This window comes from Rutidosis leptorrhynchoides, chromosome 2 (genome assembly GCF_046630445.1).
Source record: "Rutidosis leptorrhynchoides isolate AG116_Rl617_1_P2 chromosome 2, CSIRO_AGI_Rlap_v1, whole genome shotgun sequence".
Lineage (NCBI taxonomy): Eukaryota > Viridiplantae > Streptophyta > Magnoliopsida > Asterales > Asteraceae > Rutidosis > Rutidosis leptorrhynchoides.
Window position 1 is genome coordinate 29,521,222 of NC_092334.1, and position 72,089 is coordinate 29,593,310.

Sequence of the window (72,089 nt, forward strand, 5' to 3'; positions counted from 1 at the left end):
GTTGGAATGAATTTGACTAAGCAAACTGTCGAAAGTTGACTTTTGGTGAGTTTGTAGCCAGTCTTCAGACATAAATGAATCTGCACCATTTAAACAAGCTTTTCGAAACCTAGGATCAACATCACCAATCATCTTGATTGCAATATGCATCAAGTGCACAGCCACATTATGAAGATTCTGAGTGCTAAATGAAGAAAGCCTTCCCACCTGCAAGTATATGAGATAGATATGTTACTATGTTAGTGTGACTAGATGGTGGGTCAAATAATTGGTCGACACAAGCTTGGGTTGAGACAATGCATTACTAAAATGGGTTGGGTTTAATTGACCTGTGCATATAGAGTTTTCCGAACTAGATGGCTTACGTGCCACACGCGCTCCACTTGTGTGCATAGTGCCAGATATTTTGGAGTTCATTCCTGTTAGTGGTAAAATTTTAACCATTCTAAAGTTGTTTGTACACATCCTAATCAATTTGATAAAAAATTTGAATTTTATAAAAATAGCACTTACTCAAATGGAGGCTCAATCTCAAAAGCAACAATAAGATGCACAGAAAATTCTTCATTTCTAATTTTTTCACCATCATCAATAACGGTGCATGCTTCATGAGGGAAACCTCGAGGAATATACAAGGCGTCACCTTCTCTCAATAACACCTCTTCACATCCATCCAGTTTATTTTCACCTTCTATATAAATCAGGTCATCAACATTTTCATATAATCAAGTAACTGTGGGCCCAGATTAGGAAATATCTTCCATCTTTTAACTTCTCTGATTTGACATACAAGAACACAATGGTCATCACGATGGCGAGCTACATGCAATCTCCGAACATCTGTGGAGAAAAACTAAGTAACTAATTAAACAAGGTAAGCATTACATCAAACAGCTAACGTGCAATTACAAACAAATCGTTCTAACCTATGTAGATACATGCTAATAATATTTTATACAATCAATTACAGCACATACATATATAATAAGCTTACTTGGAAATGAGTATAGTGGGAAGTAATGAGGTTATAGGATTAAACAACGTTTGTTGAGACTGCAAATTTAAAATGGAGGATTTAGACAGTAAAGAAACAAGGAGGTGGTTAAGAGTTTTTTGAATTGTTAGTGAAACGACTTCGGCTCAATTCTAGAAAACGACAACATTTTTTTCTTCTTTTTTTTTTTTTACATCTCGACACATTTCAAAACCAACACAAAAATTACCCAAACTCATTCATATCAACCAAAATTAAAATCTGTTTAAGCTTTAACATACGACAAAATCATACAACGAAATGCTTGACCAAGTTTAATCATTTATCGGGTTACCCACGACCCGTTACATAACACAAAAGTGTAATTTTGACCCAAATTACCTTACGAATGAATTATGACTCAACAACCCAAACCGATACCAAAAGCATGATCACGGGGACTATCTATCCCCAACTCAAGTCCAATAAGCCACGAACCATCCCACCATGAGCTCAAACAACGTCTAAATATCTACTCTAGCAACTAGATAGCTTGAAGTCAACCGTACCTATATAAAAAAGTAAACAACGCGAGGGGTAAGCATAAAGCTTAGTGAATGCAATAATTATACATATACATATATAATTCACTTACTTGCACCCACTTACACATACAACGCATAATAACGCATATCAACGCATACCCCAAGCTACCATCACCGTTAGCATATAATCAACAAGTAACATGCTAAAACATAAACACATACACACATACAAGCAATATGGATCCATATTCACACAACCCGGGAATGGTACTCGTATTTCCCACCGGTACTCGCATTTCCCGATAACGTTATACCGCGCAAATACAATGTTACTCCCAAGGTGAAGTTAGTGGACCGAGTCAACGGCCACAACCCACCCATCGCACATGTCATGACGAAGTAGTAAAACTACCAACACCATGACACACATGTGGCCCCCATCGTACAAAGGGTAGTGAAATCCTCACGCACGGATAACACTATAGTGCAACCTCACCCACGGATACACTAACCACACCCCACACACAAGCAAATAAATTATATACACATACATATAATTATTCCACTCACCTCGGAATCTCTAGTGTGATGACCCAGAAATTTCTGACCAAATTTAAACTTTATCTTTAAATGATTTAACGTTTCCTACACGATAAGCAAAGTCTGTAAAACCGAATTTCAAAATTTTTGAACTATTCAAGTACCCTTCGGTTGTTCTCAACGATTCGCGAACCATTACATGTAAATAGATACATATATATACTATAACTTGAAAACGTAATAAAGTTTTAATTGTTTAATACCGTACATTAAACTTATTGTTTTAAATATTTATTTGAATATATATGATAAGTTAGAATATTAATTGTATGAATAACTTGCGACGTATATTTAAAACGTATTTATGAATGTTGAAAATATATATTAACTTGGTCATAAAACGATTTGTTATTATATATATATATATATATATATATATATATATATATATATATATATATATATATATATATATATATATATATATATATATATATATATATATATATATCAACAAATAGCGAGACAATGATTTATAGAAGTAAATGACCAAAACACTCGAAAGTTTAAGATACACTTTGAATGATATAGTTTATTGATAATTTAAGACTATATTTTGACAAAGGTACGAGTCACAAAACGTAAATTGCGAGTTTTCTAAGCGTACAAAAATGCGTTCGAGAAACCGGAACCGGGACATAAGTCGAGTGACAACGTACGGGTCATCGGAACGAAAATTACAAGTCAACTATGCACATGAATTTAATATAATATATAATTAATTATTTAAATTATATATATTATATATATTATATAATAATATGTCGACAAACAAGAAAACAAAAACATTTTGAGCTGGATCAGGCGGCCATGCGATCGCATGGCAAATACACTAAAAACCCATGCGATCGCATGGGCATCAGATTTCAAAAGGTTGCCTATAAAAGTCTAGTTTCTGCTCGAGTTCTTACACATATATTACTCCATGTGTAATATTATTATTATTTATTATTTATATTAATTATTATTATTATTATTATTATTATATTATTAAGATTATTATTATTATTATTATTAATCTTAATATTTTTAGTAATATTATACATAAAATACTACGATGAGGTCATGAGCTTGTCACTTTCAAAATGGTTTTTCGAACGGGATAGAGCTAAGGAAATTATGAGTTATAGCTATGGAGGTTATGGGTATGATTTGGGGATTATGCTCGTAAAGTCAAACCTAGTGTTTATCATCTCCGTTACGTTTACGTACTTTCCTACAATATTGAATCTCAATATTGATACGTAAGCACTCATATTTTATCTTTTATATATTAATTGTGTATCCATGTCCAGTGCTCGAGTATATATATTTATACATGCTTGTATGCTAAATTTCGTCGTTAAACAGTTATAATGAATCACGAATTAAATACATATATTACTGGTAAAAGGTATATGATATACATGTTTTTGGAAAGCTGGCGAAAAATCAATAACTTTTCATTTAGATATCGAATAGCTTCGATGAATGGATTAAAAGATATGATCAACTGAATTATGATTGACGTTAATTGAAATTGCTTTTGAATCTGTAATTAAGATATAAACAACTTGTTTACGAGATTGATAAAATGGATTTTTAAATATTACCAACCGAGTAACTGAAATCTTATATAAGGCACGTCTCGTTTTATTGAACAATTGTCAAAACTGATTGTTTTATCATATTTCAAAGCCTTATAAAAACTATAGTTTAATTTTACAAGAATTGGAAAACTATGTGAAATATTAAAATGATTCGATTGCCATGATCATTCAACTATTGTATGGAGTCAGATTGACTTTTTGAAATAACTTTTGATAACTATTGTATGTCGATCTCGAGCATTAGGATTGTGATACACTATGACCTGACCTAGCTTGATAAACAATTATTGACCAACATATGTTCTCTAGGCTGAGATCTACGGTTATTTGGTAATCCGAGTTTCGGTCACATTTTGGTGAACGACTTTTTATGCGGCTAAGGTGAGTTTCATAAGATCCCTTTTACTCTCTACATTTTTGGGCTGAGAATACATGCAAATGCTTTATTAACCGATATACAATATTTATATGTGTGAGTTTCATTGCTCCCTTTTTAATTGCTTTTGCAATATATTTTTGGGCTGAGAATACATGCAATTTATTTTAAACGCAATGGACACAAGTACATACTAAATTCTACACTGAGTTTGAACCGAAAATCCCTTAGCTTTGGTAACTAGTAACTGTCGGTTATAAGAACTGATGGGCGCGAGTAGTTGTATATGGATCCATAGGGCTTGATATCCCCGTCCGAGCTAGAGCACTAGCCTTTTAACGGACGTATGCTATTTGAGAAGCGTACACGTTGGTTTGCGTGTATTATTAAGATGATTATACAAAGGGTACAAATTATATATACGTTAAGTTTAGTTACCAGGGTGCTCAATTTCGTAGAATATTTTGATAAACGTTTCTGGATTGAACAACTGAAATCTTGTGATCCACCTTTATATACAGATTATGCGAAACACTAAAACTATGAACTCACCAACCTTTGTGTTGACACTTGTTAGCATGTTTATTCTCAGGTTCCTATAAGTCTTCCGCTGTTTGCTTATATGTTAGACAAGCTATGTGCATGGAGTCTTACATGGCATATTTATCAAGGAAACGTTGCATTCACCAAATCATCACCATGTATCTTATTTTGACTGCATTGTCAATGGAAGTACTATTGTAAACTATTATTTACGGTGATTGTCTATATGTAGAAATCATCAGATGTCGAAAACCTTTGATTTAAATATTCATTTATGGTGTGCCTTTTCAAAAGAATGCAATGTTTACAAAACGTATCATATAGAGGTCAAATACCTCGCAATGAAATCGATGAATGAGGTGTTCGTCCATATGGATTTGGAGCGATCGTCACAGTTGGTATCAGAGCGTTGGTCCTAATGAACCAGGTCTTGCACGAGTGTGTCTAACTGATAGTTGTTAGGATGCATTAGTAAGTCTGGACTTCGACCGTGTCTGCATGTTAAAAGTTTTGCTTATCATTTCTTGTCGGATATTACATGCTTATCATTCTTAAGTCTAGACACGTTTTCCTGCATTTATTGCATAAATAGTGTATAGACAAAAATTCATATCTTAGCGTATCTGTTACTGTAAACTTTTCCTGACATCTTCCGAAATTTTTTCCGTGATTTATGGAATTTGGTATTATATATACATATGTAAATTATGTATTGAAGAATACCAAACTAAATTCTATAATATAATTCATATCAAAAATTATCTCCCTAATTATACAAGATGGATCCCGTATCTAGTCAAATTCCTTAAACTTTGACAGCTATTCCGATATGGATATTCACCTGAATTCCGAAGACAGTGTAACCGGAATGGATCAACCAATCAGCCATCTCCTATTCTGGATGAATTGTGGATGGGTTCGTAGCCTGCTTAGTCATTGGAGACAAGAAGAAGGTGATCCCTTCCATTCACCACATTTCCCTCTTGGCGAAGAACCTGAAGCACTTACCGGCGAACCTGTTCGAGGCACTATTTTCTCTCTCATTTCCAGAGTATCTCGTCACGATAATATACTATCTCAAATTCTGAATCTTATTCATCCGCTCGTCCGAACCGACAATCATCCCGGTGTAGTAGAAGAAGTCAACGAGCTTCGCACTCGGGTAGTGGCTTTGGAGAATATGGTGCAAAGGTTATAAGCACCAGCAGAATCACCGGCATCAACAATACCACCGACAACAACACCAACAGTACCATTACCACCACCAACAACATCCGCACCGCAAGCCTCAACATCACAATATGTACCTTGAACATCAACGTCATACGCACCATAGATACCAAGGAATACCAACAACAACAAACGATGAAGTATTGATTCATAACTTCATCGAAGAAATATTTTGCAGAGAATATGTAGTTTCTAAAAGTTTTAGAGATTATATATTCTAGTCCTAGTCAAAAATCAGATGAGATTAATATTATGTTAACTCATTAAATCCATGATTACATCTAAGGAAAATATATATGTAGGTATATTTTCATGAAGATTGTAATTAAGAAAATTCTTTTATACAAACTGTTAATGGTGAGAATATTTTAACGGGTAGGTAATACCCGAGAGATATATAAATTCACAATTAATATGTTACATTCTTCGATTCTGATTCAACAAATCATCAACTATACTCACTACTTTCACAACAATATATATTCTTTTATAAAAATCAAAGCAACCATCCTCATCCAAATTTGATTACATATTCTGACATAACAGAATCCAAGTCATAACTCTGAACTAGTAACATCATTCTTAGATCTCTACATCTTTCAAAGCTATACTTTGACTTCAAAACTTTGCAAGATCCTTTAGCGTTGTTTTTACCGAAAATAATCTTGCAATCCCTTTTCAAAGTATCCAGTTTTATCACACTTCCAACTAGTCAACTTCGACTTTTCAGATTAGCCTTATTATAACCTTGACATATACGTTCTTGTTACCGAAGAACCTTTCATGTTCTACCACATTAGCAGTAAATTTATCAACAACTTTATTAATCCTTGACCTTTTGAAAAATCCTTATACTCATTGAAACCCTATCATGTACTCATCCACATCTTGTAACAATAAATGCCATACCAACCACCGAGAATTAGCAATCAGTATTTTGAATCTCGCAGCATTTTCTACGACAACAGTTATATATAGATAACATCTGTCTTCTAGACTTACATACTTCGAATGTGAAGTTTCTGAAAAACACCCCAAACTACGAAACTAGTTCTCCTTATTTTGGAAAAATGCTGATGAAGCAGCAAAAACTGTAAATGACCTTAACAGTCAAAAGTTTGATGATAAAGAATAGTATGGTGGTAAAGCTGAGAAAAGAGAAGGTTTGGAACTGGAAAACGGATTGAGCAGACCATGAAGGAGGCTGTGGACAAATCACAAAAACGAAATCTACCTTCAAAGAATACAAATGATTCAGTGTCTGCTGAAATCCTTAGCAAATACCTTGCTCCTTACTCTAAAACCTTTGCGGACAATATTCTTCATCATCATCTTATCTTAAATATTCTAAGATATCATCGTATCTTCCATTATAAATATCCTCCATATTTCTGAAGATATTTTTTTTATAACCATTCTTATCTGAAATCATTCATCTCTTCGCGCTATCTTTGTTACATCATAAAAGAAACTATTTTAGTTTCTAAAATCTGAAAAATTCGAAAAATAGATGTTTTAAAGTAATGTTGGGAATTGAAGCATGAGTTAGTATAATATAATGACACTTGATCAACGTGATTATATTACAGTAAGTCATGCTGAGTTTCTAATGGAACTTGATAAAGGTTCACAGATCCCACTCTCATCATAAACCATGTTACATAACTCTTTCATTCCATATAATCTCTAAATATATCAAGAAAATATATTTCTTGATGATTCGGTCTTTTCCGGATATTCTGATAATTTGACAAGTCAGATTGTGCCATTACCGTTTCTTTCTTAGAACATTAACTATGTTTATCTAAAACTCCATAACTACGAATTCTGGACCATTACAAGAGATGCCTAATCGCAAGAAGAAGAAACGAAGGGACAAAGCTCCGAAATAGAAATTGGAGTATAAATCGCAGCAAATAAGAGGGAGTATTAACCGTGAATGACAATGATTATAGAAGACAGAAGTAGGAACATTGAAATATAAGGGGAGATATAAAGCCCGATAACAAACATGAAATTACAAACCGTGTATTTCAATGCGTATAGCAATATAAAGACACGGGAGAATGAAAAACACTATAACCCCAAGGTAATAGTAGAAGAAAATAACCTCTTCTGGTGGCAGATGAAAAAGAAGAATGAAGGATACGATAGCCAAGAAAATATCAAGAATCAGAACTGGATTAAGCATTTTCACAATCTATTGGGATGTATGAAATAAGAAAGAAGATGTAGGAGTGGTGAAAGAAATGAAACGGAAGAGGTCAATTTATAGTGAAATATCAGACATAGCAATCGAGGCAGATTACGCATTTAATCAAAGAAAATCCTAATTTCCACAAATTCCGAAGAATCAAATCTTATATAGATTATGAAGATTTTCTATTCCTTAAATTCCGAAAATCAATCGTTAATACGTCAAAAGTTAAGATGAATCTCTATTCTCCATTTCACTTTATTACGACGGCTTCTCTCATACGCTTCAAGTAATTGGATTGTTTTATCCATATTATTCAACGGTGATAAAACTCTATTTATCGACTCATATTCGTCATAAAAATATTTTTATTGTTAGCCATGACAACCTCACTCAAATTTCGGGACGAAATTTCTTTAACGGGTAGGTACTGTGATGACCCAGAAATTTCTGACCAAATTTAAACTTTATCTTTAAATGATTTAACGTTTCCTACACGATAAGTAAAGTCTGTAAAACCGAATTTCAAAATTTTTGAACTATTCAAGTACCCTTCGGTTGTTCTCAACGATTCGCGAACCATTACATGTAAATAGATACATATATATACTATAACTTGAAAACGTAATAAAGTTTTAATTGTTTAATACCGTACATTAAACTTATTGGTTTAAATATTTATTTGAATATATATGATAAGTTAGAATATTAATTGTATGAATAACTTGCGACGTATATTTAAAACGTGTTTATGAATGTTGAAAATATATATTAACTTGGTCATAAAACGATTTGTTATTATATATATATATATATATATCAACAAATAGCGAGACAATGATTTATAGAAGTAAATGACCAAAACACTCGAAAGTTTAAGATACACTTTGAATGATATAGTTTATTGATAATTTAAGACTATATTTTGACAAAGGTACGAGTCACAAAACGTAAATTGCGAGTTTTCTAAGCGTACAAAAATGCGTTCGAGAAACCGGAACCGGGACATAAGTCGAGTGACAACATACGGGTCATCGGAACGAAAATTACAAGTCAACTATGCACATGAATTTAATATAATATATAATTAATTATTTAAATTATATATATTATATATATTATATAATAATATGTCGACAAACAAGAAAACAAAAACATTTTGAGCTGGATCAGGCGGCCATGCGATCGCATGGCAAATACACTAAAAACCCATGCGATCGCATGGGCATCAGATTTCAAAAAGTTGCCTATAAAAGTCTAGTTTCTGCTCGAGTTCTTACACATATATTACTCCATGTGTAATATTATTATTATTTATTATTTATATTAATTATTATTATTATTATTATTATTATTATATTATTAAGATTATTATTATTATTATTATTAATCTTAATATTTTTAGTAATATTATACATAAAATACTACGACGAGGTCATGAGCTTGTCACTTTCAAAATGGTTTTTCGAGCGGGATAGAGCTAAGGAAATTATGAGTTATAGCTATGGAGGTTATGGGTATGATTTGGGGATTATGCTCGTAAAGTCAAACCTAGTGTTTATCATCTCCGTTACGTTTACGTACTTTCCTACAATATTGAATCTCAATATTGATACGTAAGCACTCATATTTTATCTTTTATATATTAATTGTGTATCCATGTCCAGTGCTCGAGTATATATATTTATACATGCTTGTATGCTAAATTTCGTCGTTAAACAGTTATAATGAATCACGAATTAAATACATATATTACTGGTAAAAGGTATATGATATACATGTTTTTGGAAAGCTGGCGAAAAATCAATAACTTTTCATTTAGATATCGAATAGCTTCGATGAACGGATTAAAAGATATGATCAACTGAATTATGATTGACGTTAATTGAAATTGCTTTTGAATCTGCAATTAAGATATAAACAACTTGTTTACGAGATTGATAAAATGGATTTTTAAATATTACCAACCGAGTAACTGAAATCTTATATAAGGCACGTCTCGTTTTATTGAACAATTGTCAAAACTGATTGTTTTATCATATTTCAAAGCCTTATAAAAACTATAGTTTAATTTTACAAGAATTGGAAAACTATGTGAAATATTAAAATGATTCGATTGCCATGATCATTCAACTATTGTATGGAGTCAGATTGACTTTTTGAAATAACTTTTGATAACTATTGTATGTCGATCTCGAGCATTAGGATTGTGATACACTATGACCTGACCTAGCTTGATAAACAATTATTGACCAACATATGTTCTCTAGGCTGAGATCTACGGTTATTTGGTAATCCGAGTTTCGGTCACATTTTGGTGAACGACTTTTTATGCGGCTAAGGTGAGTTTCATAAGATCCCTTTTACTCTCTACATTTTTGGGCTGAGAATACATGCAAATGCTTTATTAACCGATATACAATATTTATATGTGTGAGTTTCATTGCTCCCTTTTTAATTGCTTTTGCAATATATTTTTGGGCTGAGAATACATGCAATTTATTTTAAACGCAATGGACACAAGTACATACTAAATTCTACAGTGAGTTTGAACCGAAAATCCCTTAGCTTTGGTAACTAGTAACTGTCGGTTATAAGAACTGATGGGCGCGAGTAGTTGTATATGGATCCATAGGGCTTGATATCCCCGTCCGAGCTAGAGCACTAGCCTTTTAACGGACGTATGCTATTTGAGAAGCGTACACGTTGGTTTGCGTGTATTATTAAGATGATTATACAAAGGGTACAAATTATATATACGTTAAGTTTAGTTACCAGGGTGCTCAATTTCGTAGAATATTTTGATAAACGTTTCTGGATTGAACAACTGAAATCTTGTGATTCACCTTTATATACAGATTATGCGAAACACTAAAACTATGAACTCACCAACCTTTGTGTTGACACTTGTTAGCATGTTTATTCTCAGGTTCCTAGAAGTCTTCCGCTGTTTGCTTATATGTTAGACAAGCTATGTGCATGGAGTCTTACATGGCATATTTATCAAGGAAACGTTGCATTCACCAAATCATCACCATGTATCTTATTTTGACTGCATTGTCAATGGAAGTACTATTGTAAACTATTATTTACGGTGATTGTCTATATGTAGAAATCATCAGATGTCGAAAACCTTTGATTTAAATATTTATTTATGGTGTGCCTTTTCAAAAGAATGCAATGTTTACAAAACGTATCATATAGATGTCAAATACCTCGCAATGAAATCGATGAATGACGTGTTCGTCCATATGGATTTGGAGCGATCGTCACATCTAGCAACACAATATCCGAATTCCACGAGTCGCCAATGTAATCCACCTATTACATTATATCACAAATAATAAGCTAAATATTTCTATTTAGCTAATTATCACACACATAAACACAAAACCCGTCCGTAAAGCCACTAGAAAATATGTTTCTCTTAACATAAACAAGTTTTGAGTCATTTTTTCGTCATACACAACTTATGTTTAAATTGAATACTTAAATGTTAATAACCTTAACAAAATCAAATAGAAAATATGTTTCAAATCAATACTTAAGATTAAAATAATTTGAATATTCTTGTTATTTAATAGTAAAGTGTGGAAGTAGAAAAAAATTGTAAAGAAAAATAGAAAGTAAAAAAAGAATGAAAAAAATATGAGAAAATAAAAAGAAATGGTTAAGAGAAAATAATTAAAGTCACATAAATATTGTCAAAAAATGTTACATTAAAAGAAGAATTTAAAATTAAAAAAATGGGTATGAGAAGACTGAAATATAAAACAATAAAGGGTATATTATGAAAATATTAAAAGGGAGGATTTGGGAAAAAAGTTAAAAGAAGGAAAGAAAAAAAAAATGGAGATGATGAAGGGAGTTTAGCTGCGACTCGAACCCAAGACCCCTTGATGGACAACTTGGACGCTTAACCACTGTTCCAGTGTTACCTTTGTTTGTTTATTATGTTAACTAATATTTAAACGTTAACAACATCGATTTCAAAAATTGAAATCAATTGAGTTTTATTGTTCATAAGATTTCCAATTGAATATATACAAGTTTTATAGGTCAGCGCGCTTAGCTGCGCGCGATAAGTTTTTTTTATACATAACTGTATGTTTTTAATTAAAATGGCTACATTTTAATTCGTTAACATTACTTCGTTCTCATATCGGATTTCAAAGTAGCAGAATTTCATTTGAAAATTTCTCAAAAAAAAAAAAAAAAAAAAAGTAAAGAAAAAATATTGTTAAAAATGGTTAAGTAAATAATAATATAATAAAAAAGTGAGAGTGCTTAAAAAAAAATGTAATAAAATGGTAACAACCAACAGGGCTGACAATTCTATCTATTAACTTTTGATAACGTATGTATTTAATATGTAAAATAAGGTTTAAAAACTAAAAAGACTTATTAGACGAAATTGGGCCCAAATTGGGTCTAAATTGGGTATTGAACAGTAACTTTCCAAATTTTTCAATTGAATATATAGATAACTAGTTCGGTTCAGCCCGCGCGATGCGGCAGGGTCTTTCGGTCTGCGTATTCATATTTAATACAGTTTTATTGACAGAAGGAAAAACGGCCTGTGTGTTATGCGTTATTGTTGGTGTCGTCGTCTTTAGTGTTTTTTAAAATATGTTCGGTTCAGACATAGTTAATTTATTTTTGTTGATAAAATTATTTCGAGCCTGACGGTGCTGGCGAAAAATTTTAACTCGCGGCGAGCAAGAAAATACGGGCTGTCGTTGTGTTTAGCGTTTTTTAAAAAGTGTCCGTTTCTAACGTAGGTAGTATCGTTTTGTTCATAAAATTATTTCGAGTCTGACGCTGCTGTCGGAAAAATTTAACTCGCGGCGAGCGGGAAGATACGGGCTGTCGTTGTATTTAGCGTTTTTGAAAAAGTGTCCGTTTCGAACGTAGTTAGTCTCGTTTTGTTCGCAAGAATATTTCGAGTTTAACGGAGTGCTCGGTGAAATTTGGATCGGAGCGAGGAGGAAGATACGGGGTGTCGAAGGCGTTGGGGGAAGTTTTTATTTTAAGTTTCAGAATTGACAGTTTACTCCCCTGAAGTACAGGGTTTTTTTTATAAGCTTGTAAAAGTTGAGGGGGTTGTTCTGGCTTTTTTGGGATTGAGTTTGAAAAAATGTCGTTTCATGTGGTTGGGGTGGCCAAAACGACCACAAACCCCACCACTTTTAGTATATATGTATTAGTATTAATATTAATATTAATATTAATATTAATATTAATTAATGTATTAATATTAATATTATTAATGTATTAATATTAATATTAATAGATAATATAATTTATTTTAGCACAACTTTAATCACTTGGAAATTTATTGCATCCTTAATTTCCGAACCATGTTACCTTTATATGCTTGACCAAATCTCACCCAAGGGAAGGCGGCTAGTACGTAATATGCTGTGGATTATAATTAAAGTTTGACTTTGACCAAGACTTTTCTTGTTACTCTACTGTATTTCTTACTGTATATAAAAGGACTTATTATTAAAATACTGTTCTGTAGTATTGTGTTGTCTCCAATTGGCTTCATGTCATTATGTTGTTGTAGCTAAATAGATTGAATTCATACCTTCCTATTTTATTGTTGTTTTCATAGAATTTGATGTTTTCAAACTACAATATGTTTGACCAAATCTAACCCATAACATACATTGTTTGTTAGGACCGTCTTACCCATTTCATACTATATACGAGTCACAACAAATAACACGAAATAACTGAGTTCATAAACTCTAATCTTTTATGTGAATCAACTATATCAACATTATTTTTTATAAATAAATTTCTCAAGTTAATAAACCTTTCTATATTTATTTTACAAATCGGACTTTAAAAGTCAAACTCGAAATGTATGCAAAATTTGAAGACCAAAACCTCACTGAAACGACTTTACGTAATAGCCATCATAAACATCGACGAAGTCACGAGAAACACGATTCGCCAAAAAAGAAAAAGGTCGCATTAAGAAACAGAATAAATGTTAAATGTTAAATAAATACTCCACTTGCAAGGAAAATATAACAATTTCAATTATTGTTTTTGTTTTAGTAATATGAAAGAGACCCTAATGTGCATTGACTTTGCTTAGCCAGCAAACCTCTTGTATTCTATCCTACTACTAATATGTTTTTATAGCACAAATAATATAAAATATAAATGAATTATCGCTAATTTAAAATTCTGGAAATTATCAAAATTCCAAATTATTAATTAATTAATTATTAATTATTAATTATTATTAATTAACTCTTACATACGGAAACTCTTACATACGGAAAGTGGTGACCGATAGCGTAGTTTTAGTTATATCGTATTGTCGTTTTGAGCTTTCGTTCACATTACAAACGGCCCCTCAACTTCTACTATATTTACACAACGGCCCCTCAAGTTTACACTTTTTTAGGGGTACAAAGTGTAAATATATACTTTTATTAAAATAAAAGAAACTAATTCCACCCGAATTTATAACGGGCCATATCTTCTCACTCGGTGCGAGTTAGATTTTTCATAGACCACTGTTCAACTCGAAAAAATCTTATGAACCCAACGGGACTAACTATACGCGAAACGGACACTTCTAAAAAAATGCTAAACAAACCGACAACCCGTATCTTCCCGCTCGCCACGAGTTAAATTTTTTCGACGGCAGCGTAAGACTCGAAATAATTTTATGCACAAAACGAAACTAACCACGTTCGAAACGGACACTTTTTAAAAAACGCTAAACACAACGACAACCCGTATTTTCTGTTCGCCGGGAGTTAAATTTTTTCGACAGCACCGTTACACTCGAAAATTTTTATTGAACAAGACAAAAGTAACTACGTTCGAAACGAATATTTTTTAAAAAACGCTTAGCACAACAACATCTAAAACGACGCTTAACACATGGGTCATGTTCCCCTCTTTAAATACACAACGCTACGTTAAATATGAATACGCAGGCCGAAAGCCCCCGCCGCAATGCGCGGGCTGGTCCGGACTAGTTATTATCAATAATAAAAAATAGTTATCCATTTTCATCGTAATTTATCAATTTTATACGAGTACATGACATATTTTTTCGAGATAACATTTTGACATTTTTTGTTAGGAAATATGGATTGCTCAATAGGATAATGTCACCGGTTCGGCCTATTGGTCTTGAATTGCACGAAATCAATATTGGGATAAGACTAGTTCAATAATCTTTTCTAGACCAAGAAAAATTGTTCTTGCAAAAGTATAATGCAGAAAATGTTTGTTAATATGATGAGAGTGTTAGAGAAAGGAAAAATTCTGGAACCATTTCTCAAATAATGAGATCATTTATAGTTGACAAAAATGTGTGACTGAAGAGTCACAACCTTTCATATGTGACCATAATGAAATGGTACACATATTGGAAATCAACACCACTTATTTGGTGTCTAAACATGTAGTTTTAATGATTAAAACCGTCCCAAAGTGACCAGAAAATGCCAAGCAACATTTTGGACCAACATGTCTTTTGAGTCAAAAGACACCAGTTCAGATTCACGCTTTAAGCCGCGCCGCGGCTAGATGGGCCGCACTGCGGCTCAACACTATACCTGATGTCCAATGTTTGCTAAATCTCTTGTAACCAATTTAGCCTTGGGGCCGCGTCGCGCCTCATATGGCCGCGGCGCGGCTTAATGCTTCGTTCCAAATTCCTGAAACAATCAAAATGTCTGACCCCAAATTACACTAGGGGACGCAGCGCTGCTTGGAACCCCACGGCGCGGCTTAAGCCTGGTTCTTTGTGAGTCAGCCATTTTCAAGCATTACTTCATCCAACCTCAACTATATATTAAGTGATTGGTCTTACTCTTTACGAATGTGTACTCCACACTTCTCCGATTCGTGTAGAATTTCAAACAATCACTTCAACCAAGTAATCCAATAACCTAAAACATTGATTATGTCGGATCACACTAAAATCACCAACATTTTTCACTATAATTGTAGAGTATAAAATGGTAGCCGATCTCAAATATTTAAAATTTTGATTTTTGATTTTAGTTCATCATATTTATAACAATTACTCCGTATTATAAATGACATGTCATTGTTATCGAAGTAACATTTTATTATATATTTAGTGAAAAATAATTATTGGTTTCTATTATTTAAAATCTTGATTGGTGGATTTGTATCTCTATGTCGTTGAATAAAGAGAGAAATTACTTTTCCCCGTACGTGAAGAATTCTTTCCATGCATGTGAGTAGAAAAATGACTTCTCTTTTATTTTAGAAATAAATGAAATATTGTCCACATATGCCCAATTGAGTGGTGGTGTTGTTGATAGGTGGATTTCTAAAATCTAAATCAGCCAATAATATATTTTAGTTCTAAGTTGCTTGACTATTGTTTTGTACTCCGTAGTATTTTACATGTATTTAACCACTCATTTGAGAAACGATAAAACCATTTGTACATTCAGAGAAAACAAGTACCGAGTAGCTTACTATAGATCTTACGTACCAGTAGTAAAATAGGGTATTGGTAAATATGAAAATATTGTGAAATGTATTTCTGATTTTTCCTTTATTCCGGAAATTGCAATACATGACTTGAACATCTTAATTAATGAAGATTTACTTTTAATTTAATGTGTAAACAATTTTTATTTATTATTATTATTATTATTATTATTTTTTTTTTTTGCAAAAATATTTATATATAGAAGATCGAATGATCCAGTGGTGCATGTATAAACGCAATTGAAATCGGGCTCAACCATTAGAGCTCACTCTACACGTTTCAAAACGTGAGAATAAGAATGAGCATTTGATAATCACATTTGATACCTAAACACAAACATACATAAACACCACTGTACACTAATCTAACAATACATATACTCGAACCCGAACCCAAACATTGCATCCTTCACTCTTCGAGAATCACAATTTAGCCACGTTCACCAGGCAACCCAAGAACACTAGTCCTGATACCTAATTTTCCGAAGCTAAACGAGCCCACTAAAATAGACACAACAACAAGACAAATGAAATGAAACAAGATACAAAGTTAATATAAATATAAATATAAATATATACTAAACAATAAACATAAACAACTAAAGTATAAAAGAACTAAAATCCGAACAAAATCGCATAAATCAATAATGATCTAAGGCATCTTTCATCTTTCCAATATACACCCTTCAACTATTCTCTAACTAATTACAAACCCTCAACTAAACAAGAATATACAAAAAAGTCGTTTTCATTTTCAACTACACTATTTGTTGACCATAAAAATTGTGAGAAGTGGTCCCTCACTTTGACTATCTAACCACGGCAGTCAAAGTCGTCGGTAACGGCACCGGCGCCGGAAAATGACGATGTTCTCCGTCATATGTCACCAAAAGCATTTTTGACTGGTGACGATCTAGCTCCACGCGCTTCCTCGCCGGACATCCGTTTCCGGTACTACACTTATAATACACTCTGCACAATTATAAACATTTATCATCAACCTCTGTTACAGAAATAATTACCTAATTACATAATTACTCAATTTTATTCGATTAATTTATTACCGTGGATAAAGTGATCCATCGAGTTTTTTCTCGCCGTATTTTTTCCATGAGAAATCATCTGCCGGAATGCTTGTAATTTTAGATCCGTTGATCGGTACTCTTCTTACTTCACGTTTAGATCCGCTTTTCCTGAAATAATAAAAATAAAAATATTAATTATAAATAAAACTAGAACTAATACGAGGCGTACGATAGAGAATTGGAGCGGGTTAAGCTAAAGTAAACCGTCGAAGTATACACACCTTCTCTTACAGCAATGACAACCGCTTTGAGATACGTGTACCGAAGCAACAGGACGATCAGCAATACATCTTTTCCGGTGAGTAGACGGCAGCGGCGGTTTCCTCGACGAAAACGTCGGTGCCGGAGCTACAATACCTAACGAAGAAAACTGTTTTCCGTTCGAAACACTTCCTTCTAATTCTCTCCCAGAAGATAAAACAGAGGAGGTGCATGTTGACGATGTCGTTTCATTCACATATTTGTTTGAAAAACAATTTACCGGTGCAACCGACGGCGCGTGTTGTACACGCGTTTGTTGTTTATATTCCGATTGTGAGGAAATTGAAGGTAACGGTGCACGGCGGAATCGTGCGTGACCTGTGCGTTTTATTGAAGAAACTGAAACGTTGAAATCTTTAGATGTTAAATGAAACATACGATTTATATGATCGACAGATTGAACTCCTACGCAATCTAGCGCCATTGATGTAGAAGAAATAGCTTCAAGCCTTCACAGCACAAATTTTGATGAAAAAGGGAAGTGTAGAGAGAGATGGAGATAGGAATGAGTGTACAGAGGGGATTATATGTTGGGTCAAAGGAGATGAGATGTTGATCGGACGGTGGAGAATTGTTTGACTTCTGTAAGAGTTGAATGGAAGAAACTAGTGGAACGAATGAATGAAAAGTCAAACAAGGACTTGACAATTTAAAATTTGAAATGTATGTGCGAGCGTAGCTGTACACCATGCATTATGCTTATATTAGTATGTATATGTATAGTTATTTTAATTTAAATGTCAAATCTCAATGTATAATTACTGTCAAATATAAATATAAATACAAAATATTTGTCATCTCATAAAATATTTAATTATATATATTTAGATTACAAGATCTCTAGTGTAGACAATTTACATAATTATATTATATCAAGGTTATGATTAAACTCGTCATAATTAACTAAAGTCATAACTTAACTACTAGAGATAAAAATGAAAATACATCATCCGGAATTAATTCCTGATTATGTCAAATTATTCAGAGTATGATTAGAGGGTGTGCATAATACACAATTCACCCGGTATTAGGTCTCGATGTTTTAGGGGAGCCACTTTGCTTGTTCATAAGAGTTTACTTGGTTGTCTAAAAAAAATTAGATGAATGTTTCTAACTAATTATTTAATTAATTTAACATAGTATAAAATAAATATAGTAGGTTTAGATATCTACGTAGTACATCTCTAGTGAAGGATATGATTAGCACCTCATTGTAGTATTATTTTCTCGGAGTTGTAATATGTAAAGAATAAGATTCATACTAGAATTACCCTTGCAAGTGTTGTACATTTGAGGTCGTCACTGTTCATTGTGACTTTATTTGAAAATTTTCCCCCTACCGTTTATTTACAACTTTTTTTTTTACTTTTTAATATTTTATATTTTAAACGTTCAATTAATCCATCACTAAACGATCAAAACCATCGACCTTTAAATGATCGAAACCACTCTGCAGTGAAGCGGTGGGTTTTTCCCTCTTTATATAACATTTGTTTTAAACTAGTTGTGGAGCCCTCGCTTCGTGCCGGGGGCTCCGTTTTGAATAAGAGTTAAAAAAAAGTTTTGATCTATTTTGTAAATTTTTTTCTTTTCGATATCTAACATTGAAGAGTTGTTCCTTTTGTGAAAGTTGCTTCTTTTAACGTTATTTTTTTTTATTTTTTATTTTTTTAAAAGTTAGTTGATCTATTTTGTAAAAAAGAATGTTTTTCGACATCTTTTGGTAGCATTGAAGAGTTGTTCATTTTATAAAAGTTGCCTCTTTTATCGTTGAAGAAGAAAAGAGAGAAAAAAAAAGTTAGGTGATTTTTTTGTAAAAAAGAATTTTTTTCGACATCTTTTGGTAACATTGAAAGGTTGGTTCTTTTACGAAAGTTGATTATTTTATCGTTGAGAACAAAAAAAAAAGGTGGAATGACGAAAATACCCCTGATTACTATTAGTGAATAGTGAAACAGTGTTTTGTCTGTTAGTATATATAAATAAATATATCTAAATAGGTATTTATCTTATACGTGGAACATATAAATATAAACAAACAATTAACGGGCCAATGAAAAAATAATGATTTTTTAGTATATTAATCAAACAAAAGTAAAACCCTAATATAATGCGGAGTAAAGTGTTCTACAAAGTGTAGACTCTAGAGTGATTCCGAGCTAGCTTAGACAGCCAATCCAAGCCTTCAAAGCTCACTTCGAACCTATTCCCAACCTTTTTATAAATGATAATATGTATAACAAGTAGATAAATAAAATCTTAAATTAAAAAGCTGATATAACGAATGACCAACTATATTCAACAAAGAATACTTCGTATGAAAGTTCATTGTACAAAATGGAGCTATTCATTTGAAGGTTGACTATAAAATTCAACATGTTATTTGAAATACAAACATGTAAACACTGTTCATTCAATATAAATTGTACTAATGTATTATCGTTTTGTCATAAGAGAAATGTTTCATTGTAACACCCCGTTTTTCTTAAACGTGTTGATTTGGACGTCTTATGAAGTTTTGAGGTACGAGTTTGATCTTTATTACATATACCTTAACTCAGTATAATATCTAAATTTATCGAGCATGTTAAACGCTGGAAACACCACCTCGCGGTCGCAATTGGACCCATCGCGGTCGCGATTCATCAATAGAAGGTGTACAAATATATATAGTTAACTAGGAAGTGGCCGGTTGACCCACTTCATTGGGCCGAAAAATTAAAGCCGACAAATTAAAGTTTCGTAAAAAAAAAAAAAACACTAAAGGAAAAAAATATATTGATGACGTCAACATTATGTTACTCAAGTTACTATTCCTTCATGTTGGCTAATATACTTATTGATAATGTAATATCGTTTTGTCATAAGGAAAATGCTTCATTGTAACACCCCGTTTTTCTTAAACGTGTTGATTTGGACGTCTTATGAAGTTTTGAGGTACGAGTTTGATCTTTATTACATATACCTTAACCCAGTATAATATCTAAGTTGATCGAGCATGTTAAACGCTGGAAACACCACCTCGCGGTCGCAATTGGACCCATCGCGGTCGCGATTCATCAATAGAAAAACAGAAAGCGTGTTACGCTAGTTTCGCGGTCGCGATTAAAGTTGACGCGGTCGTAATACGCGTAATACCGGCCGCGACAGGATTTGTTACGGTCGCGAAATGTCAGACTTTGTACAACGTTTTTTTAGTTAAGGATCGCGGTCCTGATTTGAGTTGTTGCGGTCGCGATTTGGCTGCAGGAATGCCCTCCTAACTCGTTTTTAAAAGGGGTTTTAAGGGGTATTCTTGTCTTTTCACCCAAGGGTCGATTTTTAAAGCACAAAACTGACCTCAAGGCTCACTAGGAGCTCATTCTTATCCACTTCAACATTTCAATTTAGAGAGAGAGAGAGCTTGAAATCCTAGAGTGAGAAAGTTGAGATTTAGAGAAGAAGAAGCTAGTTTCCATCATTTTGAGTTGTGTTCTTGTTGAATCTACCTACTAATCATCTTTTGGTGTTGTGAGAATTTCAAGTCTTAGTGTTTAATTTGGTTTAGAGTTAGTGTTTTGTTTATGGGTTGGGTGTAAGCTTCAAAAAATGGGTGATTTTGGGTAAGATACAAGCAACTAAATCTAAAGAGTTATAATATAGGGTTTTAGGCTATAAATCGAAGTTGTAAGCTTTAAGTGTTGATTAGAACCCTAACTCACTTAGTTGTTAGTGAAATGGGTATATTAGGGTTATGGGCGACCCAAATACATGTATAGCCTTTGAATTGGGTCAAATAGGTCAAAGGGGTGTATTGTGACCCAAAGTAGCATAGTGAGATGTTTATTGCTCATAATTGTGTTAGTTGGCGTAGTTAGACTTTAATCACTAGCCATTAGTGATTTAAAGTAGTCTTGACCTAGGGTGGATGTCATTAATGCCAATGGGTCATAATTGCACCTTAAGTCATTAATGCACTAGGGTTGTGTTGGTAAGTAGTCCGACTTGTTATGTGTTAATTGTGTATTTAATGTAATAGGTACTTTACATTGAAGCTTGCGGAATTGTATAATCATCACCAAGGCGATAAGGTGAGTGGAATAATTATACGTGTATGTATATGCTGTATTTACTTGTGTAGCGCGAGATGTGGTTTAGTCGACGTGTTAAACCACCACATTTCACGTGACGAGTGAAGTGTCGACGTGTTAAGACACCACTCCGGGAAGTATGATGAGTGAAGTGTCGACGTGTTAAGACACCACCCGAGGGGTTAGTGATACGACGTGCTAAGTACACTAACGGATGTTGTGAACACCGATGGTCTTTCGCGAGCACCATTCCCTTTTACTATTGGTTAACCATGGTTATGTGTTGTAGTTTAGCATATTATATTGTATCGACTATATGCTATTGGTGTAATACCCCATCAGAATCGACTAACGGCGTATTAACTCTGGTCCCACAGTTAACGGTCACGCCCTCTATATGAGATGTTTCCGAAAAGCATTCGCATTGGAATTTAGAAAACAAGGTCATTAAATAAAATACACTTCAAAATAGTTTAACGGTAATGACCAATGTAAATGACCTTCAAACATTATTTAAATAAATGAAGTGTTTTCATAATGCGAATTTATAATATTCTTGAAAACAGTAGTAAACAATGCTGGACTTCACACCAATAATAGCAACAAGCAAGCATAATAACTCGGCTAGCGGAAGTAATACCTCTAAGGACCTGAGATAAAAACATGCAAAAGGTCAACAAAAATGTTGAGTGAATCTACAGGTTTAGTAAAGCATTTATCATAAGTTAGGCCACGAGATTTCTTTGAAAGCATCGTAAAAATTATACATTTATCATGAGCACTTGATTATAAGACTTTAACCCACGGATAGCTCATTCGCTACACGTCTTCCTTTTACCCTTTCTAAGCATATACCGATCAAGTGTACAAGTTATAACAGAATAAGCACCCCGTGCGTTGGGGCGAGGTTTGTCAAACCTAACGGTACCGTCCCTATAAGTCGAGCTTACGTAAAGTAATTAATATAATCAAGCTAAGGGATTTTTGATCTGAACTCATATGTATATTCGTTTAAGTTACTCGTGCCTAATATGTAAAACATTTGAAATAGCATGTTATCTCATCCCAATAAAAAAGTAGTAGGGACTGTAGACTCACCTTTGTAATTGCACAGAAAACTCTTAGTAAAACGGTATGATAGCCGGACGATCACGATCGTAAAACGCAACCTAGTCAAATAGGTTACCTTAAGTAAATACATAGGTCATACTATGTCAACCCATAGTGTACGCATAGTCCTAGTGCTCAGACTGACTCAATCATACAAGAAAAAGTCAACTAGTTCATGCAAGTCAACAAAATCAACAAAAGTCAAACCAAAAGTCAAACTTGGTCAAAGTAGTCAACTAAAGTCAACCATCTAAGTAGGTCAAATGCAATATTGGTCAACATGTCAATTCTAAGTCAACTAACATGTTTTAGCTCATAGCTTGTCAAGTACGCGTTCACCGTTTATCGTTTAGCATAAAATTCATGCACAAGTTGCAAACAACGCACATAATTCTTAGCACATAAATCATGGTAAAATGACAAACTCCAGATCACAACTAGACTCATAATGTTTCGAAAAATCTTGCCAGGTCCTTATACGATGTCTACAAGTTGGTTTTCAGATAGGGTCTATTTATAGTTTACCAAATCAGTTTTTGACTCGCGCAACAGTTTTAGAAAAATCCCCATTTAATTTAGAAAATAGCTATTAATGAACGGACAATTGGAGATGACTCTAGACATTCTAAATTTTTAATGGTAAAATAATCAAAGCATTTCATATAGCCATTTTGTACAGTTTATTCATCAAATTCAGACCTTCTGTTTTGGACAACATTCAGACATGTCATTTGGTGAAGCATATAACCCATAGCAAACAATGTTTTTAGAAGCTATCATACACATAAAATATGTTTAAGAACATCTAAATAACAATAATCCAGAAGATCAAAGTCTCAAATAATTTATAGTTCATGTGAGGTCATTTAGTGTGCATACGAAAACAGTTTCAGCTCAATACGAGTTACCAATATTCGTTTAATCATATCGAGAGCTATACATAACCTTTTAACATGAATCTTAAGTATATCTTGAGTTATTTTTAACAAGGAATTTAGTGGTTAGCATTTTAATGACTCATTCATAAAGCATAAACACCAGAATATTCATATTGCATGCAAAACCCTAACAAAAGTTCAATTGATCATAACTTACGCATATGTAACGAAAATACGCAAATCCCAAGTCCAAATTTATTAATTATTCGAGATCTATCCATTGATATTTATTATATTGTGATTACATCAAAACACATCAATCGCACAAATTAACGACTAACCACGGATATAATCACAATCAATTGAGCACTAGACTCTTGTACACTATGCAATTGAACAAAATCAGATTTAAAAAGATTAAGGTTAGTGGTTTTATACCTTTAGACACAAATTAAATGGTACTAGCATGTAGAGAACGATCAAAGGAACAACCTTATGCACAAAGTTTCTTCTAATTATATGCATTAGGGCCTAAATAGATCCATAAAACTAACACTTAAGCCCAAACCACGAATAAATGGGGGGAAAGGGGTGTTCGGCCGATGGGGCCCACTAAGGGGGTCTCAGGCTCATTTTACTTAATTACTCGTATGCGCGTGGTCCGTTTCGAGTGCCGTTAACCTTACCGGGTCCCCAGAACGTTAACCGGTCGTTGAAACGCAATCCACCGGGTTTAATTCATTAAATAATAATAAATTAAATAAGTTTTTCGTAAAGCTAATAATTATTAAAATTAATTATTTTATTAAAACGTACGTTCTGTAAACTGAAACGCTTTCTAGGCGATTATCGTAATCGTGTCGTTTTCTAAGTATTTCGTTATCCAAAACAAGTTCATCATTTAATACAAACCTATTAATTCATGTAATCCACTAGGGTCATGTATGCAGTTAAATTAGTTAAACACATAAAGTTCTACGTAATCACCGTTAAATAATTAACGGACAAGTAACGATAGTAACGGAAAAGGTAGGGTTGTTACATTACCCACCTGTTATTAAAAATTTCGTCCCGAAATTTTAGTGGACATCCGCTGAAGTCTTCTCCTCAGGAAACAGTTGCGGATTGTTTTGTCTCATCTGATCTTCACGCTCCCACGTGAATTCTGGTCATCTACGGGCGTTCCATCGAACTTTAACTATCGGAATTCTGCTTTGCTTTAACCGCTTGACCTCACGGTCCATGATCTCAACAGGTTCTTCAATAAATTGAAGCTTAGGATCAAATTGTATCTCTTCTAAAGGAATCACTAGGCTTTCGTCCGATAAGTATTTCTTCAAATTAGAAACATGGAAAGTGTCATGAATTTTGCTGAGTTTTTGCGGTAGTTTCAGTCTGTACGATATCGGTCTAATTCTTTCGGTAATCTTAAATGGTCCAATATATCTTGGACTTAGCTTGCCTCGTTTACTAAAACGCACTACACCCTTTCATGGTGATACCTTGAGCATGACTTTGTCTCCAACCTGAAATTCCAAATCTCGCATTCTAACGTCGGCATAACTCTTTTGACGACTTCGAGGCATTTTCAGTCTCTCTTGTATCTATACAATCTTCTCAGTTGTTTCGTGTATAATCTCGGGACTAGTCAGTTAACTATCCCCTATTTCAGTCCAACATACGGGTGATCTACACTTTCAGCCATAAAGTGCTTCAAAAGGCGCAACCTTTATGCTAGCGTGGTAACTATTGTTGTACGAGAATTCAGCCAGTGGTAAATGTTTATCCCATCCATTTCCAAAATCAATAGCACATGCCCGCCGCATGTCTTCTAATGTTTGGATGGTTCTTTCGCTTTGGCCATCAGTTTGTGGGTGATACGTTGTACTCATGTCTAAACGGGTTCCCATTGCATCTTGTAAGTGTGATGACCCGGGAATTTCCGACCAAATTTAAAATTGAATCTTATTTGATTTCGATACGATAAGCAAAGTCTGTAATATTGAGTCTCAAAATTTTTTGAACTGTTTCATATATGCAGTTACCCTTTGACCATGCCCGACGATTCACGAATAAATGTGTGTAAGAAAATATGTATATATATATATATATATATATATATATATATATATATATATATAAATATAAGTGTACATATAATAATTTGAATTAATAAAATACTATCCAATCAATTGAAATTAAAAATGTAAAATAAATACAAGTTACTTATTTAAATAGGAAATGTAAAGTAAAACACAAAATAATGAAATTGTTATGAATCTACATAAATATATATATATATATATATATATATATATATATATATATATATATATATATACATATTACATAAATAATAATAGGTGATATTAAAATATTAACTTTAAATACAAATTAAAACAAAAATTGTTGTTGTAATACTAATAATTGTATTATTGTTACTGTTAAATTGTAAAGTTATCAAAGTAAAAAAAAAAATTTATATATAAAGATTAATTAAAAGTATACTATAGTGGTAACTTAAATGTCACTAGTTATTATTATTGTTAAGAATTTCATTATTTACATTGTTATTAATCGTATTTAACTATCATCATTATTAATACATGTAGTATTATAAAAACTATCATTTATATTACTACTACTAATATTATCATTATTATAAACATAATTTTTGTATTAATATGATTGTTATTATTACGATTACTATCTTGTTATTATTAGTATATTTTTAGGATTAATATTAATAAATATTATTATTATTATTAATTATAATTTAATTTATATTTAAAAAAAAACCAATACATCACATAAATAATTACGCGAATTATGAGTATCACTTTCAACCTTTTAAAGTTTTGTTACTATCTGCAATCCGTTAGCCGCCCCTCTCAATCACAATCTTCTTTTTAATTTTTTATTTATTTATTTTTTTGGTACCTGATGTACAAAATCTGTCAACGACTTATCTATATCTAACCAACGAATTTTTCAGTGTTATGGAGTAACTCATTCAGTTCTTCCATTTTCATTATCAATCTAAAACAGATACAGTCAGCATCAGATTAAAAATTAAATAGAAAAAGGGATGGACCCGTCATCATCCTCTGTTCATGTCAATTTATATTCAAGGCTCGATTTCGAATGAATTGTAAAAATCTAAAAACACAGTTTTGTTAGGAATAATTTAAATGATCTTTCTGCAAAATTTCTCATTCCAATTCTTTTTATCAACTACGAATTTTGAGGTCAAACTTTTAAAACAAAAAAGTCAAACAATTGTTCTTCAGTAAAATTCGGATCCAGTTGAATGTTTCAGATTCAATTGATGTTTGAGAGAGTTTCTAGGATTGATTTGCAAACTACTTCGTGTTATACATTTTTTTCTATAATGCAACAAAAATCAAAAATTAATTTTTTTTTTGTGTTACATACCCACGACGAAGCAGGAAACAGCTGCTGTTGCGATTTAAATTTTTTTTTTTTTATTTTTTTATCCAAAAACAATAGGGGAAGTATCTGTTATCATTTTAATCCCTAAACCCAAATATTTATTCGTTGTATTGTTGGATTGGTTTGGGTCGATTGAATTGGAAGAAGAAGAAGAAGATAGATCACTGTTAGTATGGGTTAAATAAAAATAAAACGAGTATGTATCAGGAAACATGATAGAGCAGCTGGTCAAGGTGTTGGAGTGTGAGTGGGAGATCACGAGTTCGAGCCTGGGCATGGGCTGCTATATTTTTTTAGGCCAATTTTCATTTAAGGTAGTATTTTAATTATTATTATTATTATTATTATTATTATTATTATTATTATTATTATTATTATTATTATTATTATTATTATTATTATTATTATTATTATTATTATTATTATTATTATTATTATTATTATTATTATTATTGCTAGTGTTAACTATTGTTGTTAAAAATTGTTATTATTATTAACATTAGTATTACTTAGTGTTATTGTTATTATTATTATTATTAATATTACATAGGTATTATTATTATAAGTTATAATCATTATTACTATTATTATCATTATTATGGACATAATATAAGTTATCATTATAAACATTACCACTAGTATCATTTTATAAATTGTTAGTAGTACTGTTATTGTTATCAACAAAAGTATTAGTAATAAACTCATTTTTTGACAATATTATTATTATTATTATTATTATTATTATTATTATTATTATTATTATTATTATTATTATTATTATTATTATTATATATTCATCAATATTAATAAGTATTATTATTATTATCCTTAACATAGTTATAATTATTAGTATTATCATTATTATTATTAATATTACAAAGTATCATTAATCGATTTATCAATTAAACATTAATATTAGTAATACTGTGTGATTACTGAAATTTCTATTAAAACTATTAAAGATTTCCATTATTATTAAAAGTATTATTTTTACTAAAACTAACATTATTATTGTTATCAATATTATCTATAACATTATTATTAAAATAATTACGATTATGAAAAAAAAATAAAAGTATCAATGACATTATTAAAGTAATAAGCATAAAATAAAGATTATATATATAAATATATATTTAATACACTTAACTTAACTATATATATATATATATATATATATATATATATATATATATATATATATATATATATATATATATATATATATATATATATAAATGGAAATATATATAATGAAACTTAGTAATCTACTATATAAATGAATTACATCACTAATAATAATATATTTGCTCGATTACAAATTATGTATATTAATAAATATACAAATGATATAGGTTCGTGAATCCGAGGCCAACCCTGCATTGTTCAGTTGTTCAATATAGTCATATGTATTTTTACTACAAAATACATTAGGTGAGTTTCATTTGCTCCCTTTTTTAATGCTTTTGCAATATATATTTTTGGGACTGAGAATACATGCGCTGCTTTTATAACTGTTTTACGAAATGGACACAAGTAATTGAAACTACATTATATGGTTGAATTTATCGAAATCGAATATGCCCCTTTTTATTAAGTCTGGTAATCTAAGAATTAGGGAACAGACACCCTAATTGACGCGAACTCTAAAGATAGATCTATCGGGCCCAACAAGCCCTATCCAAAGTACCGGATGCTTTAGTACTTCGAAATTTATATCATGTCCGAAGGAGGATCCCGGAATGATGGGGATATTCTTATATGCATATTGTGAATGTCGATTACCAGGAGTTCAATCCATATGAATGATATTTTAGTTTATATGCATGGGACGTATGTTTATGAGAAATGGAGATATGAAATCTTGTGGTCTATTTAAATTATGAAATGATTATTTATGTTAAACTAATGAACTCACCAATCTTTTGGTTGACACTTTAAAGCATGTATGTTCTCAGGTACGAAAGAAATCTTTCGCTGTGCATTTGCTCATCTTAGAGATATTACTTGGAGTCATTCATGACATATTTCAAAAAACGTTGCATTCGAGTCATTGAATTCATCAAGATTATTATTAAGTCTATTATAGTAAGATATATTACGAAATGGTATGCATGTTGTCAACTTTCGATGTAATGAAGGATTGTCTTTTCAAAAATGAATGCAATGTTTGTAAAATGTATCATATAGAGATCGAGTACCTCGTGATGTAATCAACTGTTGTGAATCGTTTATAATCGATATGGACATCGTCTGAATGGATTAGGACGGGTCTTCACAGTTGGTATCAGAGCGGTGGTCTTAGCGAACCAGGCCTGCATTAGTGTGTATAACTGATAAGTCGTTATGATGCATTAGTGAGTCTGGACTTCGACCGTGTCTGCATGTCAAAAGTTTTGCCTATCATTAGTGTCGAAAAATTATTTGCTTATCATCCTTAATGTCTAGACACGTCTTACTGTCTCTATTATATAGACAGTGTATAGATAAATTCATATTTTAGCGTATCTGTTATTGTTACCTTTGCCTGACAGCTTCTGTAGATTCTTTAGTAACTTATGGAATTTTAGTATTATATATGCATATGTAAATTATATATTGCAGGGTACTAATCTATATCCTATAATCTATTTCTTATCAAAAATCCTTCATCTGATCGTACGAGATAAATCCCTCAACCAGTTCGAGTCCCTCAGATTCCGATAACGATTTCGATAGTTATTCCGACAACTATTCTGACATGGATGTTCACCTAAGCTCCGGAAGAAACGTCACCAGAATGAATCAGCCAATCATCCATCCCTAATTCATCTAATGAGTTCGTAGGCGACCTAACCAATGGAGACGAGAAGAAGGCGATCCTTTCCAACCACCTACCTGCATTCTTGGCGAAGAACCTGAAACACTTATGACGAACCTGCTCGAAACACCAATTTCTCTCTCAGAGTATCTCACCACGACTATATCATAACTCAAATTCTAAACCTTATTCATCCGCTCGTTCCGATTGACAATCATCCCGGAATAATAGAAGAAGTCAAAGAACTTCGCGCTCGAGAAATAAATTTGGAGAATATGGTGCAAAAATGTACCAGCTTCAGCAACATCACCGGCACCAACAGTACCACCAGTAACAGCACCAGTACCATCAACAATCCATGCCTCAACATCTCATCCTATATCTCGAGCATAATCATCATTCTACATGACGTTCTATATCATTTATCTTCGTTCTATATGATGATGATGTAATCTCTAATGTTTTAGAGATTATATATTCTTGTTCTAACGGTAAATCAAATGAGTTTAATATCATATTGACTCATTAAATCCATGATTACATCTGAAGAAAATATATATGTATATATTTTCATAAAGATTGTAATAAAAAAAAATTCTTTCGTACAAACTGTTAATGGTGAAAATATTTTAACGGGTAGGTAATACCCGAGGGATATTTAGATTTCACATTAATAAGTTACACTTTACAATCTTCGAATCTGATTCAACAGTCATTCACTATTCTACCTACATCTACAAATATACGAATCTGTTCACCGCAGAATAATCATTTTCATCCAATTTCATATTTGGATTTTGATTTATCAGAATTCAACAAGTGGCATAATGTAGAAAACATTTGATAAAATAAAATTTGTTAGAAACAAATAAATTAACTATGAGAAATTTTGCTAAGAATCCACGCTAACTGTTCCTAGCTAATTGTTCCTAGCTAACTGATTACATTTTTTTTATCGCAATTTACATTCTCACAATTTTATTTATCGTCATTTAATTTCTGTTATTTACTTTACGCATTTTATTTATCGTTATTTAATTTCTGTTATTTATTTTACGCACTTTAAATATCGGGACACGTATACAAGGTTTTGACATATCATATCGACCCATCTATATATATTATTTAGAATAACCATAGACACTCTATATGCAGTAATGCGGGAGTTAGCTATACAGGGTTGAGGTTGATTCTACAATAATATATATAGTTTGAGTTGTGATCGAGTCTGAGATGAATACGGGTCACGATACGTATTAATTAATTCGAATATTATTTATTAAATTATATATGAATTGTTGAATTGCTAACTGTGGACTATCAATCGAGGACTACCAACATTGGACAATTAAAATGAATTAAAATATTGATTATAACATATGAAACTAAACAAATCTTCAAGTTTGCCACTTGATTTCATCTTAAACCTCATTTGTATCTTCACGATTACAATCTGCGTTCAAACCTTTCATGATTCTTGAAAACACCTCAATCGATAGTATGAATCAACCGCACTTCATCTACGGAAGGAAAGATTTATGCATATAGTTATGCACCTGAGAAACTCTCGGCAACTAAGTAAAAGTTTAACACGTAGCCGCGTTAGATCCTTTGGCATTTATTAGCAAAAATAATTTTGCGATCCCTTTTCAAAGTAGCCAATTTTGTCACAGCTCCAACAAGTCAGCTTCGACTTTTCATTCGAAGTAGCCTTACTATAATCCTGATATATACAATTACCCTTTTGATACCAGAGAATTCTTTTATATTCCACCATATTACCAGCAGACGTACCAGCAACCTCGTGCTTTTTGGCTTAAATCTCTCTGACAAATCATTATATTTATTCATTAAAACCCTATCATATACTCATCCGCATCTTGTAACGAGAACTGCCATAACAATTACCGGGAATCAACAATCAGTACTTTGAAAACTCACAGCATATCTACATCAACAGTTATATGTATGACATTTATCTCTTAGAATTATGATCTCTCATTCTGAAATTCTGAAAAGCACTCGGTCACAAATCAATACTCTGAATGTTGAAAAAGCTGAATGAAACAGCAGAAACCATAGACAACCATAAACGACCTTAATCATTGAAAGTTTGATAATAAACAATAGTATGTTGGGAAAGCTCAGAAAAGTTGGAACTGGAAAACGGATTGAACTAACCACGAAGGAAACCAAGGACAAATACAAGGACTATACCATATATTCAAAGAATCTAAATAATTCAATGCCTGCTGAAGTCTTTAGCGAATATCTTGCTCCTTATTCTGAACCCTTACGGACAGTAGTCTCCATCATCCTCTGATCTTAGATATTCAAAGATATTATCGTATCTTTCATTATCAATATCCTCCATATTTCCGAAGATATTTTCATAACTATTCTTATCTGAAATCATTAATCTCTTCATGCTATCAGTGTTACATCATATAGAAACTGTTAGTTTCTATATTCTGTAAACTTTCGAGTTTAAAATATGAATGTTATTGAAGTAATGTTGGGAACTGATGCATGAGTTAGTATAATATAATGACACTTGATCAACGTGATTATATTACAGTAAGTCATGCTGAGTTTCTAATGAAACGTGATGATGGTTCACAGTAGATCATACCATCATCATGTGTCATGTTACATAACCTTATCAATCTACTTAACTCCTGAACATATCAAGAAAATGTATTCTTGATGGTTCTATCTTCCGTGATGTTGATAAATTTGAAAATCAAATCGTACTATCACGTTCTTTCCTACCTAGAACATTATAATCATTCGAAACTCTAAATCTACAAATTCTGGACTATTATTCGCTTGGTGTAGAATCGGGATGAGAAAACAAAAGCATGAAACTCCGAAAGAGAAAAGGGGTATAAATCATAGCAAATAAAAGAGAGCATTAACTGTGAATGACGATAATTATAGAAGACAGAAGCAGGGACTCTAAAATATAAGAGAAAATATAAAACCCAATAACAACACGAAGGTTACAAACCATGGATATTAATACGAATAACAATATAAAGACACGGTATAATTAAGAATAGTATCACCCCAAGGTAATAGTAGAAGTAAACAGATTCTTCTGATGAAAGATTGAAAAGAAGGATGACATAAATGATAATTAAGAAAATATCAATGAGTAGAACTGGATGAAGCATTTTCCCAACCTTTTAGAAGTAAGAATTAAGAATGAAAGTATAGGAATGATGAAAATAAGGGAACAGGAGAAGTTCATTTATAGTGAAGATACCAGACAAAGCAATCGATACAGATCATCGCATTTAATTATAGAGACCTTAATTTCCTTACTAATCGAAGAATCAAATCTTTTAGATTTCGAAGATTTTCTTTAAATCCCTTGAATTCTGGAATTCAACCAAGACAACGTCAAAAGTTAAAACGAAACTTCATTCTTCATTTCACTCTTTTGTGATAACTTCATTCATGCTCTTCGAATAATCGAATTATTTTATCTGTATTATTCAATAATGATAAAACTCTATTTATCAGCTCATATTCGTCAGGAAAACATATTTATTGTTAGCCATGACGACCTCACTCAAATTTCGGGACGAAATTTCTTTAACGGGTAGGTACTGTGATGACCCGGGAATTTCCGACCAAATTTAAAATTGAATCTTATTTGATTTCAATACGATAAGCAAAGTCTATAATATTGAGTCTCAAAAATTTTTGAACTGTTTCATATATGCAGTTACCCTTTGACCATGTCCGACGATTCACGAACAAATGTGTGTAAGAAAATATGTATATATATATATATATATATATATATAAATATAAATATAAATATAAATATATATATATATATATATATATATATATATATATATATATATATATATATATATATATATATATATATATATATATATGTAAATATAAGTGTATATATAATAATTTGAATTAATAAAATACTATCCAATCAATTGAAATTAAAAATGTAAAATAAATACAAGTTACTTATTTAAATAGGAAATGTAAAGTAAAACATAAAATAATGAAATTGTTATGAATCTACATAAATATATATATATATATATATATATATATATATATATATATATATATATATATATATATATATATATATATATATATATATACATATTACATAAATAATAATAGGTGATATTAAAATATTAACTTTAAATACAAATTAAAACAAAAATTGTTGTTGTAATACTAATAATTGTATTATTGTTACTGTTAAATTGTAAAGTTATCAAAGTAAATTTTTTTTTTATATATAAAGATTAATTAAAAGTATACTATAGTGGTAACTTAGATGTCACTAGTTATTATTATTATTAAGAATTTCATTATTTACATTGTTATTAATAGTATTTAACTATCATCATTATTAATATATGTAGTATTATAAAAACTATCATTTATATTACTACTACTAATATTATCATTATTATAAATATAATTTTTGTATTAATATGATTGTTATTATTACGATTACTATCTTGTTATTATTAGTATATTTTTAGGATTAATATTAATAACTATTATTATTATTATTAATTATAATTTAATTAATATTTAAAAAAAAAACCAATACATCACATAAATAATTACGCGAATTATGAGTATCACTTTCAACCTTTTAAAGTTTTGTTGCTATCTGCAATCCGTTAGCCGCCCCTCTCAATCACAATCTTCTTTTTAATTTTTTTTTATTTATTTTTTTAGTACCTGATGTACAAAATCTGTCAACGACTTATCTATATCTAACCAACGAATTTTTCAGTGTTATGGAGTAACTCATTCAGTTCTTCCATTTTCATTATCAATCTAAAACAGATACAGTCAACATCAGATTAAAAATTAAATAGAAAAAGGGATGGACCCGTCGTCATCCTCTGTTAATGTCAATTTATATTCAAGGCTCGATTTCGAATGAATTGTAAAAATCTAAAAACACAGTTTTGTTAGGAATAATTTAAATGATCTTTCTGCAAAATTTCTCATTCCAATTATTTTTATCAACTACGAATTTTGAGGTCAAAATTTTAAAACAAAAAAGTCAAACAATTGTTCTTCAGTAAAATTCGGATCCAGTTGAATGTTTCAGATTCAATTGATGTTTGAGATAGTTTCTAGGATTGATTTGCAAACTACTTCGTGTTATACATTTTTTTCTATAATGCAACAAAAATCGAAAATCAAATTTTTTTTGTGTTACATACCCACGACGAAGCAGACAACAGCTGAAGGAGGATCCCGGAATGATGGGGATATTCTTATATGCATATTGTGAATGTCGGTTACCAGGTGTTCAATCCATATGAATGATATTTTAGTCTCTATGCATGGGACGTATGTTTATGAGAAATGGAGATATGAAATCTTGTGGTATATTTAAATTATGAAATGATTATTTATGTTAAACTAATGAATTCACCAACCTTTTGGTTGACACTTTAAAGCATGTATATTCTCAGGTACGAAAGAAATCTTCCGCTGTGCATTTGCTCATCTTAGAGATATTACTTGGAGTCATTCATGACATATTTCAAAAGACGTTGCATTCGAGTCGTTGAATTCATCAAGATTATTATTAAGTCTATTATAGTAAGATATATTACGAAATGGTATGCATGTTGTCAACTTTCGATGTAATGAAGGATTGTCTTTTCAAAAACGAATGCAATGTTTGTAAAATGTATCGTATAGAGGTTGAGTACCTCGCGATGTAATCAACTGTTGTGAATCGTTTATAATCGATATGGACATTGTCCGGATGGATTAGGATGGGTCTTCACAGTAAGGTTTACCAGAATCTAGATGTAAATCTTGTGACGACCCGGGAATTTTCGACTAAATTTAAACTTAACCTTTATATGATTTCGATACGATAAGCAAAGTATGTAACGTTGAGTCTAGAAAATTTTGAAACGATGTTCATATATTCAATTGACCTTTGACTTTTCCCGACGATTCACGAACAATTGCTCGTAAATAAATATGTATATGTATATGTATATATATGTATATAAAAATGTATGTATATAAAATGAATTGATATTATAAAATATAAAAATTAAACATTAGATTCAAATATGTAAAATATGATACAAAATAATTAAGTGTAATTTAAAATGAATATATATATATATATATATATATATATATATATATATATATATATATATATATATATATATGATTTCTATAATTATTATGATATGTATAATAAAATTTATAAATAATAAATAATCAATAAAAATTATTATATATTATATAACTAATAAATAGTACATAATTAATAAATTGTAATGTATCAAATGTAATTACAAGTTTGATTTTAGTTGATATATTATTATTATACTCATTATTATTATTATTAATATTAATATTTGTACTATTGGTATATATTTGAAAATTATTTTTATGAAATCCGATACATATGAATTGTTATGTTATAGATATCACTGTTAACATCATTATTATTATAATTAGTAATTATAATTTTAGTCATTATGATTAATATTAGTATTATTAATAAGTATTATTATTACCATTATCATTAATAATTATTATTATTAATACAAATTATTATTATCAATATCATTATAATTATTAGGAAATAATACAATTCTCATTAATAATATTATTATTATTATTATCATTTTGAGTATTCGTTGATAACATTAATAATATTAATACTAAATCTATTATTTTTATTATTAGGATTTTAATTATAATTATAATTATTAATTATTAATATATATATAATCATATGTTTGATCCATAGAATCAGTTCCTATCGTGATCATACTGTTTTGATTTTTGTTTCTAGTCTCTAAAAATTGAATCTAATTACATGTATAACCAAATTCTGTTAGCAATTGACATCAAATTTCCTTATTTTTCTTTATTACCTCCTGTTCTTGATTGGATATGTCGAACCATCAATCTTTTATAAAACAATCAATTGGCCTTTGATTCCTTTGACATTTCATTCAGAAATCCACAACAAATCGTTCCATATAAATTATCACTGCAATTGGGCATTTAAACAGAAAAATTAAAATGAAACCAGTCGGTTACCCTGTTCTTGCCAGGTTCTAATCAATAGCTCAAATGAGAATAAAATTTCAAAATCTGGTGATGCAGTCTCGTTAGCAATCCATCAAACGAACTTCCTGTAAAATCCCTTCTTCTAATTCATTCTATCGAATTCCAATTTTGAAGTCAAACATTTAATTCAAAAAGTCAAACCGTCCGTTCTTCATGAAATTCGACTTCTGGTTGTTAATATAAATTCAATTGATGGTATAGAAAGTTTTTAGGGGTGATTTAAAACTTTTTTCATGAAGAAATTATGGTATAAAACCGTCTTAAATTCAAAATTTGATATTGGGTTGTTCATCGAGCTTTTTAGTCTGTCACAGTTTATTTTATTTTATTTTATTTTGATCTGTTTCTTTTAATCAAGACATCAAAGGAAGTCGTTTATGTTTCAATCTCAACGCGTACATCAAGCTTGAATTACTCTTCTGATTTCGTAAAATTGTTCTGGTTGATTTGAATTAGAAGGGGATAAAGATAACAGAAAATAAATACGAATTATAATAAATTGGTTTGAGTTTTATTCAGAAAAACGAATATGGTTCAATGGTTATGGGTGTTTGTGTGTGAGCAGGAGGTCACGTGTTCGAGCCCGGTTCAGTGCAATTCTTTTTATAAAAGCTCATTAAGGTAGTTTCCTTTTCTTAAAATTATTATTATTATTATTATTATTATTATTATTATTATTATTATTATTATTATTATTATTATTATTATTATTATTATTATTATTATTATTATTATTATTATTGATTGTTAATGTTATTGTTATTATTAATGATTGTTATTATTATTAGCACAAATATTATAATTATTATTATCACTAAAATAAGTATTAGAATTATTTGTATTATTATTATTAAGTATTACGAACAATTGTTATTAGTATTATTATTATTACTAATACAAGTATTAGTTATTTTTTTTACATAACCCTAGTTACAAGTATTATTATTATTATTATTATTATTATTATTATTATTATTATTATTATTATTATTATTATTATTATTATTATTATTATTATTATTGTTATTATTATTATTATTATTATTATTATTATTATTATTATTATTATTATTATTATTATTATTATTATTATTATGATTTAAATTAAGATTGTTGATATTATTAGTATGATTATCATTAATATTGTTATCATTAATATTATTATCATAAGTATTATTATTATAATTATTATCATCATTAATATTAATATTAAGATTATTATTACTACTATTATAAGTATTATGAATTTGTTACGAATATAGTTAAAACTATGTGTCATGTTATAAAAGATTATAAAATGTGTAAGATTTAGAACATGAATGTAAAGCTAATAGATGTGTTACGAAGATTCTTTTCATAAAAAGGTGCTCAATAATCACAGGTTATAATTTGAACTTGAACATGAAAAATAATTATGATATAAGAATAATCATGGTTATGAGCTTTTAAACGAAGTATTATTATTATTATCATTATAACTAAAATATATAGATATATTATAATTACTATCATGATTATTATTATTATTATTATCATAACTATCAGTAACAGAAAAATTGATATTTTTACAAGTATTATTATTAATATCACTCTACTTATTATTAATATAATTAGTATTAACATTATTACTTTATTTAGTAATATCAAGTATTATTATTATTATTATTATTATTATTATTATTATTATTATTATTATTATTATTATTATTATTATTATTATTATTATTATTATTATTATTATTATTATTATTATTATTATTTTTATCAATATTAATATAACTTATGTATCATTATAATTACTATTAATAACAAACAAATAATATATATATATATATATATATATATATATATATATATATATATATATATATATATATATATATATATATAAAATACATATAGCATAACAAAAATCAATATTTTCATATACGAAAAGAATATATGAGACATATATATATTATTAATATAAAAATAATATAATTAATAAATTATATATAAATAAACTTATTCGATTACAGTTAAGTGTATTAATAAATATCCAAATGATATAGGTTCGTGAATCCGAGGTCAACCCTGTATTGTTCAATGTCGTCATATGTATTTTTACTACAAAATACATTATTGTGAGTTTCATTACTCCCTTTTTAAATGCTTTTGCAATATATATTTTTGGGACTGAGAATACATGCGCTGCTTTATAAATGTTTTACGAAATAGATACAAGTAATCGAAACTATATTCTATGGTTGGATTATTGAAATCGAATATGCCCCTTTTAGCTTGGTAGCCTAAGAATTAGGGAACTGACCCCTAATTGACGCGAATCCTAAAGGTAGATCTACGGGAACTAACAACCCCCATTCTGGAATTTGGAATGCTTTAGTACTTCGAGTTTATCATGTCCGATGGGTGTCCTGAAATGATGGGGATATTCTATATGCATCTTGTTAATGTCGGTTACTAGGCGTTCACCATATGAATGATTTTTATCTCTATGCAGTTTGCGAAATGCCTGATATGAGATGGATGTTTATGAAAAAATGAAAATCTTGTAGTCTATTAAAATGATGGAAATGAATATTTATAATAAACTAATGAACTCACCAACCTTTTGGTTGACACTTTAAAGCATGTTTATTCTCAGGCATGAAAGAAATCTTCTGCTGTGTATTTGCTCATTTTAGAGATATTACTTGAAGTCATTCATGACATATTTCAAAAGACGTTGCATTCGAGTCGTTGAGTTCATCAAGATTATTATTAAGTCCAATTATAGTTGGATATATTATGAAATGGTATGCATGCCGTCAACTTTCGATATAATGAAAGTTTGTCTTTTAAAAACGAATGCAATGTTTGTAAAATGTATCATATAGAGGTCAAGTACCTCGCGATGTAACCAAATGTAATGTATTCATCCAGATAGATTAGGACGGGTCTTTCAGTTTGTATCAGAGCGGTGGTCTTAGCGAACCAGGTCCTGCATTAGTGTGTTTAACTGATAGTTGTTTAGATGCATTAGTGAGTCTGGACTTCGACCGTGTCTGCATGTCAAAAGTTTTACTTATCATTTCTAGTCAGAAATCATCTGCTTATCATCCTTAGGAAATTACCTGCTTATCATTCTTAGTCTAGACACATCTTATTGCAATAATTGCATGAATAGTGTATAGAAAAAATTCGTATCTTAGCGTATCTGCTAATTCATATCTTAGCATATCTGTTACTGTAGACTTTGCCTGACAGCTTCCGTAGATTCCTCCGTAACTTATGGGATTTTAGTATTATATATGCATATGTAAATGATGTATTGCAGAGTACTAATCTACATCCTATAACCTATTTCTTATTGAAAATCTTTCATCTGATCGTACGAGATGAATCCCTCAACCAGTTCGAGTCCCTCAGATTTCGATAGCTATTCCGATAGTTATTCCGACAGCTATTCCGACATGGATGTTCACCTAAGCTCTGAAAGCAGCGTCACCAGAATGAATCAACCAATCAGCCATCCCCAATTCATCTGATGGGTTCGTAGTCTACTTAATCATTGGAGACAAGAATAAGGTGATCCTTTTTATCGACCGAATTCACCTCTTGGCGATGAACCTGAAGCACTTTTCGGTGAACCTATTCGAAACACCATTTTCTCTCTCATTTCCAGAGTATCTCATCACGATTAAATACTATCTCAAATTCTAAACCTTATTCATCCGCTCGTTCCGACCGACAATCATCTCGAAGTAATCCAAAAAGTCAACGAGCGTCGCGCTCGAGTAATCAATTTGGAGAACATGGTGCAATACTTACCAGCTTCAGCAACGTCACCGGCACCAATAGTATCACCAATATCAATACCAGTACCACCAACAAACCAAGTTTCAACATCACACGCCTCAACGTCTCATTATGTATCTCGATCATAATCATCGTTCTACGAATCGTTCTACATCATTTATCTTCGTCCGACATGGTGATTATGTAATCTATAATGTTTTAGAGATTATATATTCTTGTTCTAACGGTAAATCAGATGAGTTAATATCGTATTAACTCATTAAATCTATATTACATTTGAAGAAAATATATATGTATATATGTTTTCATAAAGATTGTAATTGAAAATTTCTCTTAAAACTGTTAATGGTGAAAATATTTTAACGGGTAGGTAATACCCGAGGAATATTTAGATTTCACATTAATAAGTTACACTGTACATTCTTCGAATCTGATTCAACAGTCATTTACTATCCTACCTACATCCACAGATATATGAATTCGTTCACCACAGAATAACCATTTTCATACAATTTCATATTTGGATTTTGACCTATCAGAATCCAACAAGTGGCATAATGAAGAAAACATTGGACAAAAATAAAATTTGTTAGAAACAAACAATTTAACTATGAGAAGAATTTTGATAAGAATCCACGTTAACTGTTTCTAGCTAACTGTTCCTAGCTAACTGATTAATTCCGTATTACATTTTATTTATCGCAATTTATTCATCGCAATTTAATTATCGCAATTTAATTATCGCAATTTAAATTCTCGCAATTTTATTTATCGTCATTTAATTTCTGTTATTTATTTTACGCACTTTAAATATCGGGACACGTATACAAGGTTTTGACATATCATGTCGACGCATCTATATATATTATTTGAAATAACCATAGACACTCTATATGCAGTAATGCTTGAGTTAGGTATACAGGGTTGAGGTTGATTCTAAATAATATATATACTTTGAGTTGTGATCGAGTCTTAGACATGTATATAACGGGTCACGACACGTAATAATTAATTCGAATATTATATATTAATCTATATATGAATTGTTGAACTACTAATTGTGGACTCCTAACTATGGACTAATGACATTGGACAATTAAAATGAATTAAAATATTGATTATAACATATAAAACTAAACATTTCTTTAAGTTTGCCACTTGATTTCTTCTTAAACCTCATTTGTATCTTGACGATTACAATCTTCATTCAAACCTTTCATGACTCTTGAAAACACCTCAACCGAGAGTATGAACCAACCGCACTTCATCTGCAGAAGAAAAGATTGATGCATATAGTTCTGCACCTGAAAACACTCGAAACCTGAATAAACGTTTAACACGTATCTGTGCTAGCTCCTTTGGCATTGTTATTACCGAAAATAACATTGCAATATTTTTTCAAATTAGCCAATTTTGTCACAGCTTCAGCAAATCAATTTCGACTTTTCATTCGAATAAACTGTATTACAACTTTGATACATAAGTTCGCCCTTCGTCATCGTTACCGGAGAACCGTTTATATTCCACCACATTAGCAGAAAACTTACCAGCAACTTCATTACTCTTTGGCTTAAGTCTCATCGAAAAACCATTATATCTGTCCATTAAAACCCTATCATATACTTATCCGCATCTTATAACGAGAATTGTCATAACAATTACCGGGAATCAGCAATCAGTATTTTGAATCTCATAGTGTTTATACATCAACAGTTATATATATACATATAACATATATCTCTTAGAATTATGATCTTCTATTCTGAAATTCTGAAAAGCACCCAGTTCACGAATTAATACTCCAAATTCTAAAAAAAAAAAGCTGAATAAAACAGCAGAAACTGTAGACAACCGTAAACGACCTTAACCGTCGGAAGTTTGATGATAAAGAATAGTATGTTGGCAAAGCTCAGAAAAGTTAGAACTGGAAAACGAATTAAGCAAACCATGAAGGAGGCTGTGAATAAATCACAAAGATTATATCTGCCTTCAAAGAATCCAAATGATTCAGTATCCGCTGAAGTCATTAACGAATACATTGCTCCTGACTCTAAACCTTTACGGACAAATATTCTTCATCATCCTTTGATCTTAGATATTCTAAGATATCATCATATCTTTCATTATAAATATCCTCGATATTTCTGAGGATATTTTCATGACTATTCTTATCTGAAAGCATCTATCTCTTCGTGCTATCTGTATTACATCATAAAAGAAACTGTTTAGTTTCTATATTCTGTAAACTTTCGAGTTTAAATTTGAATGATTTTGAAGTAGTGTTGGGAAATGATGCATGAGTTAGTATAATATAATGACACTTGATAAACGTGATTATATTACAGTAAGTCATGCTGAGTTTCTAATGAAACGTGATGATTCATAGATTATAACGTCATCATGTGCCATGTTACACGACTCTTACATTCTATCTAATCCATAAACATATCAAGAACATAATTTCCTGATAATTCTATCTTTTCTCTTGAATTCTATTAATTTAACAAATCAAGATCATGCTATTACGTTCCTTTCTACTTAGAACATTAGGATTATTCAAAACTCCATACCTATGAATTCTGAATCATTATTCGTTTGACTTAAAGCCGGGAAGAGAAAACAAAAGGATGGAACTCCATAATATAAAGGAAATGAAGAGGGTGGATTTATAGTGAAATATCCGACAGGGCAATCGAGGCAGATGACCGCATTTAATCAAAGAGGATCCTAATTTCCTTAATTATCGAAGAATCAAATCTTATATAGATTTCAAGGATTTTCTTTAAAGCCCTTGAATTCCAGAAATCCACCGTGACAACGTCACAAGTTAAATCTCTATCTCAATCTTTTGTAATAGCTTCACTCGTACTCTTCGAGTAGTCGAATTATCTTATCCATATTACTCAACAGTAATAAAACTCTATTTATCAGCCTATATTCATCAGGAAAATATTCTTATTGATAACCATGATGATCCCACTCAAATTTCAGGACGAAATTTCTTTAACGGGTAGGTACTGTGATGACCCGGGAATTTTTGACTAAATTTAAACTTAACCTTTATATGATTTCGATACGATAAGCAAAGTATGTAATGTTGAGTCTAGAAAATTTTGAAACGATGTTCATATATTCAATTGACCTTTGACTTTTCCTGACGATTCACGAATAATTGCTCGTAAATAAATATGTATATGTATATATATATGTATATAAAAATGTATGTATATATAATGAATTGATATTATAAAATATAAAAATTAAACATTAGATTCAAATATGTAAAATATGATACAAAATAATTAAGTGTAATTTAAAATGAAATCTATATATATATGATTTCTATAATTATTATGATATGTATAATAAAATTTATAAATAATAAATAATCAATAAAAATTATTATATATTATATAACTAATAAATAGTACATAATTAATAAATTGTAATGTATCAAATGTAATTACAAGTTTGATTTTAGTTGATATATTATTATACTCATTATTATTATTAATATTAATATTTGTACTATTGGTATATATTTGAAAATTATTTTTATGAAATCCGATACATATGAATTGTTATGTTATAGATATCACTGTTAACATCATTATTATTATAATTAGTAAATATAATTTTAGTCATTATGATTAATATTAGTAATATTATTAAGTATTATTATTACCATTATCATTAATAATTATTATTATTAATACAAATTATTATTATTATTATCATTATCATTATAATTATTAGGAAATAATACAATTCTCATTAATAATATTATTATTATTATCATTTTGAGTATTCGTTGATAACATTAATAATATTAATACTAAATCTATTTTTTATATTATTAGGATTTTAATTATAATTATAATTATTAATTATTAATATATATATAATCATATGTACGATCCATAGAATCAATTCCTATCGTGATCATACTGTTTTGATTTTTGTTTCTAGTCTATAAAAATCTATTCTAATTACATGTATAACCAATTTCTGTTAGCAACTGACATCAAATTTCCTTATTTTTCTTTATTACCTCCTGTTCTTGATTGGATATGTCGAACCATCAATCTTTTATAAAACAATCAATTGGCCTTTGATTCCTTTAACATTTCATTCAGAAATCCACAACAAATCGTTCCATATAAATTATCCCTGCAATTGGGCATTTAAACAGAAAAATTAAAATGAAACCAGTTGGTTACCCTGTTCTTGCCAGGTTCTAATCAATAGCTCAAATGAGAATCAAATTTCAAAATCTGGTGATGTAGTCTCGTTAGCAATCCATCAAACGAACTTCCTGTAAAATCCCTTCTTCTAATTCATTCTATCGAATTCCAATTTTGAAGTCAAACATTTAATTCAAAAAGTCAAATCGTCCGTTCTTCATGAAATTCGACTTCTGGTTGTTAATACAAATTCAATTCATGGTATAGAAAGTTTCTAGAGGTGATTTAAAACTTTTTTCATGAAGAAATTGTGGTCTAAAACCGTCTTAAATTCAAAATTTGATATTGGGTTGTTCATCGAGCTTTTTAGTCTGTCACAACTTATTTTTTTTATTTTATTTTATCTGTTTCTGTTAATCAAGACATCAAAGGAAGTCATTTATGTTTCAATCTCAACGCGTACATCAAGCTTAAATTACTATTCTAATTTTGTAAAATTATTCTGGTTGATTTGAATTAGAAGGGGATAAAGATAACAGAAAATAAATACGAATTATAATAAATTGGTTTGAGTTTTATTCAGAAAAATGAATATGGTTCAATGGTTATGGGTGTGTGTGTGTGAGTGGGAGGTCACGGGTTCGAGCCCGGTTCAGTGCAATTCTTTTTATAAAAGCTCATTAAGGTAGTTTCCTTTTCTTAAAATTATTATTATTATTATTATTATTATTATTATTATTATTATTATTATTATTATTATTATTTATTGTTATTGTTATTGTTATTGTTATTGTTATTGTTATTGTTATTGTTATTGTTATTGTTATTGTTATTATTAATGATTGTTATTATTATTAGCACAAATATTATAATTATTATTATCACTAAAATAAGTATTAGAATTATAATTATTTGTATTATTATTATTAAGTATTACGAACAATTGTTATTAGTATTATTATTATTACTAATACAAGTATTAGTTTTTTTTTTACATAACCCTAGTTACAATTATTATATTCATTATTATTATTATTATTATTATTATTATTATTATTATTATTATTATTATTATTATTATTATTATTACTATTATTATTATTATTATTATTATTATTATTATTATTATTATTATTATTATTACTACTATTATTATTATTATTATTATTATTATTATTATTATTATTATTATTATTATTATTATTATTATTATTATTATTATTATTTAAATTAAGATTGTTGATATAATTAGTATGATTATCATTAATATTGTTATCATTAATATTATTATCATAAGTATTATTATTATAATTATTATCATCATTAATATTAATATTAAGATTATTATTACTACTATTATAAGTATTATGAATTGGTTACGAATATAATTAAAACTATGTATCATGTTATAAAAGATTATAAAATGTGTAAGATTTAGAACATGAATGTAAAGCTAATAGATGTGTTACGAAGATTCTTTTCATAAAAAGGTGATCAATAATCATAGGTTATAATTTGAACTTGAACATGAAAAATAATTATGATATAAGAATAATCATGGTTATGAACTTTTAAACGAAGTATTATTATTATTATCAATATAACTAAAATATATAGATATATTATAATTACTATCATGATTATTATTATTATTATTATTATTATTATTATTATTATTATCATAACTATTAGTAACAGAAAAATTGATATTTTTACAAGTATTATTATTAATATCACTATACTTATTATTAATATAATTAGTATTAACATTATTACTTTATTTAGTAATATCAAGTATTATTATTATTATTTTTATCAATATTAATATAACTTATGTATCATTATAATTACTATTAGTAACAAACAAATAATATATATATATATATATATATATATATATATATATATATATATATATATATATATATATATATATATATATATATATATATATATATATATATATATATATATATATATATATATATATATATATATAATCTATCTAATCCATATAACATAACAAAAATAATATTTTCATATACGAAAAGAATATATGAGACATATATATATATATATATATATATATATATATATATATATATATATATATATATATATATATATATATATATATATATTATTAAGATAAAAATGATATAATTAATAAATTATATATAAATAAACTTATTCGATTACAGTTAAGTGTATTAATAAATATCCAAATGATATAGGTTCGTGAATCCGAGGTCAACCCTGCATTGTTCAATGTCGTCATATGTATTTTTACTACAAAATACAGTATTGTGAGTTTCATTACTTCCTTTTTAAATGCTTTTGCAATATATATTTTTTGGGACTGAGAATACATGCGCTGCTTTATAAATATTTTACGAAATAGACACAAGTAATCGAAACTACATTATATGGTTGGATTATCAAAATCGAATATGTCCCTTTTAGCTTGGTAGCCTAAGAATTAGGGAACTGGCCCCTAATTGACACGAATCCTAAAGGTAGATCTACGGGAACTAACAACCCCCATTCTGGAATTTAAAATGCTTTAGTACTTCAAGTTTATCATGTCCGATGGGTGTCCCGGAATGATGGGGATATTCTATATGCATCTTGTTAATGTCGGTTACCAGGTGTTCACCATATGAATGCTTTTTATCTCTATGCAGTTTGTGAAATGCCTGATATGAGATGGATGTTTATGAAAAAATGAAAATCTTGTGGTCTATTAAAATGATGGAAATGAATGTTTATGATAAACTAATGAACTCACCAACCTTTTGGTTGACACTTTAAAGCATGTTTATTCTCAGGTATGAAAGAAATCTTCCGCTGTGCATTTACTCATTTTAGAGATATTACTTGAAGTCATTCATGACATTGCATTCGAGTCGTTGAGTTCATCAAGATTATTATTAAGTCAATTATAGTTGGATATATTATGAAATGGTATGCATGCCGTCAACTTTCGATGTAATGAAAGTTTGTCTTTTAAAAACGAATGCAATGTTTGTAAAATGTATCATATAGAAGTCAAGTACCTTGCGATGTAACTAAATGTAATGTATTCGTCCAGATGGATTAGGACGGGTCCTTTCAAATCTGTTGTCTCTGTCGGAAATAATGGATATCGGCACTCCATGTTGGGAAACCACTTCCTTGATGTAAATCTGTGCCAACTTATCCATCTTATACGTCTCCTTAATCGGTAGAAAATGAGCTGACATAGTGAGACGATCAACAATAACCCAAATCATAACGTAACCTCCCATAGTCTTGGGTAACTTAGTAATGAAATCCATAACAATACATTCCCATTTCCACTGGGGAATCTCTGGCTGCGTCAGCAATCCTGACAGTTTCTGATGTTCTGCCTTGACTTTAGCACATATCGAGCACTTACCAACATAGGTAGCAATATCGGCTTTCATATTAGGCCACCAGTACAGTGCCTTAAGATCTTGATACATTTTGTCGGATCCAGGGTAAATAGAATATCTTATCTTGTGTGCCTCATCTAGCACTAGTTCCCTTAAACCACCAAACTTCAGTACCCAGATTCTTTCTACGAAGTATCAGGTTCCATATTCTCGGACAACAAATTTCTTATCCAGTCCTCTAAGTGATTCAGTAACAATGTTTCCTTCTTTCAATGCCTCAAGTTGTGCATCGCGTATCTGAGAAGTAAGGTTCGTTCAGACAGTCATGTTCATCGCTCTAACTCAGAGAGGTTTAGCCTTCTCTTTCCTACTCAAGGCATCTGCAACCACATTAGCCTTTCCAAGATGATAACAAATCTCACAGTCGTAGTCGTTTAGTAGTTCTACCCAACATCTCTGCCTCATGTTGAGCTGTTTCTGATCGAAGATATGTTTCAAACTCTTGTGATCGGTGAAAACAGTAAACTTAGTACCATACAAGTACTGTCTCCACATCTTCAGTGCAAAGACCACAACACCGAGTTCCATGTCATGCGTCGTGTAATTCTGTTCATGTACCTTCAATTGTCTTGATCCATAGGCAATTACTTTCTTCCGTTGCATCAATACGCAACTAAAACCTTGTCGTGAAGCATCACAGTAAATCACGAAATCCTCATTCCCTTCGGGTAAAGACAAAATCGGAGCAGTAGCCAATTTCTATTTTAACAACTAAAATGTAGACTCATGTTGATCAGTCCACTCACACTTCTTATCCTTGTGAGTCAATGCTATTAACGGTCGGGCAATAGTATAAAATCCCTCAATGAATCTTCTATAATAACCGGGAAGACCTAAGAATTGCCGAATCTGCGTTGGCGACTTAGGCGTCTCCCATTTCTTGACCGTTTCTATCTTCGCAGGATCAACTTGAATACTATTGACACCTACGACATGACCCAAAAATTGAACTTCTTGCAGCCAGAAGTCACACTTTGAAAATTTCGCGTACAACTGCTCTTTCCTGACCATCTCAAGTAGCAAACGGAGATTTTGTCCGTGTTCCTTCTCGTTCTTAGAATATACCAGAATATCATCAATAAACACAATAACAAACTTGTATATATATGGCTTACACACACGGTTCATGAGATCCATGAACACTGCCGGTGCGTTCGTCAATCCAAACGGCATTACTGTAAATTCATGATGCCCGTAGCATGTTCTAAATGTTGTCTTCAGTATATCTGTCTCATTTACTCTCATCTGATGGTAACCTGACCTCAGATCAATCTTAGAGTAACATCCTGATCCTTGCAACTAATCAAACAAATTATCAATCCTCGGTAACGGATATCTATTCTTGATAGTCAGCTTATTCAGTTCCCTGTAATCGATACAAAGTCTCATTGATCCATCATTCTTCTTTACAAAAAGAACTGGAGCTCCCCATGGTGAAGAACTCGGTCGAATGAATCCCTTGTCTAAAAGCTCTTGTAACTGACTAGACAGCTCTTGCAATTCTGAGGGTGTAAGTCTATATGGTGTGCATGCTACAGGGGCCGCTCCAGGCATTAAGTCAATATGAAATTCTACATCTCTATGCGGTGGCAATCCGGGTAATTCGTCTGGAAAAACATCGGGAAAATCTCTAACAATCGGCACATCTTCAGGTTTCTTGCCTTCAGGTTCAGTTTTGCTCACGTGAACCAACATAGAAAGACAACCCTTTCTTATGTGTTTCTGCGCCTTCAAACAATTAATGAAGTGTAGCGGTGTATTGCTTCACTCTTCATACACCATCAAAGGCTCATTTTCGGTATCAGGTATGCGAATCGCTTTCTGGTAACAAATGATGTCGGCTCTATTCTCAACTAACCAGTCCATTCTAACCACAAGGTCAAAACTTCCCATATTAATCGGTATTACATCCATTCTAAAAGACGTTCCAGCCAAAATCAAAGTACAATCACGATAGACCTTATCATCTCTCATTAGATTACCATTCCCTAGTTCTATAGAGTACAAGTTTTCTAATGACGATACATGATTCTTAAGATTATGGAAAAAATCTCTAGACACAAAACTTCTATCCGCACAAGAATCAAAAAGTACATAAGCATGATGGTTGTCAAGTAAACACGTACCCGTGACTAACTTGCGTTATCACGAGCTTCATTAGAGTTGATGTTGAAAGCTCTTCCTCTAACAGGTTCAGGATTTTTACTTGCAGTCGGACAATCCTTTCTAAAATGACCAGTTTTCTGCATCCATAACAAACATTTGTACCAGCTTTACACTCTGCAGCTGTGTCCATTATTCTTACACTTATCACACACCTTCATGCAATTTCACGGGTGATGCTTATTGCATTTAGCACACAACGGAAACTTTCCCTTATATCCAAAATTGGTATATGGGGCAGCAGTGTTGCTCTTGACTGTATCATGCTTCTTGTAAGGCTGCTGGTTGTAGTTCTTTCCAGAGTTGTTGTTATTATTCCACTTTCTATTGTTGTCAAAAGTTTTAGTCTCAGTTGATGAAGGAGCCTTTCCTCGATGTTCAATTTGATCCATCAAATCATGCGCCATCTCAACGGCCTCTTGAACAGTCCTTGGTTTCGAAGTAGTCACACCGCCCCGAATGTTCTCAGTTAACCTTTTCACATACAAAGTAATGTTTCGGCATTCAGGAGTAACCATGTTCGGACACATAAGAGCAAGCTCAAAGAATCTTTTATTATAGCTGGCTAAATCAGTACCAACCGGTTTCAAGTTCTGGAGTTCCCGCTCCATCTTAACAATATCATTATAAGGACAATACTCTTCGATCATCCTCGGTTTCAAATCCTCCCAAGTAGTTTCAAAAGCCTGATCCATACCTACAGACTTCGCGTCGTTATCTAGTTATCGTGCGAAAATGAGTCCAATTTTCAACCAAAGTTTGTTTTAGCACACTTGCCACATAATTCATCCCGATTACTTGGCAAACGTAATGTGCTCAAAAATATGTTTTGCAATCATGGATTATTATCAAAACTAAACTATAGTCAAATATATTTGCATTTAAAATGAAATTTTAAAATAAAAACAATTATAGAGTTATGAATTGAGAAATATCAAAAAGTGTCACAAAATAATTGAACCATTAAACCAAGATGTCATTAAATGTGTAAAGATTTGTGGCTAGTGGAGATATATTAACCCCAAAAATATTTCAATGTACCTAAATACGGTGTTACATAAAAAACAAGCATTAAAATGATATTTAAATATGCATAAGATTTCAAATTCAAAGGTAATAATTATCGTAAAATCTGAAAGTTCAAAATTCACCTTCGAAAATAGCAAACCAACTTTTTCAGCATCAAAACTATTTCAAATGGAAGAAAGCCTTCAGGAAGTTATGCTCATAGTATCGTTATCTAGTCATCGTACGAAAATGGGTCCAATTATTCAAACGAAGTTTTTATAGCTCGATTGCCAGATAATTCATCCTAATTATGTGGCAAACGTAATGTGCTCAAAAATATTTTTTTGCTGCCATGAATTATTATCGAAACGAATCTATAGTTAAATATATTTGCATTCAATATGAAAATTTAATATAGAAACAATTATAGAGTTATGAATTGAGAGATATCAAAAAGTGTCAAAATAATCGAACCATTAAACCAAGATGTCACTAAACGTGTAAGTAGTTATGGTTAGTGGGGATACATTAACCCTAAAAATATTCTCAATTAACCTAAATACAACATTACATTAAAAACAACTATCAAAATAGTATTTAAATATACATAAGAGTTCAAATGCAAAGGTTATAATTATCGTAAATTCCGAAAGTTCAAAATTCACCTTTAGAAATACCTAAACGACTTTTTCGGTGTCAAATAAATTTCGAATGGAAGAAAGCCTTCGGGAATTCTTGATCATAGCACCGTTATCTAGTCATCGTACGAAAATGGGTCCAATTTTCTAACCAAGTTTTTAAGCAAGCTTGCCACATAATTCATCCCTATAATGTGGCAAATGTAATGTGCTCAAAAATGTGTTTTGTGGTCATGAATTATTAATGAAATGAAATATAGTCAAATATATTTCCATTCAATATGAAATTTTAAAATAAAAACAATTATAGAGTTATGAATTAAGAGATATAAAAAAGTAGCACAAAATCGAACCATTAAACCAAGATGTCACTAAACGTTTAAGGATTTGTGGCTACTGGGATATATTAACCCCCAAAATATTCTCAATGTACCTAAATACAGTGTTACATAAAAAATAAGTATCAAAATGATATTTAAATATGCATAAGATTTCAAATGTAAAGGTAATAATTATCATAAAATCTGAAAGTTCAAAATTCACCTTCAGAAATAGCAAAATGACTTTTTTGGCGTCAAAACTATATCGAATGGAAGAAAGCCTTCAGGAAATCTTGCTAATAGCGTCGTTATCTGGCCATCGTGCCAAAATAGGTCCAATTTTCAAACGAAGTTTTTATAACTCGCTTGCCACATAATTCATCCTGATTATGTGGCAAACGTAATATGCTTAAAAATGTGTTTTGCGACCATGAATTATTATCGAAACGAAACTATAGTTAAATATATTTGCATTCAATATGAAATTTTAAAATAGAAACAATTATAGAGTTATGAATTGAGAGATATCAAAAAGTGTCACAAAATAATCGTAGCATTATACCAAGATTTCACTAAACGTGTAAGGTTTTGTGGCTAGTGGGTATATATTAACCCCCAAAATATAGTGTTACATAAAATAAACTATCAAAACTGTTACATAAAAACAACTATCAAAATGGTATTTAAATATGCAGAAGATTTCAAATGTAAAGGTAATAATTATCGTAAAATCTGAAAGTTCAAAATTCAGCTTCAGAAATAGCAAAACGACTTTTTCGACGTCAAAACTATTTTAAATGAAAGAAAGCCTTTGGGAAGTCTTGATCATAGCGTCATTTTGTAGTCATCGTGCGAAAATGGGTCCAAATTTCAATCAAAGGTTTTTTAGAACTGTTAGTGCATTTTGCATGAGTCCCTAGACATCTACCACACGTTTGTGATTAGTACTTCAGTTATCGAAGGTTATGTGCCGCCAAATGGTACTCCATCTGGCGGCGCATACTATTGATTCAAAAAAATGTGTTTAATGAAGTGACATTAGATTCAAATTTATATCTGTTATACATAATTACATTGCAAGTGAAATAATAGGCCTTAAAATGATATATATCATGCTAAGTCATGCATACACAAAATTAATAATAAGATATAAATTGAAAACGTTCAATGATAACATTAAAAATTATTAAAATGTCTTTTTCGGCATCCTGACGACCTCGAATGTCAAGACACTATCCAGGAGTCTTGATGTTATGGTCGTTTTAGGGTGATCTCGAGAATTTTAGCACAATCTGAAATCGAAGGTTATGCGTCGCTAATTGGTACACCATCTGGCGGCGCATAAAATGCATGTTTAATGAAGTGACATTAGATTCAAATTTATATGCGCTGTACAAAATTACATTGTGAGTGAAATAATAGGCCTTAAAATAATATGTACCATGCTAACTCATGCATACACAAAAGAAATAATATGAATGAAATTCAAAACAGTCAAAATCGATAAATGGCAAAATTGAAGGCTTTCGAGGTCTCTTTTCTAAAAATATATGGGACATACCGCCTAGGGCAATTTTCTAACGGATAGATCACGAAAAAATACACGATTTAAAAAAAACGGTGACTAAATCAGAGCTACGAGTTAAAAGATTCAATAGATCTAACATTTTTTCCAGAGACACAAAACACCAAGCACAACGAACCGTCGGTGGTGTTTGGTGCATGGTGAGATTTTGCGAGGAAAGATGTCTTTTCCGGAATCTAGACGACCTCGAATAGCAAACACGTTCAGAGAGTCTTGCTCGTTCGCCCGTTTTAGGGTGATCTTGAGAGTTTAAGCACAATATAAAACCGAAGGTTATGCGCTGCCAAATGGTACTCCATCTGGCGGCGCATACTAATGATTTAAAAAAACGTGTTTAATGAAGTGACATTAGATTCAAATTTATATGCGTTATACATAATTATAATGCGAGTGAAATAATAGGCATTAAAACGATATATACCATGCTAAGTCATGGATACACATAACTAATAAGTCGAAATAAACTGAAAACGTTCAAAGAGAACATTAAAAATGAGTAAAATGTGTTTTTTGGCATCCTGAAGATCTCGAATGTCAAGACACTATATAGGAGTCTTGAAGTTAGGGTCATTTTAGGGTGATCTCGAGCATTTCAGCACAATCTGAAACCGAAGGTTATGCGCGCCAAATGGTACTCCTTCTGGCGGCGCATACTAATGATTTAAAAAACGTGTTTAATGAAGTGACATTAGATTGAAAATCTATATGCGTTATACATAATTACATTTCGAGTGAAATAATAGGCCTTAAAAGAATATGTACCATGCTAAGTCATGCATACACAAAAGGAATAATATGAATGAAATTCAAAACGGTCAAAATCGAAAAAAGGCAAAATTTAAGGCTTTCGAGGTCTCGTTTCGAGAAATTTTTGGGACAAATTTTCATGACCCGTCCTTCCATCTGAACGAAGTCCATATCGATTATAAACGATTTACAACAGTTGATTACATCGCGAGGTTCATGACCTCTATATGATACATTTTACAAACATTGCATTCGTTTTTCGAAAGACAAACTTTCTTTACATCGAAAGTTGATGACATGCATGCCATTTCATAATATATCTAACTATAATTGACTTAATAATAATCTTGATGAACTCGATGACTCGAATGCAACGTCTTTTGAAATATGTCATGAATGACTCCAAGTAATATCTCTATTATGAGCAAATGCATAGCGAAAGATTTCTTTCATACCTGAGAATAAACATGCTTTCAAGTGTCAACCAAAAGGGTTGGTGAGTTCATTAGTTTAACATAAATAATTATTTCCATCATTTTAATAGACCACAAGATTTTCATATTTCATAAACATCATTCTCATATCAGGCATTTCGCAAACTGCATAGAGATAAAAATCATTCATATAGATTGAACACCTGGTAACCGACCTTAACAAGATGCATATAGAATATTCCCCAGTATACAGCGCGCAGCTAATATACTAAATAATACCTCGAAGTACTAAAGCATCCATACCCTGGATGGGGCTCGTTGGGCCCGATAGATCTACCTTTAGGATTCGCGTCAATTAGGGGCCATTTTCCTAATTCTTAGGTTACCATACTTGAAGGGGCGATATTCGATTTAATAATCCAACCATATAATGCAGTTTTAAGTACTTGTGTCTATTTCGTAAAACATTTATAAAAGCAGCGCATGTATTCTCAGTCCCAAAATATATATTGCAAACGCATTTAAAAAGGGAGCAAATGAAACTCACCTAATGTATTTTGTAGTAAAAATATATATGACTATATTGAACAATGCAGGGTTGGCCTCGGATTCACGAACCTATATCATTCGTATATATATTAACACATATAATCGTAATCGAACAGTTTTACATATTATATCTTAAATTATGTATTATATATATATATATAATTTGTGTATATATTTTAAATGATTAATATATATAGTTATATATATATATATATATATATATATATATATATATATATATATATATATATATATATATATATATATATATATATATATATATATATATATATATATATATATATATATATATATATTAAAAATATCTTATTTGTTAAAATTGTTAATATGATTAGTATATACTTATATGTAATATTACTATAAGTATATTTTTATATCAATAATCGTAAAAAATTGTATTTGATTATAATGATAATATTAATAATAATAATACTGATAAAAATATTAATTATAATAATAATAATAATAATAATAATAATAATAATAATAATAATAATAATAATAGTGATAAAAAATAATAATAATGTCTCTACAAATAATACTAATAATGATAATGATAATAATCCTAATAGTAATAAAAATGATAATTTTACTAAAAATGTTATTTTTTTAATAATATTGATAATAATAATTTTTAATAAAAATAATACCTTCACTAAAATGATACCTTTCATAATAATGCTAGTAATGATAGTTTTAGAAGTAATGTTGTTTATAATAATAATGATAAAAATCATAATAATATTGGTTTTAATCATAATAATAATAATAATAATAATAATAATAATAATAATAATAATAATAATAATAATAATAATAATAATAATAATAATAATAATAATAATAATAATAATAATAATAATAATTAAAATAGAGTACAACCTTTGAAGACCAAACTTTCTAAAAAAAATGCCATAGACTGAGCTTAAATCCGCGACTTTTCGTTAACCCGACAACCCATCAAACCATCCCTCCATCCATTCTTTTATGATTTATCCTAAACTTAAATTTATAAAACCCGTATCATCACGTATATCATCCATATCATACTCGTACCATAATTATCATTTTAATCATCTTATCACGTATAACGTATTCAATATTAAGATTATCTCCATTATGATCATATATCATCATTCTTTAACATTCGCATTACTATTATCAATATACATCACGACTAACATCACCTCTTTATCAACATCGTGCCATCAATTCATCAACAATTTATTCGATCGTTCTTTTCATTCATTAACGTATCATCTATCATAATCTTACTTGTGTATCACCAATTTCATTTATCATAATCTGTTTCAACCCCAAACGTAAACCAATTGGGTCTCGATCCAAAAAAAAATATATGGTCTGTTAACCATATTATCTAAATCCAACACCCAACTGGATTTTCACGGCCCACCAGCAGTTATTCCAAGTCCATTTTATACAAGCCCAATACTTGTTTTAATTTGAATTGAACAAAGAATTAGTGGGGCAACGTATCATCACTTGCTTTATTAAAAGTCACTTTCATCAATGTTTCACAACGTCATACAACAACAATAACAGTTGCAAGAAAAATCGAACATGGTGGTGTGTGGATACTTTGTTCAAACATAGCAGAAACCACACGAAGAAGGAAAAAAAATATCGCACCACTCATGTTTACAGCGGTATGGTTTTTGAGTGACGAATAAAAAGGTGGTAGTGTCTTGTTGGTTCGAGTTTTTGGAGTGTAAAAACAACATGTAACAACCGTAAACACAGTTGGTAACCTTCATTTTTATTGCAGAAAACAAGTGGGTTCGGTTTGTTGCAACTTGAGTATGAAAGAAGAAGAGAAGAAGAAAGAAATAATAATAATAATAATAAAAATAATAATGTAGTAAATGGATGTTTGAGGTTTCACGAAAAAAATAATAATAAATAGAAAGAGAGAGAAGAGAGGTGGTTGATCAAAGTGGTTATGGTGGTGGTTTAGTTGTAGTCGTGGACTCAACGGTGGTTCATGGGTGATGGGTTGTGATGGTGATTTAGGTTTCACGAAGAAGAAGAAGAAGAGGAGAGAGAGAGAGTTGGTGGCTCGTTTTATGGTGATGATTTCTCATGGTGGTACCGGTGGTGGTAGTTGTAAACTGAAAATAACAACAACAATTTAAGATGTTAATGGCTAATTACGGTTTCAAGTTGGTGATTAAATGTAATCGTAATAGCCAGAAATTGATTTGTAGGAGAAAAACGAGTATTGTGATGTTGGTGGAGTTTTATGGTGTAAGTTCACGATGGTTTTTCATGATAGTGAGGTGGGTTTCGAGGGTGTTCGGGTTTGATATGAGTATGGCTTGTTCGAGTAGAAAACATAAATGTAACCGTTTGATGGTTTGTTGTGGATTGTTTAAACGTGTTTTAAGTTGGATCGAAGGTGGTTAATAGGTGAAGGTGTATGTTGGCGGTGGTGAGAAGATGAGGTTAGTTGGTTCTCAAGTGTGATGATCGAGTCTCTAATATATCTATATATGCTCTCGTGTGTATGTATACGAAGATGAATATATATGAAGAAAATAGGAGTCAGTGTTGTTTGATGAATATAGATGGAATATTATATTATATAACAAGTTGTACTACAATTACTCTAAATTCAAAGCAAAACAATGATAATTATATATTAAATAAAAGCATTCATTTAAACAAAACGTGCATGAAAGATACATGTAAATTTTATCTGCCGACACTATATCACGGACAGGGCTTCGTACCCCGTTGTTAATTTGGGACGGATAAAAGTACTCAGAAAAATTCCAAAATTTTAAATTAAGTACCTTTAATTATTTTGGTCATTATAGTATAAAATTCGAGCATCAATTATTAAATAATAATTACATTAATTATTCACTCCCAACCCCAAGTAAAATATAAAAAGTTTTAAAATTTAATAAGTAGCTCCTAAATACATTTTTACTAAGCCTATAATTTATAAAACTCATTTTCGGATCACCGTTTATTTTAAAATCACATAAGTTTGTATTTAACTTGCTTAATAGCGATCAGCTGACAAACGAGTGCTGTTATCGTTTACTAAATAAATTCGAAACCATGTAAATATACATTCAATATACCTTTTATATATATATATATATATATATATATATATATATATATATATATACATACAAACAAACAATTGTTCGTGAATCGTCGGGAATGGTCAAAAGGGTAAATGCATTCATGTAAACTGTTCCAAAGTTTTCAAGACTCAATATTACAGACTTTTCTTATCGTGTTGGAAAACATATAAAGATTAAGTTTAAATTTGATCGGAAATTTCCGGGTCGTCACAGTACCTACCCGTTAAAGAAATTTCGTCCCGAAATTTGAGTGAGGTTGTCATGGTTAACATTAAAAATGTTTTCATGATGAATATGAGTTGATAAATAGAGTTTTATTACCATTGAGTAATAAAGATAAAATAATTCGATTATTCGAAGAGTACGAGTGAAGTTATCACAAAAGAGTGAAATGAAGAAATAGAGGTTCGTCTTATCTTTTGACGTAACCAGGGTTGAATTCCGAAATTCAAAGGTTCAAAAGAAAATCTTGGAAATCTATAAGATCTGATTCATCGAGATTTAAAGTAATTAGGATCTCTTTAATTAAATGCAATGATCTGTCCCGATTACTACGTCTGATATTTCCATTATAAATTTACCTTTTCCGTTCCAATAGTTTTCACCACTTCTATACTCAATTCCCAAATTCAAGAGATTGTGAAAATGCTTAATTCCATTCTAATCCTTGATATTTTTCTAATTATCACTTCTGTCATCCTTCTTTTCAATCTTCCACCAGAAGAATCTGTTTACTTCTACTATTACCTTGGGGTGATTGATGTGTCAAGACGTAACCTTTAAAATGTAGACAATATGCTTAATAATTAACACATAATACAGGCAACTAAAACCCGATCATGTAGTAACTAGCAAGTAAATTGACCAGTTCGATTCACAGGGAGAAGTTTGTTTAAATGATTTTACTACGATTAATTATTCTAAAAAGGGGGTTTGTATTTGAAGTTGTATTTTTGTTTAACGAAACAGTAATTAATAATAATAATTAACAAGAATGAGAATGCGGTGTTTACTTCTTTGCTTGATAAATGACAGGGATTGTTCTTTTATAATTAAAACCGTTATGCGATAGTTACAATAGAGTAGTTTATATCAATTTCACAATATCTATAAACTTAAGAACTATGTTTAATCAACAAGATTCTTTCTTGGTTAAATTCACATAAAACCTAGTTTACTAAGATCACTCTAAGTAAACTACATGATTGTAAAACCTAAATATCATCCAATTACCATCCTATATTCACATATAGGTGTCTAGATCACTAGGTGTTGAAGTACAAATTATAGCCTTTGATAAATTCACATAAATCAAGTCATAACTCGTATAATTGAACTAGAATATAAAGATAGTTACAACAATGGATTTCTTGAAAGAACATGGTGATTTAGATTGATTAACTAACTAGATTCAACCCGGTTAAACTCACGTGAAACCTTAATTACAACAATCACTTGAGGTAATATCATAACTATGTTGCTTTGGAACTTATTCAATTACCGAATTAAACACATAACAAAATCACTTAAGTGTATGTATCTAATCATCTAGATTACTAGATGTATTGAAGTATAGATTGTTTTCCTAGTTAACTCACATTAATAGGTTGCAATCTATATAATTGAAGTAATGATCTAAACATGCATAACAATGGTTCTTACGGTTGAACTAGATAATTAAATCAATCAAACATATTTATAACTAGCATAACATCAAAGTATAGAACAATCCCAAGCCATAAATCTTACATTGAAGCAAACACACAAGGCTTTTAGCCTAACATAATCATAGTAGAACTAATGAAACAGTAAATACAAGTTGAATTCATGTTAAAAAGATATAGAACAATAGTACCAATTGCGATAAACGATCCTAGCTTAATATTGATGTTGAAAGAGTGGAGATTAACTTGCAGCCTTCCTTGGACCTTGAAAATCGTCTTAAAACTGGGGGAGAACGTAGTAGTGAAGGTCTCCCCAAGTAAGTAACCATTTGCTTCATTAAATAGCCTCAAAAGTTAGGTATTTTGGCCAGAAAGTGACCAGATGCGCCGCATCTCTTTGGGATGAGCCACATCTCTTTACGTTTAGTAGATTCCAGCTCGATTATGCACTCAGGACTGTCGGCAGGAGGTCAGATGCGCCGCATCTGGGACAGATGTGCCGCATCTAGCTTGGATGCGCCGCATCCATCTCAGATGCGCCGCATCTGTTGCTATTTTGGCCCAGAAGTCTTCATGCTCCGCATCTGAAACTGTCGGGAGTTATTTGGTGCAAAGATGTGCCGCATCTAAGAGAGATGCGCCGCATTTGGACCTGTTTCAGTGGTTTCGGGCTGTTTTACGCATTCGATCTTCGTTTTAACTCTGTTTTCGCTGTTGGTCTTCATTAATTCATTCACAATGGACTTTTTACAAATGTACATGAATTACAATGCATACGTATAACAATTACATACAAATGGAACAACATTGGATCGAAATAACGATAATAAACATGTATAATTTTGGCGTTATCAAAATCCCCACACTTAAACCTTGCTTGTCCTCAAGCAAGACTTACAAGAAATCAAAATTTACTACAGTAAACACACTTATTTAAGTGAGAACACAAAAAATGGGACTCACACTCGGGTCACAATATATACACACTCACACTTTTATTTCACACACGAATCAAACTCACGCGTTTTGAGTATACACACACCTTTGGAGTACACACGCGAAATGAAATCACGCCAAAGTCGAAAGGTGGGTTTTAAAGTCCACATTTCTTGAAAATTTGGATCCTTAGGGAAATTAGGACCTTTGCTAAAAACCTTTTATGTTTTGAAAATTATTCATGTTAGTTTTTACACTAATCAAGTTTTCCGGTTTTAACCTCAAAGTCCGGTTGAGGGTAACTGAAAACCGAAGCCTCAGTCGGCGCTTAGCAAGCTACTCGCCCCCATGATTGAAGTATCATGGAACTTGAAACCGGATGTCCTAAAAATGGTTTTACACAATATAGTTCATAAAATAGCATAAGTTTTAGAAGAAACTATATCATGTCCAAATATCATCGGTGAACCATGAGTTTGCACACCTCAATTTGTTATGGCATATGTATGTTGACCGCGGTCAACATAGATGCGGTTGATCTTTACGGAGATCATCCATCTGGGGATTAGATTCATTAGTCTTAAAAGCTAATTTGCACTGTGCCCCCCATTGTACGAGACAGATCCATCTCATGGTTAGGATAAGTCTGACCACCAAAAACCCTGTTTGATGCTGAGGTGAGGTGGATTTCCAGCCGATGATAGAGATGACTTTTCAAGATTTTTCGTCAACCTACAGCTGTTCTGGACTACGACTTCTAACATAAGTTAGCAAGTGTGTCATATTGGAAGACTTGACTTCCATCACAATCATTACATGGATGAGCATTGGATTAGATTGTTAGAACAATAAATTACTTGATGACTTTCATTTCATCCAGAATGTGGTATAGCATGATGATTATATCTTTTATATGACAAACTCAATCATTTGGTTGTTTCTTAATTTGTTTTGTAATAATAATTTCGGTGTATACACCTAGTTTTAAAATCTACAAATTTTAAACAAAATTTGAATTTATGAAGATAAAAGTTTAAAAATTTTCACCATTTTAAGCCTTTTTAACCAAAATCAAAAACTCGAAAGAATTTATAACTTCCTCCCCACACTTGAGTTCATGTATCGCCCTCGTTACATGAAATCAGAAAAATTTAAATTCAAGAGGGTCAAAGAGTGTAAGAGAGTTTATTACTTTCAAGGTTTAAAACCGAAGTTCACGGGATGATGGCGCTGAACTGAATGCCAGCATAAGAACATCATCCGCTTCTTGCAACTACAAAATAATCACCAATCAAGTATGTGCTGAACTTACTGCCAGTCTTTGTAAAAATGCAGCATATAGCACAATGCTCACCTGTAGCAATTCAAACAAAGGTACCATACGATTCACACAAATAAATGGGGGTGTACTCCATGTACTAAAAACCCCACTTACAATTATCTAAATTATTCAAATTACAATTATCCAAAATATTATCTAGTTATTACACACCAAACTTGAAAAGAAATTGTTTTTGAAATAAACCAACATCAACCAAACCTGTCACGCATCAGGAAAAATTACGTCATCTTCAGAAAAATCCCCAAAATGAGTTACTTGGGCCAGCTCCACCTTCGCTTTGATTTCCCGCGTCATCGTCTTGAAATATTGAGGGGTTGTACCCCTGATAAGTTCCTTGAGCAGGGACGACCACAGTGTCTTTAGTAGGCGGGTTAGGAGGAGGAGGATAAGGCGCAGGATATGAATCACCCATTCGAACCCAAGGATCGTATGCAGGCCAAGGAGGGGGGTATAGTTAGCGGGATCTGCAGCGTATGACACTGTCTGTTCATGTATCCAATTAAGCTGATTTTGCTGCCCCGCTTGAGTATACCATGTTCGATCATTCCCAACATCAATGTAATGTTGCATCTCCCTGTTACCTGCGTCGTAGAGATCAATTACCTTTTGGGTGTTTTGATCACTATGGAGTCGCATATCTGAAAACTGGCGCGCCATGTAAGCCTCCCAATCATTTCTCAGACCCGAACTACTTCCAACATTTGGCTGTGGATCTGGTTGCTGTTGGGGTTGTTCTGGTTGCCTGTTCACGGGATCCTCATACCTAGTTAGAAGGCCGTTCGACCCCCTCATCAAAATGTTTGCCCTTGTATAACTCACTCTATCAAAGGCAATCATATGTTTCTCCTCTAACCCACTTGTGTTGATTCGAAAATGTTCGGCAATCCTGGTTACAAAATGGACGCCCATGATTGGTGTAATCTTTTTCCTTTCTTCGAGGAGGAAAGTGAGAATCATTCGTGGGATATGAACATGGGAGTGATCCATTATCGCGTGAATGTACCATATATCCAAGTTGGTGACTTTTTCACTACTGTCTTTTCGACAGTTTATGGTACTTGAAATGAATCGTTGGACACATCGGTGCTCGTAGGTACGTAGCTTGCTACAAGTCTGCTTGCTTGCACTATATGCGGTATTGCTCATGTCCACCCATGCTGCTGAATGGTTAAAAGAAGAAACATAGTATATACATTGATTAAAGTAATTTTGCATCAGTTGATGTGGCAACCCTTCATAAATATCCAACGCCTTCACAAATTGCAGCAGCATTAATGTCCTGTCTTGCCCTCCAAGACGAAATCTCATAAATGTACCCGATGTTGGTGACGTGTAATCAACCCTAAGTGAACCAACGAATTCTTTGACTAAAAGTGGATACACTCTTTCTTGCATTCTGAATAGGTTTTCCCAAGCATATATTCGATGGCCGTGATACATTACTCGGAAAAGGTTGCGAAAATTTTGATATTCGCCGGCTTCCTCTAATGGTGTCCAATCGATATATTTCCCCGGATATACGTCTTTGTGTAGAAGTGCCTTCACCCGTTCATGGTATTCAGGATGCCTCAAAACTGCATTGATCCATGGATCCGGAGTGGTTAATCCACGGACATTTAACTGCCGGTTGTCAATATCCATTTCTTCCTCTTCAGCAGCATGTTCTTCTTCACTTGTATCCTCATCTACAATTGCTGGGGCTTTTTGCTTCTTTGATTTTGGGTTTGATGATGATGCTCTAGTCTACAAAAACACAACAAAACCAAACAAACAAAATAACAAACCAAGTTGATTAGCGTTAAAGAATTTCAAAACATCTTTCGTATTGTACCTAGCGAAAACCATGTGGATATGTTAAGTTCCAATTAAATCTCAATGTTTATGTTAACCAATATCTTAACATGGTATGAACTATTTTCACTCTTAACAAACATGAACTAGTATGCCAATTGATTCAAATCACTTTACAAGTATAATCATACATAGCATGCTTCATTTCACCAAACACTTGCAATGTCATAACATATGGAACCATAGGCATTCATCAAAAGCATGTTAAACAATATGCAATCAATGGTTTTCATACATTTAGAACATTAAATTCATCTCAAGTCAACAACTTCATCAAAATGCTTAAGCATATAATCCTTAACTTATATAATAATTACTTTCAAATCGAAATAACACCAAGTTAAGGTTCACATGTGTTTACCATAAGTAATGATTTGCATAACTTCAACTTAGAACACTTACTAGTTAACAAAAGTTAAAATCCCTAATTCAAGAACCCTAAAATTCAATAATTTGTGTAATCGTGTAATTCAACAAAGGTTCATGCGATTTTGTTAATGTATACTAGTAATCAAACTTCAAAATATCTCAATTGAATAAATTAATGGCCAAAATTCCGAAACCCCTAAATTCATGAAGAACCCTAATTTCCAAAGTAAAGATTGAAGCAAATAATCATGAAATTAGAGCATGAATAAGGATTAGTAGCAACAATTTAAGCATATAATGACCAAAACATGAACATTCAAACATCCTCACACTAAGAACAAGCTAAATTCGATTTTTAGATTGAAGAACAAAAGAATCATGAAGTGTTTAGGATTAATCTTACCTTTCTCATGTTGATATTCGGATTTGATGCTCAAAGATGGGATTAATCGGTTCAATTAGTGAGTAGAGATTGATATTTTGAGAGAGAATGAGATGGGATTCAGAGTAGTAGGTGAAAAAATGAGAAAAAATGATAAACTCCAGTATTTGTGCCAAAAAATTGGGCAGAATCCAACATACAGACACAGATGCGGCGCATCTGGCTTAGATGCGGCGCATCTGAAGCAGATGCGGTGCATCAGATGGTCCAAACGCGGCGCATGACCATTTCTCGGCGCATTCAAAATTCACGGGATTTTTCTTGTCTGCAGATGCGGCGCATCCATCACAGATGCGGCGCATCTGCCCCTGTTGCACCAGCTTTTGACGTTTTTTCGCGTTTTAAACATTTCGGAAGGTCCCTAAACAACTTGGTTTGTATAATAACTTAGAAATCACTCAAAACACTCAAATTTATTAAAATACGTACACGAGTGGGACTATATACATGTTGTGAAGTTTAACGAGTCGTTCACGCGACTCCGTCCCAAGCTAATTAGCGTTGGGGATTAGGGTGATGTCATCTCGAACCGTGGTGTCCACTCCATCGAAATAGAGTTTCAAGTGATGACCATTCACCTTGAAGGTATTTCCGTTTCCAAACAACTCAACATATCCCGATGGGAATGCTTGTTTCACCAAATAAGGTCCCGTCCATCGGGACTTCAACTTTCTGGGAGAAAATTTAAACCGTGAGTTAAAAACCAAAAACTTATCACCGGTTTTAAACTCTTTCACTTCTTTCAATCGGGCATCATGCCACCTTTTCGTTTTCTCCTTATACGAGCTCGAATTCTCGTACGCTTCTAACCTCAACTCTTCCAATTCATGCAATTGCATGAATCGGTTTTCACCAGCCTTTTCCATGTCTAAATTAGAAAGTTTTAATGCCCAGTACGCTCTATGTTCCACTTCAACCGGAAGATGGCATGCTTTACCGTATACAAGTCTAAATGGTGTGGTACCGATTGATGTTTTAAAAGCAATCCTAAAGGCCCACAACGCATCATCTAACTTGCGTTGCCAAATCTTAGGGTTGTTATCAACCGTCTTCTCAAGTATGCGTTTCAAGGCACGATTTGTGTTCTCCACTTGACCACTCATTTGCGGGTGGTACGGAGTAGAGAAATGATGAGTTACGCCATACTTCTTCAACACCTTTTCAAGAAGTTTGTTGGCAAAATGAGTTCCTCGATCGGATATGAGCACTTTTGGGATTCCAAAGCGCGAGAAGAGATTTTTCAAGAAGTTCACCACCACCCTAGCATCATTCGTAGGTAAAGCTTTTTCTTCAGCCCACTTAGATACATAGTCAACGGCTACTAGGATGTATTTGCACTTATGGGAACTTGGAAATGGTCCCATGAAATCGATTCCCCAAATATCAAAGATTTCACCAACTTGGATGCCGGTTTGAGGCATCTCATCCTTTTTCGTGATGTTACCCATTCGTTGGCATGCATTGCAAGTCCGAACAAAATTATGGGCATCTTTAAAGATTGTGGGCCAATAAAAGCCCGAGTCAAGGATTTTTCTTGCGGTGTGGTTTGGTCCGAAATGACCGTCGGTGGGCCCTTGATGGTAATGCTCGAGAATTTGTTGAGCCTCTTTTCCGTGCACACAACGGTGAATCATTTGATCCGCACCAACACGGAATAGGTCGGGATATTCCCAGAAATAGGACTTCAAATCCGCAAAGAATTTCTTCTTTTGTTGATAAGAAAGTCCTTTTTGAAGAATGCTTGAAGCAAGATAGTTTGCAAAATGGGCAAACCATGGGATTTCAGATTCCTTGTCAACCCTCATTAGAGATTCATCAGGAAATGTGTCCTTGATGATTGTATCATCAAGTTGTTCTAATTCGGGGTTTTCAAGTCGGGATAAATGATCGGCGGCTAGATTCTCGGCTCCTTTCTTATCACGTATCTCAATGTCAAACTCTTGAAGTAGAAGAACCCAATGTATGAGACGATGTTTTGCATCTAGTTTCGGGAATAAGTACCTAAGAGCCGAATGATCCGTGTAAACAATGGTTTTGGACAACACCAAATATGACCGAAATTTATCAAACGCATAAACAACCGCTAGGAGCTCTTTTTCTGTGGTGGTGTAATTAATTTGAGCTCCCGTTAGCGTTTTGCTCGCATAATAAATTGGACGAAAATGATTATCGGGTCGTTATCCTAAGACAGCTTCTAAGGCATAGTCGCTCGCGTCACACATTAACTCAAAAGGCATACTCCAATCCGGAGACACGATAATGGGAGCTTGTGTGAGTTTTGACTTTAGAATGGAGAATGCATTCTCACAATTGAAATCAAAGTCAAATGGAGCATCCTTTTCAAGAAGTTTGGTCATTGGACGGGCAATTTTAGAGAAATCTTTGATAAATCGCCTATAAAATCCCGCGTGACCAAGAAAGCTTCTAATTGCCTTGACATTCGTCGGTATAGGTAGCTTAGAGATAACTTCAATTTTAGCTTTATCTACCTCTATTCCCGCACGAGATATTTTGTGACCAAGTACAATGCCCTCCTTCACCATGAAGTGGCATTTTTCCCAATTCAGGACCAAATTTGCTTTCTCACATCGGATAAGCATACGTTCAAGGTTAAAAAGACACGATTCAAAGGTGTCTCCAAACACGGAAAAGTCATCCATGAAGACTTCCATACAATCCTCTACCATATCATAAAAAATTGCCATCATGCACCTTTGAAAGCTTCCGGGTGCATTGCATAAACCAAATGGCATGCGGCGATAGGCAAAGGTCCCAAAAGGACAAGTGAATGTGGTATTTTCTTGGTCGTTGGGATCAATTGGAATTTGGAAGTAACCGGAGAAACCATCTAGAAAGCAATAGTATTCTTTCCCCGCTAATCGTTCAATCATTTGATCAATAAAAGGTAACGGGAAATGATCTTTTCTAGTGGCATCATTGAGACGCCTGTAATCAATACAGACTCTCCAGCCGGTAACCGTTCTAGTTGGAACGAGTTCGTCCTTTTCATTTACAATAACGGTTGTACCCCCTTTTTTGGGTACTACTTGTACTGGACTAACCCAAGGACTATCGGAGATGGGGTAGATTAACCCGGCGTCAAGAAGCTTGACTACCTCCTTTTTAACAACCTCTTTAATGTTGGGATTTAGTCTGCGTTGTCTTTGTACTACTGGTTTGAAGTCATTTTCAAGGAGAATTTTATGTGTACAATAAGACGGGTTTATCCCTGGAATGTCGGTCGTTTTCCAGGCTATAGCCTTTTTATGGGTTTTCAAAACAGAGATTAACCTTTTCTTCTCGTTACCGGAAAGATGTGAAGAAATAATTACTGGCAATTGAGATGTACCTTCGAGGTAAGCATACTCCAAGTGTTTGGGTAGCTCCTTAAGCTCTAGTACGGGTGGTTCTTTCAAGGAATTCTTTATTCAGAATCTATCTTTATTTCCGATATCTTCAAATGATTCTTCTTCCTTAGGAAATTCTTCTTTTATGGTCTCATCATCCGTGACCACTTTCATCAACTCATCAAAATCCTCATCAATATTGAAATGTTCACTTTCACTCACCGGGGCAAACCCCGAGGTATCAATTTCAAGTAGCTCCTGTAATTCATTCTCAACACAAAAGTTTATAACATCAATTTGAAAACAAGAGTCATCGGTGGAAGTGGGTCTTTTCATGGCTTTGTCAATATTACAAACTATTCTCTCGTCTCCCACACCTAGACTTAATTGTTCTTTTTGGACCTTAATGATAGCATCTGCAGTGTTAAGGAAAGGACGTCCTAAAATGATAGGAACTTTTGTGACCTCTTGCATTTCTAGAATAACAAAGTCGACGGGAAAGACAAGTGAGCCAACTTTTACAAGAATATCCTCGGCTATACCTATGGGAGTATCAAATGATTGGTTTGCTAATCGAATACCCATCCGGGTTGGTTTCAAATCTCCTAAGTCAAGTTTCAAATATAACGAGTAAGGCATTAGGTTAACACTTGCACCTAGGTCGGCTAGCGCATCATACACTATCGAATCACCCATCATACATGGTATGATAAAACTACCCGGATCTCCCAATTTTGGAGGTACATTTTGCTTTTTCAAGATGGCCGAACACTCCTCATGGAGAAATGTGGCAGATACTTCTTGGTATTTTCCTTTCGAGGATATGAGATCTTTCAAAAACTTCCCGTAATGGGGCATACCCTTAAGAACCTCCGCGAGTGACATGTTAATGCTGATTTGCTTGATCATATCTGCAAATTTCTGATATTGGCTCGCGAGTCTGTCTTTCTTCAACGCTTTTGGGTATGGAATAGGTGCCTTGTACACCTTCACTGGTGGTTCTTCACTTTTCTTCGATATGACCTCCGGTGGATCACCTTTCTCTTGCTCTTTTTCAACATGCTCATCTACATCAACAGGCACCTGCAAAACAGAAGGAGACAAGGGAACTTCCGGGGACTTAAGGGTCTCCGGGTTAGTAGTTAAACCGCTTCTAGTGGTTATAGCATTTACATGCTCATTCCTTGTTTGATTGTTACTAGGATTCACTTGAGTATTTGAGGGGAGAGCACCAGGTGGTCTCTCTGCTAGTAACTGTGAGATCCTTCCAACATCCCTTTCTAAGTTTTGAATCGTAGCTTGTTGATTGTGAATTTGCTGAGTTTGAATTTCTGCATTTTGTTCGTGTTTAACCATAAAATCTCTCAACAGATCTTCTAAACTGGATTTCTTCTCAGGTTGTGGTTGTATAATTGCTTGTGGTTGTGCTTGTGGTTGATTGTGTTGGAAATTATTTTGGTAATTTCGTGGGGGTTAATTACGATTGTTTAGATGATTGTAACCCGGTGGTGTATTTCTTTGATTTTGATTCTGGAAATTCCAGTTATTTTGATAACCTGCATTTCCTCCGTTATAGTTGTTGTTTGAACTTGAAGGTCCTCCTATTTGATAACTGTTGACAGGAGGATATTTCTGGTTATTTGCTTCAACCGCCGGAAAGTCGTCAAAATTCATCTCACCTTTTCGCATGTAACCTAGGAAATTTGCTTGCTCTTCCATCGTTGTTTGGTCGCAATCTCGCGTGAGATGGGGACCTTGGCACAACTCGAACCCTACCCTGATAGCGTGCATTTCTTTGGTTACCTTCTTGATTTGCCTTGCTTGATTTACCAATTGAACTTTTAATGCAGCAATTTCATCGTTGCTTTTGACATTAGCAACTGTTGACGATCTAGAGAATTCCATCTCCTGATGCCAATTATGAGAATGGGCTGCTATATCGGCAATTATCGTGTGAGCGTCTTCGGGCATTTTTTTCATGATTGATCCTCCTGCTGCAACATCTATATCCTTCCGGGTAGCCACATTGACTCCTTTATAGAAAATTTAGACTTTTTGGAATGTATTCAACCCGTGTTGAGGACATACCCTAAGCATTTTATTAAATCGGGTCCAAGCTTCATAAAGAGTCTCGTTAGACTTTTGCTTGAAGTGATTTATGTCACTTTGCAATTTTGCTGCTTTCGAAGCAGGGAAGAATTCTGACAAAAATTTGTCCATCATATCATTCCAGTTTTCAATATAACCTTCCGGTAATGAGTCTAGCCAATCTCTTGCATCATCCTTTAGGGACCATGGAAAGATTTTTAGACATGTAACTTCATCGGAGACATCTTTGATTTTGAAAAGCTTGCAAATGCTTACAAACTTACGAAGATGCTCGTTAGCATCTTCATTTGGGGCCCCACCGAATTGGCATGTATTAGTCACCATGTGGAGAAATTGCCCCTTTATTTCAAAACCATCAGTCATCGTAGGTTGAACAATTGCGTGGCCTTGTCCTGTCCTTGTTGCCTTCATCAAAGCATCCATCGTTTGATTTGTAGTAGTCATCTCTTCCTCTTCTTTAATGACTAGCTCGATGATTGGTTGAACAATTGGTTCAGAGTTAGAATCTAACGAAAGTGACTCTAAACCTTGAGCAAGAGATTCTACTTCTTGAGCTCTTAAGCGTTTGTGAAGTTCTCTTTCAGGTTCAGAATATGAAGGAATTAAATTAGAGTTGGAAGAACGTAGATTCATGCACTAATACCTATCCTGCAATCACA

At 31.8% G+C, this 72,089-nt stretch overlaps 1 protein-coding gene across 1 annotated transcript; it reads right to left on the bottom strand.

The window, feature by feature from the left end:
• Nucleotides 1-17,167: 17,167 nt before the first annotated feature.
• Nucleotides 17,168-18,388, bottom strand: LOC139890669 (probable WRKY transcription factor 11). The gene is made up of 3 exons (XM_071873573.1): nt 17,868-18,388; nt 17,626-17,754; nt 17,168-17,533 (listed from the first exon to the last, which is right to left on the bottom strand). Exons 1-3 carry the CDS (start codon nt 18,329-18,331, stop codon nt 17,371-17,373), a joined length of 756 nt encoding a protein of 251 aa, XP_071729674.1. The 5' UTR covers nt 18,332-18,388; the 3' UTR covers nt 17,168-17,370.
• Between the last annotated feature and the right edge of the window lie 53,701 nt (nt 18,389-72,089).

Excerpts from the sequence above, each read along its gene's own strand:
- LOC139890669 (XM_071873573.1), bottom strand. The coding sequence starts at position 18,331 with ATGGCGCTAGATTGCGTAGGAGTTCAATCTGTCGATCATATAAATCGT. Across the intron at positions 17,755-17,867 it reads TGTCATTGCTGTAAGAGAAG|GAAAAGCGGATCTAAACGTG; the intron begins GTGTGTATACTT and ends TTATTATTTCAG. Across the intron at positions 17,534-17,625 it reads GATGGATCACTTTATCCACG|AGTGTATTATAAGTGTAGTA; the intron begins GTAATAAATTAA and ends ATAATTGTGCAG.